Source organism: Coffea eugenioides, chromosome 1 (assembly GCF_003713205.1).
Source record: "Coffea eugenioides isolate CCC68of chromosome 1, Ceug_1.0, whole genome shotgun sequence".
Taxonomy (NCBI): domain Eukaryota; kingdom Viridiplantae; phylum Streptophyta; class Magnoliopsida; order Gentianales; family Rubiaceae; genus Coffea; species Coffea eugenioides.
The window spans coordinates 11,963,992-12,036,080 of NC_040035.1; the positions used below are offsets into that span (position 1 = coordinate 11,963,992).

Here is a 72,089-nt window from a genome sequence, read left to right on the forward strand (position 1 = left end):
GATAAATTGGTTTGATATGGAACTTATAAGGCACCATCCCATGCCTAAAACCCTCGCCCGGCTCGACCTCCTATCCAGTCCAAAGGTGGTTTAGACAATAAAAAAGAAAAAAGTTGATCTTAAAAAATGACTTATTGCATGCTACATATATAGAGCTAAGTTAACTTATCGTGAAGCCATAGATAGAATTACTTATAACTCTGTAATAATTAACAAATGATAGCTCCACTCTAGATTGTTTAGTTGATGAAAATAGCAGGAAATGGAAATATGAGTTGCTTCGAGAGCTTTTCTGGCAGGATGAGATTGAGCTGTTTATGAGTATTCCATTGGATGAGAAACAAAATCAAGATAAGCTTATTTGGCACTATTCTAAAAATAGTTTCTTCACAGTGAAAAATGCCTATCATTTTATGAAAAAACAATCTACAAATTGCAAGATGTAGCTTCAAAGAGTAATGGTTCTGTGGATGATATTTGGCCCCACTTGTGGAAACTCAAAATGCCAAGTAAAGATATTCTTGTTGGAAATTTGCAAAGCTATCCTACCTACAACTACCAAATTGAATAGTGGTGAAGTTTATCTTGATCCTATTTTCTCTTTATGCAAGGTCCTATTGAAGATGTTAATTATCTTTTCTTGTGCTGTCTAGTAGCAACTTAAGCTTGGATGCTTAGCTTCCTTATACTAACGATAAGATTAGATTCTACCAATCAAGTTTCGTCTTGTTGCCTGGCCTTCTTCATCATTTGAAAATGCAAGACATGAAATTGGTACGGATAATTCTTTGGAATCTATGGCTTAATCGAAATAGAGCATTATTTGATGGTTGCTATCGTAATCCTCTCAATTTGGTCTCTTTCTCTCTCAATTTCTCACAGAAATACTAGGAAGCAAACACATCTTCAAACATTAATCCAATACATTCTTCCACTGCTTGGATAAAGCCCCTTGCAAGTTTTCTAAAGGTCAATTTCGATGGTGCAATATTCTATGAAGACGGTTACTCTGGAGTTGGAGTTGTCATGAGGGATGTGGGGCAATTTTGTTGTTGGTATTTCTCACAAAATCTTAGGTATCTTTACTCCTGAAGTGTGAGGCCCTGCCTTCCCCTAACGCAAACCAAAGGATCGGCGGACCGCCTGCCCAACTCTCGCCAAAACTACGGATCCGAAACATACGTAAACCCTACAACTTTCATGTTTTGACCTAAACCTAATTCGGCCTCTAACATGGACGAACATACAGGTCAGTAACAGGACATATTGGTCTCAAATTTCTGGAATTTGATGATTCAAATTTGATAGTCAGGGGTAATTTTATCATTTCACATGCTACAGTACTCCGATTGAGCTGAAATTTTACAGGCAGCTATATAACTCCATTCCCTTATAAAAATCTCTCAAAAATTAATATAATAAAGAAATGTATAGAAATTGTATGCAAGAAAATAAAATAATGACTAGAAAATAAAGAAATTTTCGGGTTCTTACACTCCATCCCCCTTAAAAAAATTTTGTCCTCGAAATTTTCTTACCACCAGGATCTATCCAAATCTTAGTTAAACGGTGAACTACGGGAATCGTACCTTCTACGTCCTCAAACGAGTCAGGGACCCGATGTTACTCTAGGGAATACACCTGAGCCAGTACTTTCGATCCAGTCCTTTTCCCTTTCGACTGTCCAAGGTTAGTCTTGGTTGGTTGCTAGATCCCTTTCCTTTCTCGCAATCGAACTAGACAGTTAGCAATCCGATGATTGGCACTCCCACAGCGCAAGCATTTTCCCTCTTTCTCCCAGCAATTATTCTCCGTGTGATTTGGCCCCCCGCAAAATTCTCAGGGACCACGGGATGTAGAAGACGAGCCTCCCCGTGAGGTACCACTCTGTTCTCGCCCAACCTGACCACCTCTAGCCTGGGCTCCCCTTGACTCCCTGGAAAGTCTTACTCCTCCAGTTTCTCTTCTAGACTTGGGAGGGGTACTTTCATCCTCTTGTCCCGAACTACTTCCAGGCCATCCCCGTTTCTTCGCTTGGAAGGTTCTAACTTGAAATTTCGCATTTTCAACTCGTAGGGCTTTCTTTACAGCATCACTAAATGTATTGATCTGGGTTACTGCTAAATCCTTTTGAATCTCAACGTTCAACCCCTGAATAAATCGCCGTATCCTCCTCTGCTCAGTCACAATAAGTTCGGGAGCGAACTTAGACAACCTAGTAAAGTAGCTCTAGTATTCTGCCACGGTTTGAGCTCCTTGACGAAACCTAATGAACTCATCCTCCTTTTGCTCTTGAACTAGAGGAGGAAAATACTTGGCATTGAACTCTCTCATGAAATTGACCCAAGTCCTTGGTGTTTGCTCTCTCTCCCACTTCATTCTGATCACATTCCACCAAGAACGGGCTGCTCCCTCCAACTGGAAGACAGCAAATGTTACCTGTCTCTCTTCAGTATAATGCAGAGCAGCGAAAATATCAATCATCTTCTCCAACCACTTCTCGGCCACATCTGGGTCTAGTCCCCAAATAAATTGTGGTGGAGAAAACTTTTGAAATCGTTCGAGGGTCCTATCCTCACCCTCTACATGGTTTCCAAGGTTTCCAGGTTGAGGAATAGGGTTTTGGCCCTGACGCTCCACTACATGGTCCAACAGATCGGTCATACGCTGAATAGCGGCGGCTACCTGAACATTAAGGTCAACCCCCGGTCCAAGATTCTGTTCAGGTACTGGTTCACGGTTACCCTCTTCATTCACGAGTTGCCTAGATCCGTGCCCACGGTTTCGTCCACTACGAGTACCCTCTATTCGATTTAACCAATCTAAGGTCGAAACGCGAAGGTAATATGGAAGAGAGATAAATGCATGGACAAGTTACAACAATACACACAAGGCAAAAATCAAACAGTTAACACAACTTTAGCATATATATCACACAGTAACAGTCAGATACAAAAGTAATCCCATGAAAGTAGGGGGTCATTCAAAAGTACAATATACAAATTAGGCCAGAAGTACAAAAGCATCTGAGCTTTCCTAACTACCCCTCACATGGAATCAAACATGACTTACAGGAGGTCTAACTTAGTTCCCAATCGAGCTAACGAACTCTCCCTCATGGGTAGAACTAGGTGTGTCTCCCTCTCTAGAAGCTCCGTCCGTAACCAACAAGAATAACGCAGTTTATATCGTAGACAGGGTTAATCATACTCAATGATACCTGAACACATCACACGAAGTTCTGTAGAATCAAATTTCTAGTTCGCCCAAGTCATTTCTAACCTAGGTTCTCATCTATTTAGTATTCGGGCACAAGAATCCAAAATAAGATAATTCACAACTCGAGCTGACCAGGCTCAAGAAAAAATCAACCACTTTTGAGATTCCTACCCAACATACATATCTAATATCTCAAACAATGGACATTTGTTCCACACTTAACAAGTCAATCCTCACAGTCCGAGAACCCTCTCCCGGCACGAGTTCGATAAGAGCTCTGATACCACTTGTGACGGCCCCGCCTTTCCTTAAGGCGAACCCAAAGGTCGGCGGACCACCTGCCCAGCTCTCGCTAGGACTATGGATCGAAAACTTACGTAAACCCTATAACTTTCATGTTTTGACCTAAGCCTAATTTGGCATCTAACATGGACGAACATACAGGTCAGTAACAGGACAGATTGGTCTCAAATTTCTGGAATTTGATGATTCAATGCTTGATATTCACATTTATGTCTTAAATCACTACCCTAAAACCTTTCGCTCAAGTCGCGAGTACATCCAACTCGCTCTTGAGTGAAAATTTGGACAGTATGCTTTGTATTTTAGGTATTTTCCAGCTATTTATGGCTTCATTAGTTTTCTCAATTCAGCTCCAAAGTCACACATAACTAATCTTAACACAATAGCGTTTCACTAGGCTCAATGTCATTCAATTACAAGACAATTCTTGCAATGCGACCGGAAACTAATTTTAAAGACAAATAACGAAACAACAGGTTTGATGTCTCTTGGCGTTTCGGTCACAACCGAAGTTACGCTTATCGGATTGGGGTACACTTTATGCCGTTTCGAAACCAAGACAGAGAACTACAAGTCTTATGAAGACATTGACAGCCAATTCGTTCATTTTCAAGGTCAAAATGTGCAATTTCAGAGAAAACAGAACACTGCCTGCACAATATGGCATTTGGCAGTCAGGGGCAATTTTGTCATTTCACATGCTACAGTGCTCCGATTGAGCTGAAATTTTACAGGCAGCTATATAACTCCATTCCCTTATAAAAATCTCTCAAAAATTAATATAATAAAGAAAGGTATAGAAATTGTAAGCAAGAAAATAAAATAATGACTAGAAAATAAAGAAATTTTCGGGTTCTCACATGAAGTAATTGAAGCCTATGCTGGAAAGTCTGAAATTGCTTTATCACTTCAATTGAAGGTTCCTAAGACTATTTTACAGGCTGACTCTTTGACGATCATCAACATGCTTAAAAATATGGAAATTAATGATTCATCTTATGGAGTGTTGTTAGATGATATCTTTGATAGTTTACAAAATATTGTCATTTGGGAGGCTAATTGGGTTCTTAGAAATCTAAATGTGCCTACTCATTTATTATATAAGAATACTAGTTCTATTTTAGATATTTGTACTTGGAGATTTTCTCCACTATCTTTTCTTGCTTCTGCAATTGCTGTGGATCTATTTTCAACTTAATAAAATTTTCTAGTTTTTCTATAAAAAAAAAAAGATAGAAAAAGAGAGTGAAGGAAGAGATTAACACATACCACGAGATTGAGTAATACACTGTATGTTCACTAAGCGAGCTTAAACTGGCTTTTACTCTTCTTAATTATCAAGGAAAATATCTTTCAAAAACGCAAAGGTTTTCCAGTCAAGATATCTATCTTTGATTCTGAAACTCAAAATTTTCAAAATCTTTTTGAAGTTATAACTGATAATTAGGCTAATTCCCAAGATCCATTTATAGGGAAAACAAGAAACTTATTAGTTCTCAAAATGCACTCAGAATTAGTCAACTCTTCGAGGCTCTTTTTTTTTAATTCCTAAGATCCCTGTTCAGATTGCTATTTTCTTAAATTTTTATAGAGAAATATATTGTAACGATTTGATATATATGGCATAAAAAGATGACTGAATAATGTATTCATGAAAAACATAAAATTATTCAGAAAAATATGGCAATCCAAACAAGGCTTAGCAAGCTCTACGCGTTATTTTCTCAAGCAGTTTGTGTGTTCTCTTCATTCATATGTCTTGCATAAATTTTTTTTTAAAAAAAGGTCAGCAGCATTAAATGCTGCATGACTTTTTCTTTTTTGTGTGTTTTCAGTAAAGAATTGTTCTTTTTTTAAAGTACAATTCTTTTAAGTTGCTCTTCGACTATTCATACCTCAAGAAAATATGTTTTGCTTTGCTCTATTGAGTTCTATTAAGTAAAGAATTGGTCCTGAAGACTGCAAACCATGTAGAAGAATATTATGCTCTTTCTAGTTTTTTCATCCATGGCAACTGTGAAAGACGCCATAATGGAAACCACAAGGAGAAGAGAAAAGCTGACTTTGATAAAGAAGCGCCAACGTACTATTCAGATTTGATTATTGATTTTTTTTTCTTTCTTCAGATTCTAATCCTTGTGAAAGTGCAGTTTCTTTTCTTCGGCCGGGTTTTATTAGTAAAACTTGTAATACATTCATATAATGCACGTTTAATTTAGAAAAACTTCCGTACTTTGTAGATTTTGTAAAATAATCTAAAAAATATTTATATTTTTCATCTAAAAGTATAAAATACATAATAAACTTTTGAAATAGTACTGATAAATATATAGTACTTTGATATTTTCGCGAAAATTTTAAAATATGTGTATGGATAATAATATATCTTCTGATTTATATACAAAATAGCAATGATGTATATTATTATTTTTTTGTAAATTTATACATAAAAAAATAAGATGATAAAATTTTAATCAATTTAATGCTTCATATACACTGGTGAGTGTTTAAATTGTTATTAGCAATAGCATAATTTTTTGAAAATTAACAAATTTATACATATTTTTAGTCTTGAAATTTTCAAATATATTAATATTTTCACTTTATGAATTTGTATGCATAATTTTATTAAACTCATATTTTGTTGCCAAAATTTTAATAATATGTTTAGAAAAAACTCATATAATACACATACACATAATATATCACAATATAACCAGCTCGTATTTTACTGACCACATGGTAAGGGTACCCTAAAGGGGGAGGATTGGATTGGATGATAAGATAGGAGGGTTATAACTTGTAAGTAAAAGGTCAAAAAGAAAAAAGAGGAGTAAGGGCACCCTAAGGCATGAAGTGCCAGCATATTAAAGTTCGAATTATTAACTAGAGAAAAAAGGATCGGCAGAGAATCTCAATGGAATGTAGGAAATGATATAAAACAAGCTTTAGTCCTAGTTTCGTTGTATTTATTTGTCGTGTTAGGTGTAATAAATAAAATGTCATATTCGTTTCTTAATATGTTGGACGGCTAATATTTTTTATGTGCAAACTGCTTTATCCATTTATCTATGCATCTTCATTTCACCAAAAAATATATTTTTTAGGTGAAATATACAATTTTTTAATGTTTCTGTACATCTCTATTGTAGATTCATCATTGAGAATTTGTTTGTTTGGAAAATCTTTTCCAAAACAAAATTTTTTTTCTTAAACTACGGTGTTTGATTTGATATAATTAAGTTGGTGATCAAAAAAATTTTTCCAAGCAAAATTTTTTCCTCCCATAGGTGTAAAACAACTTCCTTTGTGATGTTATTGAAAATATTTTCCCGATGGGTTCCCATTTGGAGGAGAGAGGGTAAAGATATAAAGATAGGCGCCAATGGGGGTTTGAGTCCTATAGAGAATTATTGGGGAAATGTTGGACATTTCGGGATCGACCAGGGAAGGGTAATCTTGTCATTTCATTAAAATTGCTTCAGTATAATAATTTCTCTAACAATAGCGTGAATAATGGCACCACTCCTTTGCATAGTTATCCCTTATTCTTGAGGCTTCTAAAGAAATATAAAGAAGGTTGTACTTAAAGTAAAGGGTAAAACACAAAAAAAGTCTCATGTGGTAAATCTAATATACAAAAAATCCCTCCATAGTTTCAAAACTCACAAAATAACATCTCATATTTTGAACTAAATTGTAAAGGTGATGAAATTCGTTAAAATTAACGAAAATGAGTTATTGGAACCTAAAAAAAAAAATTTTAGACCTAATTTTTAACAAATATATCTGTTCTACTTCTTAGCATCCAATTCTCTCTCTCTAGAGAATGAAACAAATAATTTTGTTTAGTTGTCTTTTGCTTAGTTATATTAGGGCATTTTTGTCATTTTGCCCGTCCTCGTTAAGTGTAATGGATTCTGTAACTTTTACAATTTAGTTCAAAACATGAGATGTCGTTTTGTACATTTTGAAATTACGGGGGCTTTCTGCATATTAGGTTTACCACAAGGGATTTTTTTTTTGTTTTTTACGCTAAAGTAAATCACTTAAATTGAGTTATACTAAGCTAAGATACAAGTAGCACAGATCAATCCTTCCGGATCAGGAAATGACATTCCATAACTTTTTGTCACCTGCACTTGACTGACCTATATCTAAACTGTCACAAATCCAAAGCTACATTATATTCTTGTTGTTACAGTTTGATTTTATTGACTTGAATTAATAAATTCATGAGAAGATCATTACTGTAAACAAATTGGATATAGTATAGATGTTTAATAAGAACGGCACTTGAACTAACTTGGACATTCCATGCTCAGTTTATATTTTGGTCAATGACTTTAGAAATCATACAATAAAAAGCTGGATGAAAATGGGACTCAAAAAGTCTGAGTGCTATGTTTTGCAATGTTTTGGAATCTACAATCTTTTGTATTACACTCATATATGACGTGTATTCAGCTTTCTACCATAAATATTAAAAAAAAAAATCATATGACATTTTTTTTGTCACTGAGTTTGGTCATCTTTAAAATGACATGGAACAAAAGGGCTAATAACCTTTTAATCTACTAAGCCTATAGCCTAATTGCACTTTATCCCCTCTTAAATAAATTGATATGCAGTTAATCACCACTATAACAAAATTTAGAAGAAATTATGTTGATATTTGGTTCTAAATTCTATTATAGAAGCAAAATAATCACATATATATTATGACAGATTTAGTATTTTTTTGACAAATTTGATAAATTAGTTTCTCCATATACATCGTTGTTCCAATGGAGTTATTCTGTTTATTTTTCCAAGTATTATAATAATAATGATCCACCAGTACTTCGGCCACTTAAACCCATTGGTTGAACAATAATCCACTTGTGCTTTCGCTGGGTTCTCGCCTTAATCCGGTTAATGAGCTTATTATCAGGGCTAATTACAACTTAAAAAGTAAATGATTTACTCCCATCCCATTTTTTCAAATTCAAACCTAGATATTATTTAAACAGGTAGGCTCTGTTCGGATTAGACTATGTATTTTTTAGAAACAAGTTTTTCAATTAGAATATTACAGTAACACACAAATAAAAATAACTCCAAAACACCTAATCCATACAATATGTCAAATGCAACTAACCAAATAAATGAATAAATAAAATGAAATAAACGTACCACTTCTATCTTCTTCTACCTACCACTATCACCACCATACACTACTATCCACCACTGCACCTTCCCGTTCCCCTCCCTCCTTCTCCCTCCACCCTCGCCTTTTTTCTCCCCCTTCTTTCTCCTTCCTCCCCTTCCCTCTCCATGCCTTCCCCCTCTTCCTTTCCCTCCCTCCCCTTTGTGACAACCCCACCTCCCTTTAGGGCGTACTGACGGTATTTTATATAAATACAAGTTTAAACCCAATTTATACCCGTTTTGACTGCAAGTATATCGGTCAACTAGTAGTTTAGGACATATATCGGATTGATCCCACGAGAAAGATTGGATAATTACTGGCACTACTAAAGTTTCTCAATTATTTAGACGATCAATGAATTAAAAGAGATAAAACTATGCTAAACTTATGCAAGATAATAACAAATGAAAGCTCCTTAGATTATGGTATTCCTAACTACTCATGCAAATGCTATTTTTGGATCATTGATTACTACTATCTTGGCTAGCTATGGCATAATTTCCTTATGCATGTGAAACCTACTCTCGTAGTAAATCAACTATACTTATAACTAATCCATACCTACTCTCGTGGTTATGAAATTAGTTACAAGTTAATTACCTCTATGAAATTACATGAAATAAATCACTAAAGCCACAAAGGTGCACCTCTACTCTCGTGAGTGTACTTCCTAGTTTTAGCACTTCTTGAACGTGTTAAATCTCAATTTTCATTGAAGAAATAACACCTTTAGATAATCACAATTAATGGTACCAAGTTAATCATGATTTAAAGAACTAAAGTGCTAAATAACTTGCTCAAATAATAGCATCAAATAGCCAAATAATAAACACTAACAATCATAGAAAGTTCAACCAAATCCAAGGCATAAACTTTAGAAATCCATAATAACATATAAATCCATAATTTGTATATTAACTAAACTTAGAATCAAGTACAAAAGATAAAGAGTTAGGAAGGAAATGCAACCCTTATTACATGAGTTCATCTCCTCCATCTTCATCTCCTTCATCATCTTGGCCTAGCTAATAAACAAGAAGGATGAACTACTAGTTAAACTATTCTATACTATACTAACCTAACACTAAGAAAATGTAAGAACTATATTTTTGTGGTATCTCTTGCACTCTCCAAGCTCTCTTGATCCTTGCAAGTTCATGGCTATTTATAGATGAATGTAGTCAAGAAATGAGGCTTCAAACATGCCTTTTACAGCTGCTAAGTGGTTGTCACACGTCCATCAATAGCTGTGAATTATTGGAGAAGGAAACAAGTTGTGCAAGTGGAGAGCAGCCATTTCTGACCAGAATCCGGCCAAGAATCCGACTGGATTGTAGGCCGGATTGCTCCCTTGCCTTTCTTTGCAATTTCTGTTCAGTCTTCAATATTGCTCCAATTCTGCCTCAACTTCAACTGAACTTTTTTTGATGATAGAAGCTGAATTAACTCATGACCAAAACATGAAACTTGTAGCCCTTTGAGTTATCTTTCCAATTCATCAGGAATCACCTCATTTGGATTTGTGTAGGCTGAGAAATGACTGAAATACCCTTCACTGCACAATGCCTTATTTCAGCTTCGACCAATAGAAATTGGCTACTGTAATTTGGCTTTTTGATCTGGAAAACCTTCAAACTAGATTTCGATGTCTTCATATGATTTGTAGATATATCTCTTATCTTCAAAATGGTTCAAGAATCATCACAATCCGATCATTGTAGCTCAAGTTATAACCGAAATACGAAAATGTGTCAAAGCTGTCAACTTCCTTTTCATCCAAATGAAGTATATTTCCCACTCCTATACAAATTATGGATAAAATGCAAGTAAAAAGTGACAAAAACCTCATTTAATCACTTAAGAGCATTTTACACCAATTATAGCCAAAATAATCTATTTTCTTCCTACAATATAGCTAAAGTGACTAAAAATAGTATAAAATATCATTCAAATATAGCGTAAATTAGTCACTTATCAATTCCCCCACAATTGAATCATTGCTTGTCCTCAAGCAATTCACACATAATCAACTACAATGATTCAAGAGGTGAAACAATATATGCACTTTTTCAAATTTAATTCCTCATGACTTGACAAACGCTTATTAGACAATTGTTTAATTTGCACTAAATACTCATAATATTCAGTAAAGAAAAGATAATTATACCCTAATTTTAACAAGTTAAACTTAATCTCTCACCCTAACCTAATTTTACAAGTAAGCAAATCACATAGTAAATTTATAGCTTTCCTCCTCCCAAAATCATCTCTTTTCTCAAAATTTTTAACTAAGAGGGATTTACGGCCAGATATCTTAGTTAAATAGTGGAAACGTCTTTTGACGCGAAGATCGACACTTTTAGCTTAAGAGCTCCGGTTACTCAATATTTCACTTATTTGAATTGCTTTGCATACTCTTAATTCAAGTCCCTTTTTATACGAATGTCGACATTTATAGATGCCAACCCCCGGTTACTCAGTACAAGAATCATTGGAGTAGAACAAAAAACTCTTATTCTTCTTCTTTTTTCTTTCTTTTTCTTCTTCTTTTTTCTTTTTTAAAGTAGAAAACAATAAATAGGTATTCCCTCGAAGCAAATATATAAGAATAATCAAAGAAAGAGTATAGCTTTTATTGACTATATCAATCACTTACTTGCAAACTTAAGTAAAGAGCAGAAATCTCATCAAACATGCAAAATTATAGGCATAATTTTCCTCACTTTATCGGATATACTTTCTAAAATGCAAAAATTCTAATTGTATAATAACTATTTCCAAGTCAAATGAAAAATAAATCTTCCAAAATACATATAAAGTTTCAACAAGTGGAAGAATTAGACCACTTAAAGTTGGACAAATTGGCCTTTTTTTAAAACAAAGACAAAAATTGCAAAAAATTTTGGGCCATAGTGAAATATTGGAAAAGATTTTAGAAAAATTTTGACAGAGTTTCCTCTTGCAAATGGACAATACTCCCTGCCAACAAACCCAATTTCAAGAAAATTACCCACATGGCAAGTATTTCAAACACAATTCCAACATTTCTATTGCAATTAAATCCACAAAATATCATCACATGGCACTAGAATGCAAGTTCAAATATTTCCCTCCCCCACACTTAAACTTCACATTGTCCTCAATGTGAGAAAGGAGAAATAATGAAAGTAAGAGAAAGTAATACTCCCCTAATGAACTTACGCTATCCAAATCCATGGTCAAGTGATGAATTTCCAACTTCGTTTGAGACTACAACCGAAAGAGAGTTGAATTAATACACCACTTAAAAAGGGTAAAATCAAAATAATACACAGAAAGAACAAGTTTATGAGTAATTGCAATCGAGAAGTGAACATGCAAATCAAGGGAAAAAGGGAAAGGGATCAAGCTTGTGGAACCATACAATGTTCAAGGGATAAAAACATGAAATGAGCTAATCTTCGCTAATCAAGTATATGCATTAGTATCCAAAGCAAAAGGAAGCTAATTTCACAAAATAAGCCCACCACCATGAATAAAGTAAGTTCCATTTATACATTTTGTCATCAATAATCAAGTCCCCTCAAGTACAAAAGTAATTTCAAAATGAAGGCAAATACACCAAGCCAAAATATAAATGACCTTCTTGAGAACTCATGAAATACTATAATGATCTATAATGCTATTGTAATTATAATAGTATATAAACATATTGAAATTCCATAGTTCGAATTTAAAAAGCTTAACTTTGAAGAAAAATATTTTGATTTGGTGAAATTTATTTATATTTCTCACCGATGACATGCTTTATGATTATAAAATTTGCATGATTAAAATTTGTAAGATTTCAAAATTATTTATTATGTAATAGTCAAACTGAACTTGGATATATTTTTATTCACCTGTAAAGTACTCCTTGAAATTGATATTTTATAAAAAAAAATATTTTTTTGGCATAATTCTCCATAACTCAAAGGAATGTTTCACCTTTGTAATTATTATTATGATTGCCATTGATGAATATAATATTCATTAATTGTAATTTAATACTGTTAGTTGTTACAAGAATATGATTGATAAAGTTCATTAAATTTAATCTTTATTGCAATTTAAATAAATAAATTCCCAACACAGAACTCTTTGCCTATCTCGGTACTCTATTTCCTATTATATTTTGTATTAAAGTTTTTTTATGCAATACTAATAAATGCATATTAAAAAGGTGCTCTTAAGGCTTAATTTACTTGTATCCAAAAAATAAAAAGACTTATAGTACATTTTAAGATACTCATACTACCAATTTATTATATTTTGTTTTATGTTTGAAGTACTCTGTAAACTTGGATTTTGTAAAAAAAAAAAAAAAAAAAATTGTTCTTCTTTCTTTTGGTAATTAAAAAAGTAAGGAATCTTTCATTTTTGTAACTGCTAGCATGTTTGATATTATTTATTAATGATGAAATGCAACACAATTTGTCCATTTATTGAGAGGAGTGTAATTTTGGCATCACAAAAACTAATGTCATACTTTGTTACACTAATAACAACTAAGATTCACCATATTTCTTTTATAATTCATAAATAAAATTTGTTCTTCTTTTTCAGTTTAATTCACTATAACTCAAGGGAATTTTTTTATTCTTGTAATTGTTGGCATAATTGATATTAATATTGATGAAATGCAATGAATTGGTTGTTTTTTTTATGTTTAATTCACCATAATTCAAGGAATGTTTATTTGTAACTACTAGCATAAATCTTATTAATTATTAAGAAAATGCAATGTAATCTTGTCCATTTATTAGTGTCAAGGGCAATATTGATATCACAAAAATTAAGATCGATTTTTGCTTACACGCACCAAATCTCATCATATAGGATGGACACTCTTGCTTGTGAATGTATTTTTGACACTAATCCATCAGTTGCCCTTTTTTTGACATCGAATCCGACAGTTACATCTTCATCTGATTTAGATCTTCCTGTTGTTTTACAGAAATGCAAGAGATCTACCCTTCGTATCCTATCGCTAACTTAGTGACTTATGTTCCTTTATCTTTTTTTCAATCATATTTCTATTGTCTCACTTGATTCTCTATCAATTCCAAGTCCGTTGTGAAACTATATTCTGTCCTGGTTGGGCAAAAGCTTTGGAAGCAGATGTTGCATTATTGTACTCCTTCCTTAATTAAAATAATATATTCTTTAGATACTAAAAATTTTTAATGGAATTTTCATCATCAACATCATAATATAGTATTTTTATGTTATTTATTTTTTTAAACTAGTTACTTTTAAAAATTTTATTAAATGAAAAGAGGCAGAAAACATTCCAATGTAGTTGACATATCACTTAAGATTGAATTTGAAATCACGAACCAAACACTTTTTGGTTTATAACTTGAATTCTAACATATCAAATATTGATAATACCATGTTTTACCAAAATTATTGTATATTCATGATTCTATTGCATAAAAACCACAATCATCACAATTTTTATATAAACGAAGAATATAATTAAGTTAGAAATATAAACATACATGTAATGCAAATTCTTTGCATTATGTTAATTCTATTTTTATCAATAATGGAGTATAAATGAACCATTACATAAAGCTTTTTTGACTTGTACATTCTAACAATTGAAAATTTATAGATAGAGATAGTTGGAATTTAAGCTAGACTTAAAAAAGGCAAACCTGAAAAACACAATTAACAACTTAATATCATTTCCAAAATAGGTACAATATAAGGATGGAAGTCGTCGATGGACAAGAAGTAGCAACAATAATGTCATTTGAGAACTTGACAACTAATTTTATTGGATGCACAGTTCAAGAATATATAGATAGCACTACATCTTCCAAGGTAAGTTCCTAAAAAGTATTAAAATAATAAACACATCAACTCTTATTAGTTAAGCATTCAATTCAAATCTATCTGATCTACAAATACTGAAAACCCAATAGGACAAGGAGAAATCAGAGTTCTATAGGAAAATGATTGCCACAAAACATAAGGAGTTCAAATTCTTCATCAAGCTTAACGGGATCGAGCACTCCTCTAATGGACATCTATCAATGGTGGCAATAGCATTCGAGCAACTACCAAATACAAACAAAGAAGAAGATGCCACACCATGTATTGCATCTAAACAACATGCTCAGCAAAGCATAATAAAAGACAAAAATTCAAAGGTGATTGAAATTGAAGATGATGTTCCACTACAGTCCTTCAAAACCCAAAAAAGGGGAGCAAGAAATGATGCATCTAAACTCATAACTCAATTAAAAAAGAAGATAAAAGTCGAGAAAGATTAATACACTAATAATTACTGTTTCACGTTTAATATCTTCTCTTTTTCTTCATCTTACATTCAATAAGATTGTTTTGCATTACTTACTTTTCAAAATTTTGTAACATGCAATTCCCACCCTTGCTTCTATTCCCAATTTTACATTACAAAAGTAAATTCATTATACAACAAAACAAAATGATATAACGACATATCATCGAACCACGTGCAATGCACATACGGTATCACTAGTAACCATAAAAGCAAGGTTGAAAAATATGAATTAATTTAGTCGCTTATTAATCATATGCCAGACTGTCAAGAATGAAATTTAATATGGACAAATAAAAGCGATTCTTAGAAGTCCTAGAGCTACGTGCATTTTGCTATCTACTGAAAATATTATAATTATTGTACTCCAACTAACACTTTTCTTTTTTTTCTTTTGGTGGATCTTTTATTGGCATCGAATCTTACTTTAGAATCAGTGGAAGTCTTGAATCTTGTATCGACATTGCTTTCTGCCTACTTTTCTTCTATCATTGTTAAATTTGATAGGAATTGTAGCAATCTAAACCTTATGTAAAAAGTGGTTGAGCATCCCTCTGCTTTTACGTGACATCATTTCTTCTATCATTGTTAAATTTGATAGGAATTGTAGCAATCTAAACCTTATCTAAAAAGTGGTCGCAAGAGCATCCCTCTGCTTTTACGTGACATCATTGGCTGTCAAATTGGATTGTGTCAACATTGACTCGTTAGATTTTTTGGTATAAAGTAACTGTGGGGCAAATTTTTAAATAATTATTTAGCATCCCTTATACTCTTCTTTTTCCTTAAATTTTAAAATTATAGCTCTATGGAATACAAAACAATTGGACTTGGAGTTGGTGGGGTGCGCCAGGCCCGTGCAGCAGTGCAATGCTTGGGCGATGCTCGAAGGCCCCGATAGCAAGCTACCGTAGCGGGCCTCCTCCCTAGAAAAGTTGAGTTAATATCATGCGGACCGATGGCCCACGTACCAGATATTAAACTGATAAGAACAGATACTACACTTGATCTTAGCCAAAAGGCCGAGAAAGGTATGCTTTCGCAAGGCTGGTCCACCTGGCTTTTATAGTCGCTGCAGTTTCCTGCGCTCTCCTGCTTGGTCGATGTGGGACTATTTCTTATAGTTTGTGCTAGAATAATCAAGTTCAAAAAGAATGATTTAAAAAGAAAAGATAGAGTCAATGTAAATGTAGTGGATAGTGATAATTTTTCTTGCTTATAAGGCCACTGCAGTAGAATACAATGGCAAATTGAAACGGTTTTCAAAGGAATAAATTGTGTCTATAAATTAGCAATTGATTCTCCTTCAACATCAGCCCCACAGAATAATAATACATGAGGAGAGCAATTACACGCCTTCAATAGATGAGTTCTTTTGATTCAGAATTGCAGGTAGAATCAACTCTGTTGCATCACCACCTGACCAGCAACAAGCTTTGGGATTTTTGACAGTATTTCTTGCCACAGACATTGCATCCTATAGGATTAGGTCCGCTTGAATGGATGTCTAACTCAAAGACTATATCCAGCAGTGGAAACAGAGGAGAAAACGAGAGTAAAACTCCATTTGAGAAAAATGATTTCCGTGCATTACCTGGTCTATCAGCTAGACATCATTAACAAAACGTCTATCAGCTAGACGCATAGCAATTCTAAGGGTGACCACTCCAGATGCTTATCATGTGGCTTTCTACAATGGTCTATGTTGCCGAGTTGCAGTTCTGTTTCAATTTACTTCGTAGGAAGCTTATGCTTAGGAGACTCCCCATTTGCTGCTCTTAGGATTGATCTAGCCATTTGTAGATTTAACTGTCGGGTTTCAAACAGTGCAGCCATCAACCAAATCTTTGCAAAAGAAAAATTTCCTCTGAGGAATTAACTTCAGGCACGACTTATCAACTTCTCCTGCACGGTTAACAACACACTGAGCATCAAGTTCCTCATACAAAGCATGTCTAATCGACAGGTATATATATTTTGGCAATACCTCTTCTCCTCAGCTAGACAAACAGTGGCAATTCCGTGGTCATAAACCTCTCTAATTCTCTAGCCCCCAAGCTCTCTTCCAACCTCGTATAATCAAACCCAGCATTATAATTCAAATAATTCTTCTTAACTTCATCCTCATATTCAAACCTCCCCTTCCCCGCAACACCATCCTCGATCCACTCCTTATCTCCCTACTGCTTCTCAAAAGCAACAAACTTCCTTTGGGAACATGATCAGGCGCAAACTTATATATACACCCTTCCCTCACCGCCTCTTTATTTTTCTCTTCAAACTCCGCAAATCCCAGAAACAATTACTCAGCCTGCTCGTCATCACCAACCAATTTATCAACAGTCCTCTCAAAACAATTTCTTGCCCTAGAAACTCACCATTCTTAACCTCAAACTTGGCAAACTTAACCCAAGAAGTCGACTTGGGATGGCGTTTTACAAATCTCTCGAAGATCGGCCGCGCCCTGTCCACCTCAAGGTAGCTCAACTCGAACCACATATAGGGCAACCAGCCTTGTTGTTCCACCTCTCGAAAATCTGCCTAGCGCTACAATGTCTCCAACCATCTCCTCCATATGAATAAATTTGTACACAACTGATCAACCGGGTAAAATCACCGCAGCCCTGTCCCAAACATTCCAGGCATCATTGATGAACCCATTTCTCATCTCAGATTCTGCATATTTCAGCAACATGCTTTGATCTCGGTAGTGTGCCTCCAGAACACGTTCCGTTTGGGAACGGGCGCAGTTGAAATCTTGCTGGGATTCTTCCCACCTAGCGTAATTAATCCAAAGGTTCGTATTCCATTGGCCACGACTGATTGCTTGAGTTTTTGAGTCGGTATTCCTCGAGCTTGATTGAATCTGTGATATTTTGCTTGGGCACAGGCGGATATGGGCGAATTTCTTAGAATATCGTAAAAATTAAAAATTATCCAAAAATTGGTGGTGTTTGAGGGTTGTTGCCGAATAAGGAGTTGCTGCATTGCGACATGAGGCTTCTAATAAAAATAATTTTCAATTTCATTTATTTTAGAGTCGCTCTAAATTTTTTTTTTGTAAAGGCTTCGCCGCTCATTAAATGAGCGGGCGGGGAAGGAATTGTGATAGCCGCATATTTTGACTTTTATGGATAGCAATTGTGATAGCCGCACATGAAACGAGCAGCGAAGCAATGTCATATAGGCCTGTCAACGGGCGGGGTCCGGGCCGGAATTAATAATTCCGGACCCGGACCCGTTATACTGCATACGTTCCGGATTCGGCCCGAATACCCGACGGGTCTCCTATCTTTCTATCGGACCCGCGCCCGACAGGTCTCGGATCCGAGTCGGGCCTACCCGCCAAACAATACCGTCCAACTGCATGTTCTTTTATGCCCCATTTTTCTCCCAGCAACAATACAATTTTTTTTTTTTTTTTTTTTACAGATAACAAAAGCAAGAAGAAGGCAATAGCTGGGTGTTAACACATGCAATTTTCATTTACCCCAAGGAAAAAAATGCAACTCCCAATTTTTGGTAGAAAATTCCACTCCAACTACCAATAGCTGGACAAAAATGGCGAATCCAAGAGACCAAAGCGTTTGGGGTCACAATCACTAGCAATCATAAATATTCGCGACGATTTTCAGGAAATTTGTGAACATTGACCGCATATAAAATTACTTCTAAGAGAAGGCAAACTGGAGTCCTAAACCCGTGTTTACCACAGTCATGTACACGCGCACATTTCCTTATTGGAGGATAGGCTAGCAGCCTCGAACATTACAATAAAGAAAGACTAAGGATTTTCTAAACAATAATGGAGCATCCTTGGGAACATCTTCTCCTGTATCAATCTCAGAAGAAACACTTTGGGAAACCCCCCAAAAAATTAAAAAAAAAACACATTGAAGAAAATAAATAACAGGTTGTAGATAGCCATGAAAAATGATAACTCAAACAAGATCGTTCTTGGGCTCAAAAAAAAAAAAAGAAACGCTATAGTTCCTCCTTATACAGCAGAGACAAACATCTATACACATCTAGCATTATGTCTGGGTTTCCCAATATGCAAGGACATACAGCAGATGAATATTTCCCCTTTTCAATTTCCCTCTTAGCAATTTGTCACTGACCCGTCCACGGATTTTAAGTACGTAGATATCTCCTGCCCTCAAAATTTCTATTAAAGTTGAGGAACTCCAGCAGCAACGATGATAGTTTCAAATTGATTTCAATTACCTTGAACTAACAGCAACAGACCCTGAGTTACATTTCATGTTAAGTATCATATTAATCTAATTAATTTATTGAGACAATCACAGGTATTGAAAAATTTTAAAAAAACATACCTGTGATTGTGAGAAAGAAAGCTGGGCTGCTAGAAGCCTGGAAGAGCTGGAAGAGTTGGGCTTCTTTGGAGCTGCAACCGTCAGGCATCAGAGATGGAGAGAGCTCGCCAGCGTCAGATATGGAGAGAGCAAAAGAGAAGAGAGTGAGATTGGAAGAGCTGGGCTTCTTTGGAGCTGGCCAGACTCAACGGTTTCTTTGGAGTTGGAGATGGAGAGAGTCAGAGAGCTGAGAGCGTCGCCGGTTTCAGTGTTTCACAGCGGACTGGTCACTGGCGGAGGTGAGAGGCGGGAGGCAGAGCAAAAGAGAAAAGAGGGTGAGGGGAAAAATAGATGTGCGGCGGTGGGGTTGGAAAAATTTGGGAATGAAAGTAGTAAAGATAGATAGGTATATATTTTTTAATTATTAAATAATTAAAACGGGTTCGGGTCTTATACGGGTCGGAATGGTATATTCCGTATCCGACCCGTAAATTTATTAGATAAAACGATTCCGGGTCCGGGTTTGGGTCGCGGATCTATATACCTACCCGTACCCGAAAAATGTTGGTGGGTCCGGATCCTAACCCGGACCGTTGACAGCCCTAATGTCATAGCTACCATTTTGACTTTTATGCATAGCAATATCATAGCCGCCTATTAAAAAGGTTATTGCAATGATTTTTTTTTTCCGTAAAATGAATTATGTGTTATTTGGCTCAATTAGGATTTAGGGTTTAACGTTTTACACATGAAATCCTAATTTTCAAATCATCATAGTGTAACCCTTTAATCCTAATTTTAAAATCATAATTCTTAAATCATATTACTAAAACTCTATTACTAAAATCCTATATAATCAGGATAATAAAAAATTTAATATATGATATTAGAATAATGTTAATTTTATAAATTTAGATGATAATCAAGTATGCTATTAAATTACTAATAAAATTTGCCTAAGTCATATATTTAAAATTTTTTAATATTAATGTTAATGATAAATAATGCAGCATTGAACAATATATAGAATGTAATAATTAGTATATAAAGTTAAATAATAATAAATTAGGCTTAATTAGGGTTTAGGATTTAAGATTTTACCTAATATGAAACCCTAATTTCCAAACTCTCACAGTGTAACCCTTAATATAAACATAAACCCTTCAATCCTAATTTTAAAATCAAAATCCCTAATTCATATTACTAAAATCCTATTATAAATCAAAATTGTCAAAATTTAATATACGATATTAGAATTATGTTAAATTTATAAATTTAGATGATAATTAGGTATGCTATTAAAAATACTCTAAAATTTGCCTAATATTATAAAATTATTATTAATAAAATTTGATTTATTGTGGCGGCGTCAGCTTTTTTTGTAGTAATTTTATAATATTAGGCAAATTTTAGAGTGTTTTTAATAACATACTTAATTATCATCTAAATTTATAAAATTAACATAATTCTAATATCGTATATTAATTTTTGACAATTTTGATTTATAATAGGATTTTAGTAATACGAATTAGGGATTTTGATTTTAAAATTAGGATTAAAGGGTTTATGTTTATATTAAGGGTTATACCGTGAGAGTTTGGAAATTAGGGTTTCATATTAGGTAAAATCTTAAATCCTAAACCCTAATTAAGCCTAATTTATTATTATTTAAGTTTATATACTAATTATTACATTCTATAAATATTGTTCAATGCTGCATTATTTATCATTATTTAAATTAACATTAATATTAAAAAATTTTAAATATATGCCTTAGGCAAATTTTATTAGTAATTTAATAGCATACTTGATTATCATCTAAATTTATAAAATTAACATTATTCTAATATCATATATTAAATTTTTGATAATCCTGGTCTATAATAGGATTTTAGTAGTAATATGATTTAAGAATTATGATTTTAAAATTAGGATTAAAGGGTTACACTGTGATGATTTGAAAATTAGGGTTTCATGTGTAAAACGTTAAACCCTAAATCCTAATTGAGCCAAATAACACATAATTCATTTTACAGAAAAAAAATCACCGCGATGCTATGACATTGCTATGCATAAAAGTCAAAATGGGCAGCTATGCCATTGCTTTGCCGCTCGTTTCATGTGCGGTTATCACAATTTGTGAGGACCCAGATTTTATTTTCTTACTTTTACATTATTTTAATGGCTTAATTAATTATTTATTCACCCGCTTACTTCGACTAATTTATTTCATTCATTTTAAAACCCATTGTATGCAAATATGTCTCTTTTATATTTTTAAAACGTTCCGTTTGCGAATTTAATTTTTCTATGGCTCGTTTAGCGAGAAATAGCGAATACACATTTTCCAAGATAATATTCGATTCGAGAGTGCAATCACCTTGGAGATTTGAGGACTCTTGTGTTAGTCTTAAAATAGTTATTTTTTATGATTAATTACCCTAGTATTAGTTACGTATATTATCGTTACAAGAATTTCTTTTAGGTTTCATTTTATCGCGCACGAATTGGAAGTTCGCGTATATCGAGTTGGAGCGGTAAATTGGAGATTTAAGAAATTTATTCTAGACTACTAAGAGTGAATAATTATAATGTTAAAGGAAGTACATTAGAGGTTTAGTACACACGTGAAACAAACCCGAGAGAAAATAGACACAAAACGCGCGTGTGTGCGTACTATTAAGAGTTGACTTTTGAAGGAATTCTAACCACAAATTCTTAAGCTTCCCCAAGAAGCCTTATTCATCAGCTTTTCTCTCTCTCTTCATCCTCAAGGGCTGGCCGAACCTCCAAGCAAAGGAAGAAGAGCAAAATTCATCCCATTTCACTTCCATTTTTGCAACCCTTTCACTTCAAAATCCTTCACACAACACTTAAACAACTTGGAGAGCAACTCAATCTTGGTGGAGGACATCTTTCACATGGTTTTTCTTGGGTCTTGGAGGTGTAAAATTTCTGATTTCATTCAAAGGAGTAGGAGGTAATCATCCAACCATCTAACCTTGGCTTTAGTGGGTTGATCTTTGTTAGGAAGCTTGTAGCTTCATTGTTGTTGTTGTTGTTTGGATTTAAATGGTTACAGTGGGCTCTATGAAATCCCACCTTGATGGTATAGGACTGATATGATGATGATGAGTGTTGTTTGTGATAGTTATGTGATAAACAAGATGAGATTTGTCGGAAAAGTGAAAGGAAACCCGAAGGAAATTGCATAGGAAGCTTGGCCGAAATCTGCCATGTTTTTCTCAAAGCTTTGGTTCAAATTTTTGATGCTCAAATGATCTTGAAACTGATATAAATATGTTATATAGTGTGTGTAGAAAGTTTCTACCAAAAATTATTTGAATTGGTTGGATAAAAATTGAATTTTGGCAAGAGCAAATCTGGAAATTCGTGTAATAGTGGTTCTCTGGCAGTGTTAATTAAACGAACATATCTCTCTGTCCAAATGTTGGAATTGAGTGCTGTTAGCGGCATTAAAAACTAGATATCTTTGGTTTTATAACAGTATATAATGCATCTTCTAATTCGAATTGAGTCATCTGTAGTGATTGATCAAAGTCGGCTGCCCTGTTCTGTTAGTCCAACCAAGAGGAAGTTAGAAGCTGCAACTTGTAGCTCTAATTTCTCTCATTTGTGAACTGAATTTCAGAATGATTTCTTCTGATGAATTGTAGCTTTATGATTCTAGTTTCTAACGCCACTAATCACGCTCAATTTTAAGTTGTATTGAGTGAGATATAGCCCAATTCCTGAACTGTACCAAAGCTGGGAAACCTTTTTGCTAGCCAAATGGCCTAGTTTGACTTGGGACATGTTGTTCTGAAAATTTTGGTGTCAATCACCTACCATATGTATATTAAATGTTTCTTGGGTCTTGGTTCACAAATGAGTCAGATTGGAGTTGATTTCATTGGGTAATGTGTGTGAAAAAGGAAAAGGAAATAAGAAGACAGATTTGTCTTCGAAATTTCTTGAACTTTGGTAGTTTTGTTAACTACCTTTTCGTACGAGTTTTTATGTGAAATTTGATAGAGGAGTAGCCCTCATATGGAAATTGAATTGTACCAATTTTGGTGTCATTCTAAGATTGTTTTGATATACAAATGATAGGCCAACATTGTTCTTCAAAATCTAGAAAATTTACCAACAGTCTTCATTTTTGGGCCAACTTTGGGCTGCTATATTTTGGCACTCAAAACTCCGAATTTAGTTCTGTTTGTTGTGCTTGAAACTTTGATTAGAACTCTTATTTTAGTACAAATTTCAGAGGCTAGTTCACTTTCTGTGAATTTTACCGAATTTCCAAAGTTTGCCAAAAAATAAGACTAAAACTGTCGTGTGTGCTTATAACAGCCACTTTGAGCTGAAATTCGACTGTCTTCCATTTAGAATCCTGGAAAGGTATCTTCTAGGAACTTTTAGTACTTTGAACCAAGATTCCAACGGTATAAAGTTTTCCAATTTTGGACCTATTGAGTGCAAGATATGATTTTTCAAAGTTGACACTTAAAACTGAACTTTTCCAACTTGTTGGGAAAATGAGATTTAGAAACTCTTCACTACCCTTCGATATTGATTGACCATTTCAAACTTGATTTCATGAAGGAAATCAGTTTTTCTTTGTGTTGTTAAACACCACTTTTGAGCCTCAATTTACGAGTAATTAAGGCTCTCTTTCATGATATTTTCTTAGATTGTACAAGTGTACAATCTTCCTTGTTAACAAGGGATTTATAAGTGATAGTGTGTGATAGCCAATTATTATTTGTTCAGGCACTCAAGGGGATCTTCAAGAGGACCTCACAGCGGACGCTTAAACACTTGATTGAGCACTACTCCCTTATTTTTGATTGGTGAGTGTCAAGTGCATGTTAAATGGTTGTGTGATTGAAATGTGAATTGTACAAATGTTATACCTGATACGTAAACTCGTTGAGTCGAGTGTGTACGTTATCGCACTCGTTCTCTTTTAACTGATTGTACAACTGAACTGTATTTGGTTGACTGGATGTCATTGGAATGAATCTCCTCGACTTATAACTTAACTGTGGGGATGCCCTTGTCCTCTCTCTCTTAATTATGCGATGCTTATTACGTGAATACATATGATCGGTAATTGTACATGAACATATTTAACTCGTGAGCTCTGAGTGGAAGCATGTACCACACCAATTCAGGTGGGAGGTACCTCTCATACCGTCTCAGTGCTATAATCGCTTCCCTGAGTGATAGTATGTACCACACCGATTCGGGTGGGAGGTGCCTCTCATGTCGACTCAGAACCATAAACAATGATTGGTAATTATACATGAATATGTTTAACTCGTGAGCTCTGAGTGGATAGCATGTACCACACCAATTTGGGTGGGAGGTACCTCTCATACCGTCTCAGTGCTATAATTGGTTCTCAGAGTGATAGCATGTACCACACCGATTCGGGTAAGAGGTGCCTCTCATGTCGACTCAGAATCATAAACAAAGTATAAGTCAATTGGAGCGATGTCTCATCGACCACTGAGCGATAGTATGTATCATACCGTTTCGGGTGGGAGGTACTTCTCATGTCGATTCAGAACTATAAACGTATAATCGATTCCCTGAGTGATAACATGTACCACACCGATTCGGGTGGGAGGTACCTCATGTCGACTGAGAATCATAATTGGAAAAGTGAAGTTCTACGGACTTAATTACCTACCCGGGTGACGGAATGTCATCACAAGGAAGTATTGGATTGAACTTTGACAAAGCAAGTAGGAATTAGCTCTTGAGAGCTCCTGTATTCTCAGTGAATGTGTTTAATTGAAAATTACGAATTGCTTGAATTTTACAGCTTTATTTCTTGCTTAAATGATATTGTTATTTGAACTACGTGTTTTGCATGTTTTCTTGGCCTCACGAGTATTCGCTCACCCCGTTAGATTTGTTTTCCTTAACAGGAGTTGAGATAGAAGGAATTATAGGAAAAGCCTACTCGATGGCTCTTTTGACTAGAATTTTGGAATGTATTTGTCTAGACATCTTTTTTGGGAGGTTGTATATTTTGGAAAGTGGATGTATTTTGAACTTGTGATGTAAGATTGAATATTTATGTATGGAAATGACTTCGTGCCCTTTTTTCGATTTTATTGTTAGTATTTTACCTTAAGTTTGGATTGGAATGGTATCGAGTCCTGGCGAGAGTTGGGCAGGCGTCCCGTCGATACACTTGGGTTCGCCCTTGGGAGAAGTGGGGGCGTCACACAATTGCTATGCATAAAAGTCAAAATAGGCGGCTATGTGGGGCTATCACAATTCCTTCGCCGTTCATTTGATGAGCGGCAAAGCCTTTACTAAAAAAACTAAAGCGACCCCAAAATAAATGAAAACTAAAATTATTTTTATTAGAAGTCTCATGTCGTAAATGCGGCGACCCCTTACTCGGCAACACCTCAAACACCACCAATTTTTGGACGATTTTTAATTTTGACAATATTCTAAGAAATTCGCCGCGGATATGGGGTTAATGGAGTTCACAAGATTCCCGACAAAGTTGCTCGGAGGTAATTTGTACAGTCGCCGGATTTTTGTTTCTAACCTTTATTTCATTCGGTACTGTAAGTTTTGATATCACGAAACCTAGAGGGTTTATGATTCGGAGTTAGGACTAGAGTTCTATCATTGGAGGAATGACGAGAAGAAGAGAATACGTGCAAACAAGAAAAGAATACATGCATAATATAATGAAGACAAATATTATCCAATGAAATCAAACTTGGACATTTAGGGCCTTTTGTCGTCGGTACAAATAATAATACAAAAGGTTTAAATAATAACAATACAAAAGTTTTAAATTTTATCGTTTGATAAAACTGAAAAGAATAAAGTTTGAATCTATTATGTTACAGAATTTTTTAGTAATCTATATTAAATGATAAATTTACTAGTTTATCATGTATTTTTTAAAGCAAATTTTGGCTAAAAAATTAAGTGGCACTTGATTTATTCAGATGTTCTATATTTGATTATCAAACGCATTTGAACATGTTAACATCTGAATTTATTAAATTTAAATGTTGAATTGGATTATTATAATATTAATATTAAAAAGATTTATCATCCAAGATTAAAATCTATAAATCTATAAATAGTTTTTTTTTTAAAAAAAATTTTGTGTATGATGTTAAGATTCCAATCCATCGTTCCAAGTATTGCATACTATGCAAATAGGCTATCACATTATCAATTACACATAGGCAGCGGTACAAAAGAATGTTACTGGAAATTTAGAAAAAAAAAACAGAAAAGAAAAAAAGGAAGCATAGACAAGAAAGGTACTCATGTAATTATTTTTGTTGACCACAAAATTCTTGCAGAGGCCTGCATTCTGAGTTTTACTATATGCCAAAGCCAATGCCATGTATACAAATAAATCTAACTCATTGTTAAGTGTTTTGGTCGTTTTTCATGGCTCACAATATTACATCTTTATTTATATCTTCATAATGTTAATGTTTTACTATGATAGCGAAGCCATATTCCTTGTCTTCTCCAAGGAAACAGAAGGGATTGAAGGAGATCAACTTGAATCTTCTTGTATATACGCTGTATGGCTTTGGTTTAGGCATGTTCTTGACAATACCGCACAAGAGATCATCGTCTGGAAGGTTGTATTTGTATCTGAGAGAGTAATTTGGAGACAGAACGCTGAAGTAGAGCTGTTGTCCCAAGTATTGCCTCTCCAGCAGAGTTGACCTCAAGTTTCACATTCCAGCATTATCCATAGTCAACATGATGGCTGCCCATGATTTTGGATACACCTGAATTGTGTTCCTGCACACTGCATCAAGCAGATTGTAGTTCTTTCTCTTCTCTAGTGTCCATGTCCCGGGCTCGATCCTGTTTCCAATAAAATCAACCATCAAGTCGATAATGTTAAAAGAGGAGAATCAGATATAACTCAGTAGATAAGGAAGTCCACTTGTTGTTTTGGTGAGATAAAGAAAAATTTAAAGATGTGTAGATAATGCTTATGCAACAGCAAAGAAAGAGTATCCAGCCAAGTGCCAGCTCTGAACGCTCTTCTCATGGTTCTCAAAGATGATCTTGATAAGTTACGGAAGGTGGCATTGATGATGTTGGGAACAACAGTGATGGGGTGATTCTTGGCTGTGACAGCTGGAGATGGCTCATCCTGAATGATGTTATACTTGAAAACTTTGTCTGCAATAGTATTCAACAAGTTTCAGTGGAGTTTCGGGGTCAACATAAGAGACTCCATTGATGGCGTAGCGGAGCTTGCCGTCGGCTTCACCAGCAAAGTTCACAATTTTGATGGTGCTAGTGATGTTGATCTGTCCATAGTGGTAGGAACCCTATGGATTTGGCCTGTCTACGCGGGCGGTGAAGTTCCATCTGAATGAGCGAACTGGTTGAGAGACCAGGCCCATCCGACTGGGGCAGGGGGGCAGCTCGAGCGAGGTAGGGCCATTTCCAGTGGTGTACCTGATTGTAGCAGTTGCGGTGAGGATCTGTTTGGTGAATCCGGTTGAAGCAACGAAGTAGTAGTCCTTTGGTTCCTTATCGGCTGTCGCCAAAACAGACATGCTGTTGTAAAATATAAGTGTATTTCAAAAGTTTTGTCCCACATCGAAAAATGAAAAGGATTGCTTTCTTTGTCCCACATCGGGATGTGAGAAGAATTGCAGTCTTTGTCGTACATCGGAAGTGAGAAGGGTTGCACCTCATTCTAAAATCTATAAATAGCATCCATTCCCTCCTCAGAAAGACACCCCGGCAGCTTCAGTTGACACCTTCCTGATGGCTGCTCTGACTTTTTCTCTCTCTCTCTCTCTTTTATTTCTGTCAGTTGATACCTTCGTGACAATTCTGTTCTCATCTTCTCTCTCTATATCTGCTGGTTTAATTTGCTAGTTCTGGTCCTTCTAGTTTGCAACAAGAAGAAAGCTTGTCTTTCTTGTTCGCAATAAGAAGAAGGCTTGTTTAATCCCGGGGAGACATTTCAATTTCATGAAATAGTTTCTTAGGACAGTGCTACGCACAACTCGAGCAATAGTGTTAACATTGTTGTGGCCATTTCGGCAACAATCTAAGAAACTATGGCCTCCAACAGTGTTAACACCACACAACCTTCATCCGCAGTAGCAACAGTCGGAATACCATTTGCTAAGCCTTTTTCCGACGTCTCCAAAATTGAAGTTTTTCCCAATGAAAACTTTAGAAGGTGGCAAGAACGTGTACACTTCCTACTCGACATTCATGGAGTGGCTTATGCACTGACAAAATCCCAACCTGCTGCGACCGTGTATATTAAGATACAAGAATCATGGCAATATGCCAATAAGGTATGTCGCCATACTATTTTACAAACACTTTCAAATGAATTATTTGACGTGTATTGTAGCTGCAAGCAAACCAAGATAATTTGGTAAGCTTTGGTAACAAAGTTTATCATCGAAAATGCAACCAAACAAAAATTCATCGTAGGAAAGTACAATCAGTGGCAGATGACTGACGACAAAGAAATGAAAACCCAAATCACAGAATACCAAATGCGACTCGAGGACTTGAAAAATGAAGACATCAAGCTGCCTGAGAAATTTGCTACAGGCATGCTAATTGAAAAACTGCCTGAGTCATGGGGCGATTACAAAAATAACTTGAAGCACAAGGAGAAAAATTACACCATTGATGAGCTTGTGAAACACATCCTAATAAAAGATTCAAACAGGAAGGAGTTAAGAGCTGCCAAAGCAAAGGAAATGAGCTTTAGAGCTAATCTGGTCCAAAACAACAATCAAAGGGTACGCCAATAAGTCCCAGTATAATAGACCAAAAAATCCCAACTACAAGCCCAATATTTCCAATTTTCAAAAAAAGAAAGGCAATTGCTATTATTGTGAAAAACTAGGACATTATGCTGCCCAGTGTAGATACAATAAAGGTGACAAAGCAAATGCTAATTCTCCTAAAATTAATTTAACCGAAGGAGATGAAATAATTGCTGCAGTCATCTCTCAAGTGAACATTGCAGCCAATGTGAAAGAATAGGTGGTAGACTCTAGGGCTACTCGGCACATATGTGCAAATCGAGAAGCGTTTTCCTCCTATACTTCAATAGGTTGGAAACTCATGAACTGCTAAAGTTCTGGGTAAGGGCAAAGTGCTCTTCAAACTCACTTGCAGTCATCTCTCAAGTGAACATTGCAGTCAATGTGAAAGAATGGGTGGTAGACTCTGGGGTTACTTGGCACATATGTGCAAATGGAGAAGCGTTTTCCTCCTATACTTCAATAGGGGATGATGAAGAAATAGTCTACCTTGGAGACTCACGAACTGCTAAAGTTCTGGGTAAGGGCAAAGTACTCTTGAAACTCACTTCAGGAAAAATTTTGGCTCTTATTGATATGCTGTATGTGCCAAACATTCGAGCAAATTTGGTTTCTGTAGCATTGCTAGGAAAAGTTGGGGTGAAAGTGTCATTCGAATCTGATAAGATTGTAATGACAAAAATAATGTATTTGTGGGGAAATGCTATTGTAATCAGGGACTCTTTGTACTTAACATTTCAAATGTGCTTAATGAGAATGCTTCTTCTTCTGCTTATATTGTTGATTCAATTTCTTTATGATATGCTATATTAGGACATGTTAATGCAAGTTATATAAAGAAAATGCAATCTAGTGGTCTAATTTCTGGTATTAATGATAAAATGGACAAATGTGAAATATGTGCAGAAACCAAAATAACAAAGAAAAGTTGTGTAAGTGTCGAAAGAGAAACTGAATTATTAAGTTTAATTCACACAGACTTAGGTTATCTGAAACAAACTATGACTAGATGAGGTAAAAGATATTATGTTACTTTTATAGATGATTACACTAGATACACTAAACTTTATTTACTTAGAAATAAAGATGATACTCATAATGCCTTTGTATCCTATAAGTCTGAAGTAGAAAATCAACTTAATAAAAGGATAAAAAGAATTAGATCAGATAGAGGAGGTGAATATTTAGCTTTGGATAGCTTATGTGAACATGAAGATATAATACATGAAGTAACACCACCCTATTCACCACAATCGAATAGTGTAGTTGAAAGAAAAAATAGAACACTAAAAGAAATGATGAACTTCATGTTAGTTAGTTCTTATGCTCCTGATAATTTGTGGGGGGAAGCTATTTTATCTGCTTGTCATTTAGAAAATAGAATTCCACATAAAAGAACTGGAAAAACACCTTACGAGTTATGGAAAAATTATAAACCTAATTTGAAATATCTAAAAGTGTGGGGGTGTTTAGCTAAATTATTATTGCCTGAATCTAAAAAAAGAAAATTAGGTTCTAAAACTTCTGATTGTATGTTTATTGGATATGCTGAACATAGTGCTGCATATAGATTTCTTGTTTTAAGAAGTGATGTACTTGATTGTTGTAGACACCAAAATTTTAATTTTTATTTAATTCAGTTTTAGCTTTATTTTATATTATTATTTATTCTTGTTCTTATTTTATTTTATTTTATTTTATCAAAATGATAGTTAGTGTTTATTTTTTGCTTATTTTAGTAAATTAGGTTCATCATTTTTCTTTTTAAGATATTTTTGCATTAAATTTCGAAAAAAGAAAATTCTTATAAAAATTCCAATCTTTTTATCTTTTCAATTTTTTCAAAATAAAATAAAACGAATTTTTGCAAGGTAAAATTAAAAAAAAGGAATGTAACATTTGTTATTTATCCTAAAATTTGTTTTGGAAACCAAAAAATTAAAAAGAGAAAATATGTGGAACACATGCATAATAGATAGGGTGGAGGCTATGCAAACTAGCTAAGTGTGATAGGTAAGGATTAGACAAGTGTCCTTATTTTTTGTTGACAACACAACACTTGCTAGATTAGGTGGTAGGACACTTGTTGATTTGAGGGATTTTGGAGAAAAAATCTGGAAATGAGAAATAAGAAAAAGAAGGCACGAGAATCAAGAAGAGAGAAAAAAGGAAGCAAAGGAAAAAGAAAAGAGAGAGGTGGCGGACCAAAAAAAAGGGGGTTGGAGAATAAAGCAAAAAAAACTAGAGAGAGAGAATAGTGAGATCGAGTGAGATTCAAGGGGAGTGAAAGCAAGGAAACGCAAGAAAATTGCAGGGGAAATACACTGCAGTTCATCAATCCAGACAGTTTTTTTGGAGTTTTGGGTCATAAATTTGATTGTCGAAACATTGTCTATTCAGGGATTCTTTGAAATCTGGGGTATATAGAGATAGTGTATTATCACTTTCCTAAACAGGATTCGCTCAAGAAGACATCTGCAAGGTCTCCAAATTCGGCTACAAAATTAGAAGTTTGAAAGTTCCGGTACTTTCTGGGTCTGCTCAAAAAAATTTTTCTTCTAATTCGTTCGACTGTTGGAGGATCCTGCACATCCAGATCAAATTGTGAAGCAACAGTAAGCTCTTTTCTCTCTTAATTAGGATACCAGCGTGCATGAATCCCTAGTTTTTCTTTCATCATGCCACTATTGGATTCTGAATGATATTTTCTTGCTGTTCGTTATTTCATCACTTGACTCCCTTGCGTTGTGGTCAAGTTTGACTATCGACAAGCGTTTGGAAGCTAGTTGATAGGCTTGATAAGTTCAGGTCATGGTGAAATAAGTTGCGTTTGGTTTAAACCTTGAAAACCTAGCCTGTCCTCTGTGATGCACCAGAAAATTTTGCGTTTCCTCTTCATGGTTATGCTTGTCCATGTCTTTTCCCTGATTAACTGTCATGGTTAGGGTTGTTTAGTTTAGAAAGTGTCCAGTCAAAGTTTTTTCTATAAGAATGGAGTTTTGCTTAAATCTTTTTTTCGAATCTGTGGGTTTCTCGTGAAAATAGACAGCAAACCATTCGCTAGTTCTTATGCGCTGCTTTCTCTTGTTTGTTTCTGTCGTTTCATGAGTTCCCTTCGTTTCATGCCTTTCTTTGACTAACCTGTTGGATGTTGAGATTCTCTTTGCTGAATGTGAGTCATGCCCAGAATGCACGCCGCAAAAGTTTGTTGGTTTGTATTTGCAGTTGCTGATGTGTTTCTCCATTTCTTCATTGATTACTTGCATGTCCACGTTTCTGTCTTTCTTGTTCTCCTTGCTTGCATTTGTTTGCATTGAAGTTTATCATTTGGTTTATGATTGTTTCATCGTGTTAGTTTCTAGTTCTCCAAATGTATGAAGCAAAAATTCGCTGTTTTTCATTTTGCTCACTTGCTGTTTTTTATGCTCGTTCAATAGTGTTGTTTCTTGCCCTCACTTTCCTCTTGCTGTGAGCAAATTACCTTGAGTTTGTAAATAAGTTCATGCACAACTTTGCTACCACAAACCCAAAACTTGGTCGAAAGTTGGGGGGGGAGCTTCCTGGCTTGTTGCAACAGTAGACATTGTCCTGCAATGTTGAAACGTTAGCTGCTCCAATTGAAGTTTGTACTCATATGCAATAGTTTTGGTTATAGTGTTCATTCTGAATGTGTATAGCCTCTCTCCTTTTCTCTCACTTTAGGTTCAGTGTTTGAATGTAAGTGAGCTTGTAATATTGGAGTAATTTTCCTTGCAAAGAGGTTTTCTTTAAACCAGAATTTCGGAAGGAACTTGAGTTTTTGCAGTTTCCCTGTTCTTTCTCCTACGTTTGTCATGCTCTCACTCTAAGTCTTGTGGCTCAATATCAAAAGCTGTGTTTTGAATTTTCTTGTTGGGAACTTAGGGACAAAAGCATTAGCTTTCTTTCATGCGCGAAACTAGAGGGATGAGAATCATGAGTTTTGTGTTTTATTGTCGGGTGCATTTTTTTGATTTGGGTCTTAGGTTGCTTCTTTTTTTTGAAAATTTGGGTCGAAGTTTCAGCAAATGTTCAGGTCACTTTGCTGCATTTTATGTCTAGAAGCCTTGTTGGATCTTTTCTCTCTCCCTTGTCCCAAGTTCTTGAATAAGTTTGGATTTGCTTGAGTTACTTTGCATGAATATATCTAGGCTGAATAAAAGTATCTGCGAAAGAAATGTTGCAGAAGATGATAGCTGTGATGGCTTGCATGAAATGTTTTCAAGAATTGCATTTTGCCCCCTATTTTTTCAAATAATTCTGCTAGGGCCCAGCAATATGGAAAAAGCAATCAATTTCACTCTTTTGAATTTCAATCGCTCTTTTTATGTTTTAACCATGTTTTAAGTAGGTTTATTTTCTGGTTTTGAGAGATAATTAGTAGAACTCCACTAGTTTTTAAACCTTTATTTTTTACTTCCAATCTTAGGAATAATAATTTGACCCTTACAACTTTTATAATTGTTTCGATTAGGTCCTTGTTTGTTTTAAATTCTTGAATATAGGTTGTTTACTTTTATTTAAATGATTTAATTGTTCAATTTCTTAACCATTTCTATTTCTTTACATGTTGCTGCTCTTTTTTTTTATATAATATCAATTTATTTATATCGAAACAAAATACAACGAATTAAAGGGGGGCCAGACCTGACCTCTGTTCAAGTACAACCGCAAGGGGAGAGCTATACCCCTGTAGATTGCCATCGCAGGGAAGTGAATTCCCGGCTGTCTAAGCACAATAAAGCCCGCACTACAGTCGGGAGTTCCTGGGTGGAAGTGTAAAGGGCCTCTGATGCCAAATGCAACCCTGCTAGTTTATCTGCTGTAGAGTTCACCTCTCTAAAAACGTGGGAAACGCGCGCCGCAAGAGAAGAAAGCAGAGCCCTTATGTATCGCAGCGTATTGCATAGGGACTATTGAGACGTCTCTCCCTCATTAAGAAGATGGACCAGACTAGGGATGGGCAGGGGTCGGGTACCCGTCCTGAACGGCAAATGGCTGATCCGACCCTAATATGTCGGGTCACTATTTTTTGACCCTAATCCGCTCCGCTTGTCCTCGGGTACCCGATCCTCGGATACCCGAAAAATAGGGACGGGTCATAGGGTACCCGCCCCTATTTAAAGAATGCAAAGTCATAAGATCTGCCGTACGTCCAGCCAAAGACAAAGACGAGCTGTATTCAAACTAGTTTGAAGAGGTTTACACATATCTGTTGCTAAATACAGTCCTAATTTGACTAATGAACTAGTATTTGGCTGAATTGTGGGCTCATCAACTCATCGTCTTCACCAATTTATGGCTAAATGCTACGAGGCAGTCGTCGGTAATAAATAAATTGTAATCGTCGGTAAATTGTAATCTTAGAAAAAAAATTCAACATCATTTAGGGCGACAGAACAACCACCACCAGTGAAAGCTTTAATAGAGTGAATGTTATTAGAATGCACAAAAATTCATCCTTTTTATAACATTGAAATGTGCCAGAGCCAGAATCCATTAGAATCAAGTTATTTTGGGTTTTATAATATTCAAGAGAAACTATTCCACCATTCCCTTTTTCACCAGTTCTTCTAACCCTTCTCTTAGTCTTTCTGAAGCAACTCGACAACCATCTGCAGCCAATCCGCCATATGAGATCCTTACATAACTAGGACAGCCACTGGAACTCCCTGGAAATATAACTATTCTATGTTTCCTTGCTAACCAGCGAATGACTTCAAAGTCGTCCGGATATTCCTCTGGAAGTGTTGCCCACAAATATATTGCACCTTCTCCACCTCTAACAGCAAGAGTGCATGTGGACTCATCAACTCATCGACACAAAAAAACTAATTTGGGACTGAGAAATTACCTTTATGTGAAGGTCGGCGTTGCACTTGTACAACTTCTGTTTGACTGTTTGGAACTTGAGAAATTGATGGTCTCTATTGAATCTTTTGCTTGAGGCCTGAGGGTGGAGTTTTGAGAAACAATTTGCAGCTTTCTTTTGAGTTCAAAAGGGAGGGAAAAATTTAAGAGAAGAAGAAATGGTGAAAGGAGGCAAGGAGCTGCCCGTTGCCCGTTGCCGCGTTGCATCCAGAAGCCTAGAACTAGCAGGACTGAAGTCTGAAGGAGTGTCGGCGGCGCTAAAGTGAAGACTGAAGACTGGAGTTCTACACTTCCAATTGAATGATTGATATGTTAGGGTTAATAACTTTACAATATTATAAATTTGCTCCTATATTTTTTAATATTTATATAATATACCTCCGGATCGGGTACCCACGGGTTTTTAATTTTATGATCCGTATCCGTATCCGAATATTATGGGTACCCGACCCTATCTGCTCCGTTGATAAAAATTGGGTCGGATATCCTAATTTTCAGAGCGGGTTGATCGAGTTTTCGGATTTTTGGATTTTCTTGCCCACTCCTAGACCAGACTCTTAGAATCTACCTTCACCAGCAAAGGCCGTCTGACTTAGTCCTTGCACAACTGTAGACTGTACAGCAATGCAGCGCTTTCTGCCCTCAGGACATCCATCTCCCCAAACTCCTTGTAATAAGCAAAGATCAGCCGACCCTCGGAGTCACGGAGCAAGCCACCCCCATGAGCCCGACCGAGGAATACACTAGCATCTGTATTCAACTTGACATGATGCAGTGGCGGCCGCTTCCACGACACTGCATGCGCGTACCTTCTCCTCTCCATCCTGATGCACAGCCGCACCCAAGAAACTTCCGCGTCTCCCCTAAAATGCCCCGCAGAGAATTTGCCCGCCGCCCCCAGTTGTTGCAGAAGTCCGTCCACCAAGCTTATAACCCTACGAGCCCCAAAATTAGTCCCATCAAAACACGCCTTGTTCCTGAATTTCCAGAGGAACCACAAAATTACTAGAGGGATAACAGTCCTGATATGATCCCGTGTTACCAGTGAAGTCGAGGTGAATCACGATACTACCATTGCTGACACAGAAGAGGAGGGAGAATCAAGGATCCCAAACCTCCGTCGAAAAGAGCTCCATACCTCCCGCGTTACTGGGCCCGTCACGAATAGGTGATCAAGTGATTCTTCCCGTGAAAGACAACATGAGCATTGTGATGCCAGAGAGATTCCACGCCGTTTCAAGGCCACATCCAACGGAACCAGATTTCACAATGCTTTCCATGCAAAGAAGGACAACTTCAAAGGCACTAAGTTAGTCCAAATGAAATCGTCTACTAGAGAGGTGCTTCGTTTGTGTCGGATAAGCTCCCAAGCCGACTTGACTGAGAATTCCTCAGAGGATGAGCCCACCCAGACCATACGATCCAATTGATCGGGGAATAGATGAATTTCCTGGATCTAATTAACCAGCTGAGTTGGCACCCAGCGCCTCAACTTCTCCGCCATGCAACCCCCGTCATCAAAGAACTCTGCTAGCAGCATGTGTGGAGGGTCAGTAACGGAGAGTAGGTCGGCCAGCGGGCGCTTGAAAAGCCAACGATCATACCACAAATCCACAAAACCTTTGCCCACATACCACTATATGTTGCTCTCGCCTCCCCTCGAATTCCCTCCAACCGCCTCCAAAACGAAGAGGGTCTGGCTACCCGAGCTTGGAGCGGGTAGATACCCCTAATGTACTTGGCATGCATAAAATCTGCCCAAACTGACTCGTGTTTCCACAGCCGCCACCACAGCTTGCAAGCAAAGGAAGAGCACATGTCCTCAAAGGAGCGAAACCCCAACCCCCCCTCAGCTACTGGGAAACAGAGTTTTTCCCAGGACATCCAGTGGATGCCATTTGATCCAGCATTCTTGTCCCATAAAAACGTGTTACATATCCGGCCTAACTTAAGCAATACCGCTCGGGGAGGGTCCAACACTTGCAGCAAGTACATGGGCATTGAGGTAAGGACGTGCCGTAGTAATACTAGCTTGCCTCCTGATGAAAGTAGCCGCAAGCTCCAATGGAACAGACAGCCTCACATTCGAGCCACGAGGGAGTCAAAAAGCATACACGTAGCTCTACCCCTAAAAATAGGGGACCCTAAATACGTGAACAGGAAATGCTACTGCTGAAAATGCAACGTCAGGGCCACCAGTGCTCCGTGCTCCCTAGAAGCTCGAGCCGGCAGAAAGAAGGAGCTTTTGTGAGGGTTAATTTTCTGGCCCGAAAAAGCCTGATAAGAGTCAAAGAATAACTTCAAGGAGGCCAGCCCATCCTCGGCACAACGGGTGAAAATCAGGGTATCGTCCGCAAATGCTAAATAAGGAATACGTTGCCTAGAGAAGACAAAGAATCTATTCCCATCGTGACCAAACAAGTGGACTAGCCCCCGACCCAAGAACTCTGCCACCATTAGGAACAATGCTGGGGAGAGCGGGTCGCCTTGGCGCACCTCCCTGAAGACATGAAGAACCCCGCAGGAGCCCCATTGATAAGCACAGAAAACCAATTGTTGGATAAAGTTCGAAAGATTAGATCCACCACCCAAACCGGCGGAGCATGAAAATAAGAAAATCCCATTCCACCCTGTCGTACGCCTTTCTCCATGTCCAATTTCAACATCAAGTTTGGGCATCGCAACTTCCTATTCAGATCCAATGCCAGTTCCTGAGTTAGGAGAATGTTATCAGCGATACTCCTTTCCGGAACAAAGGCTGCCTGCCAGGGCGAAATCAGCTTAGGGAGCAACTGATTGAGTCGGTTCACCAGGATTTTGGAAATGAATTTGGAGCTTTGGTTACACAAGCTGATAGGTCTAAACTCTTGCCATTTTGTCGTTTCCAGCACCTTCGGGACTAACACTATCAGCGCACTGGATAAGCCCCTGGGTTGAGGAACCCCCTTGAAGAACTCTTGAACCGCTTCTAATAACTCGTTTTGAATTATTGACCAACAAGCTTGATAGAAGCCCGCCCCAAAGCCATCCGAGCCTGGCACACTATCCTTTGACATGGAGAAGACCACCTCTTTCAGCTCTTGTAGGGACGGCAGCTGTTGGAGCTTCATGTTGTCCTCATTAGACAGTGAGGGATGCGAGAAGTCCAAGCTTGGGGCAGCCCGGCCCTCACGTTCCGACGTAAACAACTGTGCAAAGAATTGCTCGGCCGAAGCTTTGATCTCCTCCTCATTTTCTAACCAGTGACCCGCAGCATCCTTAATTCGGGATATAAAATTAGCGCTCTGCCGCTGCTTCACGACCGAGTGAAAGAATTTTGTGTTGGCATCCCCCTGCCTAATCCATTTGATTGCCGACTTCTGTTTCCAGTAGTCGCACTCTACGCTCAGGGCCTGTGCATGCTTTGCTCGAGCCTCCCCGAGCCTTATCCGAGATAAGTCGTCGCGGGCCGTGTCAAACTCCTCCTGCCGTTGCCGAAGAATATCTTCTGTATCCCTCACTACCTAGAAGATATCCCCAAACGACTATCTATTCCAATCCCGAAATTTACTTTTAACATGCATCAGTCGCTGAAAGAAGCCGAGCATGCCCCCAGCATGGACTGGTAAGTGCCAAGCATCTTGCCCACTCCCATGAAATTCGAATGAGAAGTCCAGGCATTGAGGAAGCGGAAAGATGAACTGCGAACCTTAGCCGAGCCACACTTGATCAGCAGCGGAGCATGATCCGATCTACCCCGCAAAAAATGGGACACCTTTGTTACGACAAACATGTCCATCCACGCTCTATTTGCCAACGCCCTATCCAAGCGTTGCCAAACCGTACCATTCGTCCAGGTGAAGGGCGGGCCATCAAAGCCCACATCCGAAAGCTCGCAAGTATACATGGCCTCATTGAATTCGTCCATATTGCGCCCGTTTGGTGGGGCCCCACCCGAACGTTCGCAGGAATTGGAAATCACATTAAAGTCCCCCGCAACCAGCCATGGACCTGTAAATCTTCCTTGGACTTCCTCCATTGCTTGCCACAAACACCGCCGCCCCACTCTTGTGCATTTGGCATAAACGGCCGACACCTGAAGGGAGAAACCTACCCAAGAGACCACCATATGCATCAACTGGTCACCGAGCTCGTGAAAACTAGTGGTACATCACCATTCCAGAAGACCCAAATTTTGTTATCCAAGAATGACTGGGCATTAGAGTAATTCAACTTCCTTCCAAGCAGCGACAATGTATCAGGACTCGCCATGGGCTCCAACAAAGCCAATAGGCGAATACAATTTTGAGTGCAAAGTTTGTGGAGATAACGCTAAGAATTAGCCCGGGCCGCGCCCCAGATGTTCCAAAAAAGAAAATTAATGGGACTAATCATGAGGGAGCAAAGATAACTTAGCTTGAGATAAGTATTGCCGTAACCTCTTATTATAGTTAATTGGCCACCCAGACTTTTTGGAGAGATTATTGAGGAGTTCAATGTCTTTCGCGTCGATCACCGCACCTCGCGGCAACAGCGGATCCAGCAGTGTCGCCTTGCTCAGTTGGTAGTCGGAGCCCTTCCCAAGCTGCTGCAACCCAGAGGTGAAAGCCGACCTCCAATCCAGCAACTTGCTCCGACGCAAAGGCTTGGGGTTTGTAGGCGTTGAGGGGGATGAAGCGGCAGTTGGGCGCCAGTCTCCATGCAACCGCGGCAACGACTTGCTTCGACGTAATGGCTTGGTGTTTATAGGCATTGAGGGGGATGAAGCGGCAACTGAACGCCAGCCTCCATGCAATCGTGGCAGGTCAAAGCTGTCCACCGATCCCAGTATTTCAAAGGAGTTGAAAACAGAGATTGGATCCAAGGCCCGAGCGTCTTGCTGGTCGCACTGCCCACGCGAATTGTGGTGCTCTATTCTGGCTGGGGACTCCTTTCTTGACACTGGAGTCCCCCGCAGGCGCAAAACTCCCGCCGGGAGATACCCCTCCTCCTGAACTGGCGCATGTCGGTGAACCTACTGAGACCCAACCTGCGTCTTGGCTTCCTCGCTACTCCCATCTCCGCTAGCTGGCGCCTCATGCTAGCCCCCCGGAGTGCTACCCAGACCTGGATGCGGCACCGAATCTGAATGTGTCTCAATGCACTGGATCTTGTTCAGTGGCCTGCCTCCTATGTCGATTTGCAAATGCTGGGTAGACGCCTCGACTTTGTTCCGCAGACCAGCATCCATAAGTTCCTGACCCTTCTCAGGTTGGGGCTTGGGGCGGTACTCCTGAACAAGTTTGACAGCCTTTTCCTTTGGGCGAACTTGCTTGAGCGATGGGTTTTTCACAAAGCAGTCGGCCTCGTAATGTCCAATCCTTTCACAAAACCCGCAAAAAACAGGCCATTCTTCAAACTCAAGTTTCTGCCATTGCCCCACCTCCTCATCCCCTATCCAAATTCTATTGACAGGGGGCTTCGCCATGTCCACCTCAATCAGTAGATGCGCCACCGACGAACGTTTAAGGGTGAGGGTCGCCGAGTCTACCTGGAACGGTCTTCCCAGCAGAGACCCAATCTTGAGAAGATACTTCTTCTCAAACAACGGCAATGGTAGCCCAGGTAAGGAGGCCCACACTGGTGCAATAGAGGACTCTTGGTTAATCTTGAAGTCTATGGTCCATTTTGAGATTGTCATGGGCGAACTTTGGACGAACCATGTTCTCCTGCAAAAGATCCTGGCGTAATCCTCCTCTATAGAAGGCCTGATGAGGACATGTTTTGCGTCAAGCAAGCCAAGCTCACAAGAGCCTTTCAATCCGACAGACGTGAAGAACTTTCTGATGATCTCCATTGGCGGCCTCGAGAAAGCGAATCTCCCAATCAATACATTGCTGTAAGGTGCGGCCAGAGATGCCAGGTTTTGCTTTGAGAGCACAAGTGCTGGCTCGCCATGATGCATGCCTAGAGCCCCCAGGGCTGGTACCGCAGTGACTATTCCAGAAACTATATCGGCAAAGGACTTACATGAAGGACGGGGAGGATTGGAAGAAGAGGGTTCTGGCGGCAGGGGTGCCGCCATGGCCGGCGGCAGCAAGCCAGCACCTGGAACCCTAGAAGAAGAGACCTAGGAACTTTCTATAATTAGAAAACCCTAGAGGAAGAGGGAGGGGCTTAAGTCCCTCCTTGGGCTGTAGGTACATGTTGCTGCTCTTATTTGTTAATTAAATGGTACCTTGACCATGTTTGTTGTTTTGGAGGGTAAATAAGAGAAATTTCATTTCATTAGGTCACCAATTCAAGGGAGGTACACTCTACTTCTTATTTTGATTTTACTTGATCCTATGTGAATCTATGTGTGTAATTGCATGTTTTTTTGAATACTTTTTTTATTTTATTTTTATTATGTTTAACCATTATTTTGTTTTGTTTATTCACTTTATTTGTTTCTTTTAATTTCATATATTCATTTTAATTTAATGTTTGATTATTTAAGAGGCATTTAAATGCCAAATTGTAGTAGTTAGGGGGTTCAAGATATGTATTTAGATAGAATATGTAATAGTTAGGTATTTATTTTATTTATTTATTTTTATTCCTTCCCCCCTTAGATTGTAGTTAGGGCCCCCAAATGTAATAGTTAGGTCTTTATTTGCTTTATTTACTTTGTGTGTTTTGCATGCTTATGTGTTAACGTGTTACTCGCTTTCTTAGGGCCTTACATCTAGATATCAAGCTTATGTGCTATGTGTTTTATGTGTTTATTTGCTTTATTATGTTTTATATGATTTATTTGATTATAATAAATGTTTAACGTCACCACACTAGTCCAACGCTAGTTGTGGCACTTTTTTCCAATTTCATACTAGTCCAATGCTAGTTGTGGCCCTTTTTTCGATTTCTCACTAGTCCAACGCTAGTGAGAACTTATAGACATGGGCTAGTCCAACGCTAGACCCTTAGAAGTCATTTACGCACTAGATCATGTTTGTGTGACAAAATCACTATATTTCATGCATATTTTTATTTTTTTTAGGATCCTTATCACTTTTACATAATATTTCCGTATATATCCCCTATTCCTATGTATAAAATATAACATTTAGAGTTGCATCTCATTTAGAAAAATTAGAAATAGGTTAGGTCATTTGCATAACCACAAATTAGGAGAATTAACCCCTCGAATATGGGATATGGACGAGTATGGTTCTCTAACCTTAGCACGCTCGTATTCCCTCTATTAAAGGGAAAATTAAAACCACGAATTTTAGCCCCCCGCACCCGTTATGATGCATTTCTTTAGGTCATGTATATTTGTATAATTATTATTTTCGTTTGTTTCCTTCGAGTCTCATATTTTTGCATATTCGTGACCTCTTCAAAGAGTCAACTTCGGCATCACAATTAATGTGATTTGCACCAATTAAGTTTTGAAAAGATATTCCGACCCCCCGATATCCTCCTAGGTCTAGGTTTTGCATCCATATAGTAACATCCAAATGTGATAAATTTTTAGGTTAAAATAAGAAAAGTTTTTACTAAATCACGCAACTAGTTCTAGGCTAGGTTGAAAGGGTGCCTTGAATTTTATCCTTACCTTCCCTTTCTTTAACCGTGATTCCGGAATACTTTTCTCTGATTTTCGAAAACTTGGAGTCGTTTAAAAAGGATTTTTTTTACTTTTTCTTTAAAAATTCATTTTAGGTAATTTGGTATACCTTAATTCAATACCAAGTGGCGACTCCTATTTTTTCTTAAAAAAGCCTTTTTAAACTTTTAATTTGGGCCAAAATCGTTGTACTTTCTAGTCCCATTTTCTTTATTTATTTTCTAAAAATCAAAAATCATTTTTCAATCAAAATAAATCCAAAATTCATTTTTAAAATTAATAAAAAAATTCATTTTTATAAACTTATTATTTTTCATTAAAAATGAGGCGCGACAGCTTGGCGACTCCACTAGGGACCTTAGAGAGTCCGAGCATTTGATTTAGTCAATTCTTTTTCTTCTTTTAACCTTCTTATATATCACATTTGGAGGTTTTAGGTTGCATTTTTTTTTCTTTTTAGGGTTTCTTGCATCTAACACGCACAATCGTATCAATGTCCGTTTATGCGAATAATGTATGTAATTTTCTTTCATTTACTTATGTTTATTGTGCTTGCATCCTGGGGGGAGATAGCCACCTTAGAACTTTCAACCGCATTTGATGGTATTTAAATCCCTCCCTTCAAAAGGAGCACTTCATACATGCATACGTTTTACTTTGTAACCCCTCATTTCTTTTTTACTTTTAGTGGTTGTCACACCACTCCACCCCGCTAGGATTAGGATCGATCTACTTGGACATGTGGCCGTGGCACGACGTGCGCGTAGCAATGTCCGAAAGATCACTCGAACTATCGACTCTTAGACCTTGGGATTGATGACCTTTCGCCTTTGGTCTGAAGGTTTGGGGGCCTGAAACCGTAATCGAGTCTAGATGCATTAGTGAACCCAACGTCATGCATCAATATTAGAAATCGCCTAGGATAGAGTCGACCGTACCCAACTAGGAACACTAGGCACGAACGGACAGATTCCACCTCTTTTTCCTTATTTTTCTTTCTTCTCGCCTTTTATATCATCTAATTGCCTAACGTGTTATGTGTTATTTGTTGAACTAACATTTCTTTGTTTTCTCGTTTTGCATTCACAAACGCTAGAAAATAAGAGTTCTGGCATGATACTCTTTTAGAACCTACCTTCTTAGATAGGTTATTGCATGTTTAAATTTCGATATATTGCATTCATGGGTTAATAATTGCACATCATTTTAGACCCACCCTAGCATATAAAGGGTCCTTTAGGCCATGTTTCATTTCAAAGTTGTATATTTAATTTCTTTGATAAATTGGCATCATGCATAAACTTTAAAGGGAATGTCATTTAGGGAATCCCATGTTAAGAATAAGCCAGCCCTATATTCCCATGGGTATTTAACCCTGTTTTGGGATTTTCACGTTTAAATTCATGTTTAACCGAAAAAGTCGGACCTGTAGGTAAGGTACTTGACACCAACTTCTTGTTTTTAGATGGAACGCTCTCGATGAGTCCAACAAATGTTAGTAGCACCGATCGAGATACAGAGGTGACCCGCATTGCTTTCCCCTAGTGAAATTAACCAAGTAGCCTCTCATTTAGGACCAATTGGAGATTTTAAAGATATCAAATGAGACGGCTATTTGGTAGAATCTTTGATACATTTGTGAGACCCTACTTGCTCCGCGTTTAGACTAGGCAAGAAAGAAATGACCGTGACAATTGAGGGAGTTTTTGGCCTTCTTAATTTACTGATTCATAGTACCGCCATAATATTCCCGTTTATGTCTAACAAAGTCGAGTTCTGCCATTTCACTGGGGAATCTGTAATACAAGGGTGTGACTAAAGCATAAACGTGAAGTTCTTATTCGACCAATTTGCATTAAGGGATGGTTTCGAGAGAGACTTAGGAGATTTCTCATTTACGTCCAAGGTAATATGGGAACGTAAAAAAGTGTGGGTCTATGGATTGGTTATGGCTGGAACTTACCTTTTTCCAAGGAAAGACAAAAAGATAGCTTTTAAACTCATCAAAGTCATGTTTGATCTGTTTTTAGGGATAAAAGATAGGCAATGCTCTATTGTTTCGACTATCTTAGCCGATGTTTTTATAGCTTGCACTACTTGTCAGAGAGGTGGAAAATTCTTTCATGGGTCAAATTTGGTTTTGCACATATGAGCTATGAAGCACTTCATGAGACGAGCACCTATTTCTGATAGTTTACCAATGTCTAGGTATAATTGGATAATCACACATCACAAAAGGGTTACTGGAAATGGTTCGCCAAGTAATACATCTGAGTATGTGGACTTCTTGAAGAACTTGCCTAATCAGAATGTTAGATGGGTTTTAGATTGGACAAATTGTGTTAAACCCGTACTTCGTACTAAAGCATCCGAGTTCATTCCATTGTTGGGCACCCAAGGTATCATGGCATATAATCCGAAGAGATTTCTTCGACAGTTGTGCCGTATTCAAGAATTACCGCATCCATTTGATTTGACTGAGTTCATCATTGTTTTTGATAATGGAATGTGTCCAAGTGAAATTTCGAAGAAGATTCCTATCATTGAGGCTTGAGGGACATTGTCCAATGACGAACACGTCAAGTATATTTCGAAACTCAAGCAAAAGGGTTTAGTCACTCCGCAATACGAGGAATGGCTTAAGGGTTTGGATACGCAAGAATCGCGGATGAACCATCCGAGAAGGTCAAGAGATTGAGAGCCATTATCGAAGCAAAAGACAGAGAAAATTTATAACTGAAGGAGTCCGTCAAATCTCACCAAGAGATGGCCGAGAAACATAAGGAGGCATGTGAAAAGATGCAAGAAAAACATCGAGAATTGAAAAGAAAATACGGGGAACTGTACGATGAAGTGGAACATATGAGAAATCCTTATGCCAGAGAATCCAAAGATGCTGTAATAGATAGGTTAAAGAGGTTTAATGACTTTGTACGAGACCGTTTCCGAGAAATGATGTAAATAATATTTATAAATGAAAATTTGAAATTTGAAATGACTTTTTCTTTGTGTAAAATGGTGGTCAAAAGCAGGTTTGATAAATGGGTCCCACTTTGAAGGTGTTGCATCATGTTAGGCCTACCCTTGACACAAAAAGCGATTCCCAATAGGACATGCATCCGAATTATTTTAATTTGTACTAACTCGTGTCTTTTTCTTTTTCTTTCTTTTTGACAGTAGTTAATCAAGAAGGGCATCTAAATAGGGTTTTTCCTAAATTTTCAGGTAATTGCAAACATAGCTACACGAAGAAGCTCCATCATTCTAACTTGTGTAGAATGTTATAAAAATTCTTCTTAAGTAGAGAGGTGTTATATAAGAAAATATTAGATTTGGGCCTTCTGAGATGCATTGATAAAAAAGAAAGCTGATTACATGATAAAGATGTGTACAATGGTATACGCGGACTACATATGAATGGGCATTTGTTGACTAAAAAGATCATGAGAACAGGATACTTTTAATTCACTATAGAACATGACTATATAGATTTTGCCAGAAAATGTCTTAAGTGTCAAATGCATGCCGATGTTACACGTTCCTTTCTTACAAAACTACATAGTATGACTGCTCCTTAACTATACTCAATATGGAGAATGGATGTGATTGGAGCTATTGATCCTCCTGTCTCGAATGGGCATCGATTTATCCTGATGGCAATTGAGTATTTTACCAAATGGATTTCAGCAGTATCTTACAAGCATATAACCAAAAAAATAGTAGTCAATTTTCTGAAAAACCATATTATCTGTCTTTTTGGGGTGTCAGAAACGCTAATCACTGACAAAACAAAGAATCTCAATAATAATATGGTAGATGAATTATATGAATAATTCAATATCAAACATCGAAATTCTACTATCTACAGGCCTCAGATGAATAAAGTTACGGAGGTTGCAAACAAAAATTTGAAAAAGATTATCCGCAAGATGACTGAAAGACACTGAAATTAGCATGAAAAACTACCTTATGCATTAATGGCATATCGGACTGTAATCAGAACTTCTATTGGAACAACGTCTTACTCTCTCATGTATGGAATGTAAGCAGTATTACCCACAGAAGTTGAGATCCTATCCTTGCGCATTCTGATGGAAACCCAGTTGGAGGACGTTGAATGAGTTAAACAGCGTCACAAGCAATTATCTCTGATTGACGAAAAATGGTTAAATGTTGTTTGTTATAGACAATGTTATCAATGGTGAATGGCTTATGCTTACAACAACAAAGTCAATCCTCGCCTATTCAAAAAATGAGACAAAGTCCTAAAACAAATTCTTCCAATTCAAGATGAAACCAAAGAAAATTTTGCCTCAAATTGGCAGAAACCTTTCATTGTTAAGAAGGTATTACCGGAAGGAGTACTCATTCTCATGGAGATGGACGGATAGATTTTTTCTTAACCAATCAATTCAAATATGTGCAAAAAAATTTTCATCTGATTATGTAAATTTTCTTTTTGAAACAACTTCATATGGTGGATTTAAAGGCGGGTCTTCTTCCTTTTCAATTAAATACTTTATCTCTAATTTTCTCTTTTAAATCTTCAGAATGACCTACTCTTTCATTTGGCAATCCCCTGAGGATCGCAAACCTCATATTCGGGCAGGTTTTATTTTTCACTTGATTTTTCTAAAGAAAAAGCAAAAATATATACAAAATAAAAGAAAAGAGAAGAAAACCCAGTCAAAGATTAAATTGGGACAATTTTTTTAGATTTAATAGCACTACACTAGGGCAAATTTTTGTAGGATACGATCTCAAGATTATTTTAAGTCCCTTAAAAGATCTGCTTTCAAGTTTTAATTTTTTTTTACACCCTACTGACCTCATTACAAAAGTCAAAAAACTCCAGACTTTCGATTTTTGCAGTATTTCTAATAGAAAATTTCTTAACCAAATGGCAAAAGATATAAATACACATTCACCAATTTTACAAGGGACTGGCTGTCTCACTGATGCCATCAAACTTGAAATATATTTCTGAGTTGATAAAGTTTGTCATTAAAGTTGTTCATTAGGTAAAAATCCAAAAGAGCACCTTTTAAAAAAAAAAAAACAACAACAACAACATAGAAAAAATAATAAAATAATAAAAATGGGTTGGGGCAACTTTAGTGAAAACCTGAAAGGGCACTAAGGTAGAGTCTTAAAACACAAAGAAAGCCGTGAATGGAAATCAGCAGATCGATTGGATAGCTAGTGACTATGTTCATTTGGATTTCTTTTCATACTGTGGTTCTTTTGGCATCACTGAATCCCTAGAAAGTGATATCATAAGGGATTAAAATATGGCATTTTTCTCATCATAGACTGGCCATTCAAATTTGTATTTAATTCATTTAGAGTCTCTAAGTCATTTTTGATAAACTTAATAAAGGACGTTTTCTGGTTGAACATCATTTTTACACTGTTTTGTGTCATTGCATGAAATAATCTTGTTTAAAATTTTTATATGCTTTTCATTGAATTTTACCAAAAGACAATTCCTGTAATTTATCGAATGGACATGTATGTCTTATGGTATACAGTATAGTTGGCTAAGTTCAGACACTAGAAGATCCGGAATAGACCACAGAATAGTCCTAAACAAGACAGTTCCTCGATGTCAAAAAGCGCATGTTTACATGGTTCTCAAAATTCGAGAGATCACACAATGGTTCTGTCATATTTTGTCATAGTTGTTTCAAGCTGGATTGCGCGACATTATTCACACCTTCTCGAAGAGAGAAAGGAACAGCACTTGTTTTAATTGAACCCGATCTATATTGGGGTAAATTTTTGTAAAGGTGATGTCTGATTCTATAAGTATGCTCAATGTTTGTTTACAAAAAAATAGCAAAACAGCTCCATGCCTTTTCATTGGAACGCATTTTTATTTCTCTTGTCATTTAATTAGGATCGAATTTTATCCCACTAATCTGTCTTTAATTAGATTTGGATTTTATCCCACCAATTTGTCATTTAATTGGACTCGAGTTTTATCCTACCAATCTGTTATTTAATTGAGTTTGGATTTTATCCCACAAATCTGTTTTTAATTGAACTTGAGTTTTATCCCACCAATCTGTTATTTAATTGAATTTTGAATTTTATCCCACCAATCTTGCATTTAATTGAGATCGAGTTTTATCATACAAATCTGTCATTTAATTGGGTTCGAATTTTATCCCACCAATCTGTTATTTAATTGGGTTTAGATTTTATTCTACTAATCCATTTTTAATTGGATTTAGGTTTTATATTACCAATCTGTTATTTAATTGGGATCAAATTTTATTCCACCAATCTGTCATTTAATTGGATTCAAATTTTATCACATCAATCTATTATTTAATTGGATTTGAATTTTATTCCACCAATCTATCATTTAATTAGACTTGAATTTTATCCCACCAATATGTTATTTAAGTGAGTTTGGATTTTATCCCACCAATCTGTTATTTAATTGGTTTGGGTTTCATCTTGCCAATCTATTAGGTTTTACTAGTTGTTAGGATTTGAGTTGTATTCCACCAATCAATCTAATTTCAAAATGATTTTACAAATTTTTACTAGTTGTTTGGGATTAAGTTGGATCCCGCCTATCAATTTAAATGCTTGCTCGTTTCATTAGTTTCAATCTTGTTTAAATACTCACTTTGTTTATTTTCATTTAGTTGCAGATGAAGCAGACAGATAAGTAATTTGGTATTTACGTTTGTGTCTTGAATTTCTTCGAAATTCAAACAAAAGGGGGCAAGTTGGAGACACCAAAATATTAATAATTCATTTTATTCTATTTTTATTTATTTATTATTAGTTAGTTTTATTTTTCATTCTTATTTTTAAGCTATTTGAGTAAAACCATTTTCGCTTGGTGGTTTTGTAGAAAAATAAAAGAAAGAAAACGAAAATGAAGAATGTCATTTAAAAAAAAAAAAAAAACCTCCTTGCACGTGCGCGACATCCTTCATTTTTTCGCACCAGAACGATGGTACGAGGAGTTGGTACCAATTTTTGAGGAATCAAAAATCGATTTTTCTTGCTTTTTCTTTTTTCCCAAGTATACCTGTGACCACCCCACCTCCCCCTAGGGCGTACCCCAGGGTTTGACAGACTGCCTGCCCAACTCTCGCCAGGACTCGATCACTCTTAACAAATAAAATAAGATATAACCTCGAGAATAAGTGAAATAACAGTTCCCAAACTTGGAATGTGTAGTTACATTCATATCTTTTCCAAACATTCATACAATTTCAAATATAACAAAAGTTGTGAATTCCAGATACATTTAACCCTAACCGAGCACTAGCGCGAGTACAATCACAAAATTTCAAAAATTAGACTATGCTAGTCTGTACCAGTCTCACGCATCGCTCGTACCCCCTGGAAGAAAAACAAATGGTATGGAATGAGCTAAAAATCCAATGAGGTTCCCAAACAAGTTATCAGGTATAGAAATCTGGGAAACGTTACATTTAACAATTTGCACATTTTGCACAGTAATATCCAATCATTCAAGAAATAAACACTCAATCATTGGAAGGATACATGCTCACTTGAAGCCATTCATTCAAGTCATTCATTCGCCAATCATTTTCCTTATCCCTCCGACATTAGAAAACATTTGCAAGTGAAAACTCCTCCAATGTTCTTGACATTCATTCATTCATTTCATTTCCTGCCACTAGCTAATTCACTGGCCAGTTTCCACCAATCTTCATGGTCATACTCGAGTATACCAAAACACTGTCCCAGGGTCACCAACCGCCCAACCGAGTCCGCTTCTGACTCGAGTCGACTGGCAACGAAGGGCAAGGGCCTAGTTCAGCCAAAAGGCTTACATTTATGCACAAATAGCATTCAATCATTGAAAATTTACTTTGGCTTGGGTCGAATGCAATAAAGTACACACTCGCCCATCGAAAATCCATTTAACAATCCTTGGAAAGCATTTAACATTCAAGCAAGCATTCACAAATAGTCACATAGTCACTTATTGTACAGACACACAAGGAATACTCACCAAAGATTTAGTGCTTGTCAAAATCATGTTCAGGTGTAATTCCTTGGTTGGAGTCCAAATCTGCGATACAATATCATTTAAAAGCTTGAAATCAACTAGGGTTCGAAACTTAAAAGTTTCACTTTAAACAAATCAAGTAAATGAAACTCGTTTACATAGAATTCATGTTACGTATCAAACTCTAGAAAATTCTTGCTCGCTCTTTTGGTGTTGCTAAAGAAGCAACTAAAACTTTGGAATTCGCATTTAAGTCCAAAAGACGAGGAAAACATATTCCGAGTGGTTACTACTTTCATTTTTCCAAGGGTACGAGTTTCGACCAAATTCAGCTTATATACCTTTACGAAAGAAGACTCGAATAACTTAGACAATTCAAGTTTAATTCAACCTCAACTCTTCGCTCGAACCACAAGTACACACGTCTAGTTCTCGAGTGAAAATTTGGGCGGCAAGTCCTTTGTATTTAGCTATTTTTCCAGCCATTTATGGCTTCATTATTTTTCTCAATTCAGCCCCAAAGTCACACATAAATAATCTTACCACAATAGCCGTTCAATAGGCTCAATGTCATCCCAATACAAGGCAATTCTAGCAATGCAACTATCAAAATCAAAGCTGGAACTACAATTAAAGAAGAATAACTAAGTAATAGGTTTGACATCTTCCGGCGTTTTGGTCACAACTGAAGCTACACTTATCGGATTGGGTTACATTTTATGGCGTTCCGAAGCTAAGACAAAGAGCTACATTTCTTATGAGGACATCAACACCCAGTTCGTGCATTTTCAAGGTCAAAATGTGAAATCTCAGAGAAAATAGAAAACTGTCCGCGAAACAATACTTTTGGCAGTCAAGGGTATTTTTATCATTTCACAAGATACAGTGCTCTGATTGAGCTGAAATTTTTCAAACAGCTAGTTAACACCATTTCCTACAACTTTCATGTTTTTACCTAAACCTGATTCGGCTTCTAACATGTACGAATTAAACAGGTCATAAGCAGGACAGATTTCTCTCTAAAGCTGGAAATTTAATGATTCAATGCTTACTAGTCACATTCATATCTTGAATCACTATCCAAGTCCCTATCCAAGTTCCTCCACATCATATACTATGTAAATAACAATAAACACATTGAAAATTCAAAACTCTAGCTCAACGATCCAACATATCATGCCAAACTAACAAATTAACCATCTCAAGCCAAGAATATAAGATTCTATCCAACTTAAACAAGATTAAGGAATAGGAAAAGGATAGGCAGCCATAATACCTTCCCAAAAGCGCTTGTAAGTGAGAACTAAACACCTTTCTTCCAAAACTTTTACCACACAAAGCTTTCCAAACACCAAAAGGCAAGGTTAATCGGTTTGGTTTGTTTGATTTCACTCAAACAAGCTTGATTCAAGGTTGGAAATGAAGTTGGTTTTCTCTCTTTTTTCCTCTCCAAGCCATGGCCAAGACAAGCAAGAAATGAGGAAAAATCAGCCAAGAAGAAAGATAAGAAGGAAGGAAAATTATTTGGTCAAAGTTCCATGGATTGCCAACAAGTGTCAACTCAAGATGGCTTCTTATTTTTTTTCTTTTCTCCCTTTTCTTTAGTCCAAAATTTCGGCTGCTTTAGGAGATATTTTAGGGATGATTTTTCTCAATTAATAACAAGGAGATTAAGGTAATAAAGTAGTGTTCAAGTGGTGCACTCAATTAGTAGCGAACGGTACCCGTCGGTTCAAACCGATTTTCCTTAAATCGCGCATACTATGGTTTTTACTTATGGTTCACTCACTTATTATTATCACTTCTAATCACACACTTTTTCTTATCTAAAACTGACTCTTAACCATGAAATTTAGTACACACACCTCACCAAGTGATCACATGGCCAAAATGCACCAAAAACACACCAAAACCCTAGTATGCACAAAAATCCTAACTTATGCCCTTCCTTTAGATAAATCATAACTTGAGTTATAAATATCAAAAATTTATATAACTTGGCTTGTTAAAAACTAGATTTCAAAGACTAAGAATCTTTAAAGGACACCTCAAAGAGATTTCGTTCATAAATTGGTCCAAATTGAGCCATAAGCTACTACAACATTCCTATGTTTACTTGTGCAGGGCAGAATTTTCAGTCAACTTTGCCAATTTCCTAGAATTTATAGACATTGAATCAAACTCTAAATTTTACACCGTAGGAAGCCCTCTAAGTCTAGTTTCAAACGCAACAAACAGAACTCAATTCCGACTTTCCTATACAAAGTTATAGCCAATTTCCCAAAGCTGAGCAGAGCCTCCTATGAAAATTTCTGGATTTTCTAACAACTTGAGATTATGAAACTTTTCTTAACAAAATTCACTCCCTTGACTCAAATTCAACCATTAAAGCAACCAAAAATCAAAGGTAAGTGAGTTCACATAAGGGTTATAAAGAAAAGAAAAATTTCGGCGTCTCACAATACCAGTACAAGAGACCACCTTATCCTCCCCAGAATCATATCAAGAAAAAGCCATCAAGGGCCCAAAAGAAGCCAGCAAAAACCAGTTCCATATCCACTATTGAGATGAGGGTTTTGTAGTTTTAGTTTCACTTAAAAGAGAAGAATGCATTTTTGGAAGGGGAAGGAAGAAGGAGAAAATAGCAGAAAGGAAAACGGGAGAGAGGAAAAGAAAGGAAAATTGAGAAAACAAAAATTTTGCAAAAAAATTTTTAGAAATAGGATAGTTTTTCAGTCCCCTTTAGATGCGATTTTCTCCCTCAATTAGGCTTCATTTGAGGAGATTTTGATTTCTACACAAACTAGGATATTAATAGAGAAAGTTTCATTAAGAAAAGTTTCAGAAAAAACCATGAAAAACCCATCAAATTAAGCCCTCAAATTCACTGCTTCACTTCACTCGTGTTTTATGCAAATCCGTTTGAAACTTCAACAAACCCATTCTTATTGCGTTTTTCTAATTTCAATTCGATCCTAAATCATCCTCAAGGTATATCCACGACTTTTCCCTTTTTGATTCGATGATTATGCAAGAGATTTGAGGGTGTTTTATGGAAGTTCATGGTCCAGAAATTTAGATCTATATTTTTCTATCATTATTTGATTTTTGGACCTAGTTGGATGTTTGTTTGAGTCCATAACTTCATGAGATTTGTGTATATGAAAAGATTCGGCCTCAAAAGTTAGAAAAAGAGACTTCCGGCGAGGTTCCATTTAGTTTGGTCAGAATTTTCCCAGTTTCCGTCGGATCGACTCGTCGAAAACTTCATACTTGCCGGAAGTTTCTTGATATTTTCTCTTCCATTTTTGCCCATATTTATTTTGTTTTGTTTTATTATGTTTGATCCATTAGAGTGTAAATTGGGTGTGTTTTTGGGTTTAGTAATCGGGCCAAAACTTTATTTTGTTTTGGTTTGCACATGGGCTCTGATGCTTAAACCCAACATCTTTTTTTTAGATTTGGTTGAGCAAAACAAACGGGCTGGTCTACTCTTAATTCATTAGGTCAAGATAGATTTGGCCCAGAAAATAAATAAAAATGGCCCAAAGCTTATTTCTTGAGAAACCAGAAAATGAATTTTACAACTAAGTCCATAATCTTTCGAGTAATTTCACTGTGGCCCTAAAATTTTGGATTTCTTTCACTTAGGTCCTCAATTTAATTACATTTTGGTCTCTAAACTTTATCTTTTATTCAATTTCAACCCTTAATTTTTTAATAATTATAATTTGACCCCAAAAACTTCTCAATTTTTTTGTAATTAGGTCCTTAATCTTTATTATTTCTTAACTACAATTGTTCATCTCATTTAATTGTTAATCATGCTTCATTTAAATGCATTTAATTAGTAAATTTTAAAAATTTTATGTTTATTCATATTTTTTTAAAATAATAAAGTGAATTTGCTATATGTTTACATTTTCTTTTAAATTAAATTGGTGCTTTGACTATTTTGTTGATTTTGGAGTATAAATAGAGAACTCATTTAGCTACTATTTCAAGGGAGGTACTTTCTATTATTATTTTAAGTTTTTTTATGTGCTCCTATGTATTTTTTATTTTTTTTATGTGTGATTGCATGTTTTAAGTGTTTTTTCTTTTATTACTCATTTTATTCATTTTGAGTTTTAAATTATTTTATTTAATTTTAATGATTATTTGGGAGGCATTTAAATGTCAAATTGTAATAGATAAGTGCCTAAAAAATGTATTTAGTTAGGCCATGTAATAGATAGATTTTATTTTTGTTAAAATTATAATTAGTTAGATAAATGTAATAGATAGGTTTGTTATTTTTAAAATTTCCCTTTTAGCTTGTAGTTAGGACCCCCATTACAATAATTAGTTTTTATTTGCTTGCATGCTTGTGTACTTATGTGTTTTATTCGCTTTCTCTAAGATTTTGCATCTAGATATTATGCATGTGTGCTATGTGCTCTACATGCTCTATATATTTTATGTGTTTATTTGCTTTAATTATACTTTATATGTTTTGTTTATTATAATAAGTGCATAACGTCGCCACGCTAGTCTAATGCTAGTTGTAGCCATTCTCCCCGATTTCTCACTAATCCAACACTAGTGAGGATTTGTAGAAATGAACTAATCTAATGCTAGATCATTTAAACCATTTTCATGTTAGGTTCATATCTTGTGTGACATTTATTGCATTTCACGCATTTTTCTATTTTTTAGCTTATTTTCATTTGCATGATATTTTCTGTACTATTATTCCCTTACCCTCTATATGTTTAAACCATATCATTTAGAATTGCATCGCAATTTAGGAAATTAGAAGTAGGTTAGTCCATTTGCTTAACTAGATTAAGAGAATTTATCATTCCAATATGGGAAATGGGCGAGTATGGCTTTTTAGCCTTAGCACGCTATCACCCCTCTATAAGAAGGAAAATTGAGTCACGAATTTTAGTTTTCCGTATCCATTATGTTATATTCCCCTCTTCTAGATTATGTGTATTTATCTATATATTATAATTTCCTTTTTCGAGTGTCATCTGTTGTATTTTTCGTAACCTCTTCAAAGAATCATTGTTAGGCAGCATAATTAATGTGATTGGTACTAATTAAACTTTGAAGAGATATTTCGACCCTCCCAATATCCTTTAGATCTTGATTTGCATCCATATAGAAACATTCAAAATATGATAAATTTTATAGGTTAGACTAGAAAATTTTCGAGTAAATCTCATAACTAACCTTGGTTAGGTTGAAAGGGCAGTTTAGATCAAATCTTTGTCTTTCCCTTCTTCAAATGTGACTCCCGAACTCTTTTCTCTTATTTATAAAAATCTGGAGTCGTCTAAAAAGGGTTTTATTTATTTATTTTTATTTAAAATATATTTTTGATGACTTGGTACATCTAAATTCAATACCAAGTGGTGACTCTTTTTTTTTTCTATGAAAACCCTTTTTAGACTATTATTTTAGACCCAAATCATCGCATTTTCTAAGTTCCATTTGAGGCCCTTTTTTTGTTTGTTTTCTAAAATAAAAAACTCATTTTTAACTCTTTCTCTTTTATTTTCAAAAAATGGGGCGAGACAATTCAAATTCAATAAAATTATTCAAAATTTTTCCAAAAAATATTTTCCCTTTATTTTCAGTTAACTAATACTTAGATCTTTTCCTTTCCTTTCTTTTCCTTCTCCAACCCAAACAAAACTCCATTACTTCCTTTCTTTTTATTCCATATTCAATTCAAATAGGATGGATAGAAACCACTTTCCTCTACTCTTCTTTTCTTTCTTTCTGTTGTTGTGCTTTATTTTCTTTTCCCTTTCCCATATTCAATTCAAATAAGATGGATAGAAACCACTTTCCTCTACTTCTCTTTTCTTTCTTTTTTTCTATTGGTGTGCTTTCCTTTCCTTTTCCCTTTCTTTCCTTCAATCCAACTGGTGCCTCAGTTAATCTAAGAGAAGGGTGAACTAACTCATTCCAATAATTGTTGGCAATAGAATCCACACAAAAATTTTTCTATACATTGTGAAGCCAATTATGCTCGTTTTGGCCCAACTTTTGTGAGCATGGGATATGTACATTGAAATATAGGGATGATTGCACTTAACTCCCCTTAAATGTTATCTCTAGTTGTACTTTATCCCCTAAGCTATTTTTGTAGGAACTTTACCCCTTGGTTGATAGTTTAAGACAAAAGTATCCCTTCAATTTTAATTTTTAGTACTTTTTGATGTTCTTTTCTGTTTTTTCCTTGGTAATCTGATTGTCTAATTTTGTATTTTTTTTCTCCTCTTTGCTACTATTATTATTATCATATTCTTTTTAATCTACTTGAACTCTTATTCTTTTTCTTTATTTTTTTGCTTTTAATTTCTGTAGTAATAATAATCACAGACCCTACGTTATAACGAAATATATTTTAGCTAAGTACAAATCATATTTTATACATTATTTAAAATATATGAGTACATTTAAACAAATGAGAGCATAGATTTAATTGATTATAAATAATAAAAGTGACAGATGATAAGATTACTATAAGAACTAGAAAAATATTAATAGCACACTATTATTAGCTAATAAAAATAAAAATGAACAAAAATATTAGTTGTTTTGTTTATTTGGTATTTACTTTTAAATATTAAGTAATTATGAGTTTTAGTTTGTTTATTTTTGTTATATAGTTAAGTTGCTAAATTATTTATACTTTTCATTGTGGTAGGAATATAGCATTTTCTTATGCATATTTTTTTCGTTCTTCAGAGGGTGTGTGGCTCTTTACAGAATTACACAAAATTAAATATGCCAAATATCTAAATTAGTTGTAATGAAAATATACAAATAAACAAACTATAACATGAATAAACTTATATGTAGAATAAAATTAAATATGATTACAAGCACGTAGCTAGTCGTACTAATAGATAAGGGAAAGAAAAAGTGGCATACGGGGAAGGCAAAAAAAAGAAAGGAAAATAGTTATGGGAGTAAATGCATGGACACTTTCGACCAAAAAGATCAGAAAGGAGAGTTAAGTACTTATAAAAGTTTAGAGGGTAGATGATATTGGAGATAAAATATAGGAGAATTTAATGTATTTAACCCTTAAAAATACTAAGCCAATTCCTCACTCACCCAAGAAGGTGTACATGAGGCCAAACTCAAAGGTCAGCCAAGAAGGCCCCAAAAACATAATTCGTTTGCTTACTTTTTAGTTAATTGTCAAATATCAACTTAAAAAGAAAATATTATAACAAAGAATTAAGAATTTTACTTCTACTAGTCATTATTACAAGTGCATGTGTAGTAATTAACCAAAAGTAAAAATATTTCATTGTAATAAAAAATAAAATCTAACCTTACAGAAGTACACATATATGTCACCTTTTTGTATATAGGGGAATGTTGATGGTGTCTTTCTCTTCGTTATTCACATTCTCACTATTTTTTTTTCATATCAAGATATTACTCTTGCCCGATAATTTTTCTCATCCCCTTACATTAATGTCACAAAAATAAAACTTGAGAGATTAAAATGGCATTTTATATCCCAAGCAAACACATCCTCTTCATCTGCAATAGAAAACTTAGGGCTTTCCAGGTTAACAATAGAAGACAACTCTCCAACATGATGAAATAAGTAAGATATTGGACCTAATTGAGTCCAAAATATTGTAAAGTCTCAACTCTTTTATCGACACTTGAATTCTCTACCCAGAATTTTGTCCTAAATATAGGTTGAATATTTGGTTGCTATTTTTTAGTACTTCAAAGATATACTATTTTTTCTTTTTTATATGGTCCAGCACAAAAAAAATTCACCAAAAAAGTTAAATCCTGAGACCTAAAAAGGTAATCAATTTATACAGGACATTGGGGAAGGAAATAATTTGAAAAGAATGCTACAAAATCATTCTCCAAATCAATCCAAACTTTCAATTCTTATGTATGCATAAAAACAGGTTACAAATCCGCTCGTGGAATGGGAAGAATGTTTCTCATGTATGTTGATGTGATCATTCGTACATTTGAAAGTCAAAACTATAATCTAAGATTAGTAGATATTTCAAATAGGGTTAAAAGCATAAAACCCTTCCTAAACTTTAGCCTTGTTGCACTTTACCCCCTCAACTCAATAAATTGCCATTTTGGCCCTTACTTTATGTTTCAAGATAAAAGTTCCCCTTCCATATTAATTATTATTCTATTTATTTTTCTCCCATATTCTACTTGTCCCTTTTCTTTATTATTTTTTATTTTTCTCCCTTTTCTCATATAATCAACTACTTTATTCTTTTTGCTATTATTATCTACAGATTAATGTTAATTTTCTTAAACTTATCTTTATAAATTTCTATCTTTCTTGCCTTTTGTTATTGGAAGTAATAATGATCATATAGTCTATGCTATAATAAAGCATATGCTATCTACGCGTCTAATCTATTTCATACATTACGTAAATCAATACGTCTAGAGTTTAGAATAGAATAATTTTAATAGCAATAGTAACAAATTCGAATCACAATAACATAGTAGTTAATCAACTATACTAAAAAAAATAAATCAAAATATTAGTTAGTTTATTTATTGGGATATACTTTTACAATTAATTAATTTAAAGTTTTATTTTGTTAATATCTTTTTAAATAGTCAAATTGCTGGTAATACACACTTTTTGATTATGACATTTATATGTTAGTTTTTTATGCTATGCAAATTGTCTTGAATTTTTTAATATTGTAAACAAATAAAACAAGAATAAATTTATAAATAAAAGATTATTACAGTATTATAATAAGCATATATATTAGTAATACTAATGGAAAAGTAAAACAAAATTGTGACATGAGAGAAGCAAAAAAAATAATAAAAGAAAGTAATTGAAAAGAAAAAAATAAGAGAATGAATAAACAAAAAAGAAATAAAATAAAATAGTAAGGACATTTTTGTCTTAAAATATCAAAGAGGAGGGGGCAAAGCGCTTATTTAATGAGTTCAAGGGGATAAAGTGCAACTAAGAATAAAGTTCAGGGGGTTTAATGTATTTAACCCTTTCAAACATGAAAGAATAGTATGGTTTAAGTTCTGATCTTTTCAGTATTGATTGGAGACTCCACTCATAGATCTCTCTCTATGAGAGTTTTTTCTCTCTCTATGTAGAGAGCGAAATCCCCCTAGTGGGAGCTTTACACATTCTAACAACTTTCTAAAAATTCAAATCTACCGTTTCTTCACCATTTCCCAATAACTTTACCTTTTTCATAAAAATAGAGATCTACCTCGCATTCAACAAATAATGATGATTCGTAGCTGCAGCTATGATGTTTCCGGATTTGTTTTCCTCTAGATCGTCATCAGCCACTTTGTTCCGGTCCAGGTAGCTAAGTTTTCGCATATAACTTTTTCTAGCTCATTCGATTCAGGTATATTTGCCTCGGTAACTGTATGCTACTCTTTTAGTTTTTGTTTAGTCGTTCCAGTATAGATCCAGTAGCTTGTGGTGTAGTTACTCTTTCAACTTGCTTATCCCTGTTTTGGTAGCTTCGCTGGTCTAGTCTTTTTTGAACAGGTTTCTTCTGATTTAGCTTCAGATCCAAGCTTTGAGCTGCTTTTCTGCCTAAGTTTGCGGTGGATTCCTGAAAGAGTGGTCAAATGACTGAGGAATTAGAAAAAGTGTTGAGGAAGTTTGATTTAACTGATAAGGAAGCTGATGGTGTTCAACTGGATGGGGGGAGGTGTTTCAAGGAATAGAGGAATGTAAGATGAGCATTATTGGTAAGTTGGTGGGAGAGAAAAATGCTAATATAGCTGGAATTAAAAGCTTCACCAGTAACATGTGGCCGTTTGCCAGAAACCTGAAGGTCATTGAGATCGGGGTCAACTTGTTCCAATTCATTTTTAGTTCCAAGCACGATATGACTAGGATTCTTAATGGGAGACCCTGGATCTTCGATAATCTACCTCTGGTTCTCCTCCCTTGGAAGGAAGGGATTGAGCTGGATACTGAGGCTTTCTCGAAGACATGGATCTGGGTTCAGATGTGGAATTTACCGATTCATTGGGTAACTAAGAAGATTGGGAAGAAAATAGGTGGAGTTTTCAACAATGTGAGTGAGGTTATAGTTCCGTCTGGAGGGAGGAAAGAAGGAAAGCATCTTAAAGTTCTGGTGGAAATGGATCTCAATCATCCTATCCTCAGAGGTACTACAGTAAAAATGGGGGGGAGGGCTGTGTGGGTTGAGTTCAGGTATGAAAAATGTCCGGATTTCTGTTACTGTTGTGGGATTATGGGCCATAATGAGAAAAGCTGTAAGGACAAAGGAGTGAATATTAATAAGGAATCACAATATGGTGCGTGGCTGCGAGCTAGCTCCTCTAGAAGTCCTGGGAAGAGATTTAATAGCTCTAGGTTCTCTGAATCAAATAATAGAGAGGAACAGGGTAAAGGGAAGGAAATGAGGGAAGGTAATAAGCAGTTACTGCTGACTTGGCAAACTGATGGAAGGAATAATGGTCTAAAGAATGATATATCTAGCGGGAGGGATGAGACTGTCAAGGGGCCTGAGGTGCTGGATAGGAACTTGGGGGGAGAAATTGTAAAACAAACAGTGCCTGAGGGTGAGGGAGTGGGGGGAAAGTGTGATGAACTACAAGACAAGGCTTCTTGGGGTAAAAATGGGTTACTGAGGGGAGGTTTGAATGTGAAGAGACTAGAGGGAGTGGTGCAGGATATTGCTGTTGAGGGGGAAGGGGGCTTAGAGGATTGGGATTTGATGTGGATTGATGGCAGTATGGGAGGAAATAGTAAGGGAAGTGAACTGACAGAGGTTAAGGTTGAAACTGAAGGTCTCAAGAACAGTAAGAGTGAGAGACAACAGCTCACAGGTAAATACAAGGGGAGTAGAGGTTGGAAAAGGTTGGTTTAAGAGATAGGCAAAAGGAAGCCTCTCAGTGAGCAAAATACTGGAGGAGAGCTCCAAAAAAGGATTACTAAGAGGAAGCAAGGAGGTATTGCGGGGAAGGAAAATGAGGAGGTGTTGGAGGGTGGTCAGAAAAGGGGTAAAATAATGGCTATGGAATCTGAGGATATTACAATGCTGAAGGTGGTGGAGCCCAACCTTAATGGGGCTCCAAAGTCTTTTATGAAGGCTCTGGTGTGGAACTGTCGAGGTGCTGGGAGCCCCTTGATAGTTCCCCAACTCAAGGAGATTATAAATCTCCACTCCCCAGAAGTGGTGTTTCTGTCAGAAACTAAAAATAGGAAATGTTTTATGAACAAAGTAATGATGAAACTGAGGTATGATAAGCTTTTTGTTGTGGATCCAATTGGTAAATCAGGAGGTTTGACAGTTATGTGGAAGAAAGAGCTTGCAGTAGGGAAAGTTTTATTTACTGATTTTACTATAGAATTGCAGATCAATGGGACAAGTGGGAAGGCTCAGTGGTGGCTCATATGTGTTTATGCCAGTAGTAATGAGGCAGTACGAGAAAAACAATGGAAAATCATCTCAGAAAGAAAGGTTTTATGGGGTAGGAACTGGGTGTTGGCTGGGGATATGAATGATTTGGTAAATAATGATGAGAAGTGGGGGGTGTTAGGAGACTTGAGAGTAGCTTCAGGAAATTTAGGGACTTTATTAGAATCAATGAGCTGATAGACTTAGGCTTTGAAGGGGCTCCTTGGACCTGGTGTAATAACTGGGAGAAGGAAGGGGAGATTAAAGAGAGACTAGATAGAATCCTGGGAAGTAGAGGATGGAGGAAAGAATACAAAAAGGCAAAATGTTTGCACATACAGAATGAAGCATCTGACCATTGCATGTTGTTGCTTGATACTGAACCGAGATGTGTGAGACCCCGGATAGTCCTTAATTTCGAAATTATGTGATATTAATAGCATTTTGTTCTATTTTGTACTAAATTATTAGAAAACCCTAAATTGGATTATTTATAAAATCCTAGTTTTTATAATAATCACAAAATTGAGTTGTAATTCATGTTTGGTATTCTAGAGTGTGTTTTGGTACAAGTAAGTATAGGATTCGATTTATTTTATATAGGTTAAGTAAGTTTAAAAGTTAGAAAATCTCAGACTAGTAAACCCTCTAGTGTTCCAATAGATTAGAAAGCTTAAGTTGGGTTTAAAACCCAAATTTTGCCAATGTTATAAAGGTTGTTGTTTAATTGTTTTTATTATGGAGAAAGTATGATTAAGTGTAGATGATTAAGTTAGTGAGGTGATTAGTAGAGAAATTAAGTAAGAGTAATTAGTTTGGACTAGATTAAGTTTAGGTCCTATGGAGTTAATTGAAAACTTTCTATATATGTTTGGGCAATAGTGTAAGAAAGAGAAATTAACGATGTAGGGGCTAAAGAGCAAAATTGAAACTTTTATGTGATTGGTTGTTAGGGAAAAAAATATCTTCCAATGCTTTGACTAGTTTTGTGTTATATAAGATAACCATAAGATACAAAACAAAACATCAAAGGAGAGAAAAGAGAGAGAGGGCCGAGATTAGGAGCAAAGAAAAAAGAGAAATTCCTTCCAAGTTCTTTCAAGTTTAGCCACTCATCTTGGTCTTGGAGCTTGGAATAGCAATTTGAGCACTTGATTGTTGTGGGTTGATCACCAACAAGGCTTGATTGAAGGTAAATCATCTTAATTGAAAGTTACCTCTTGGTGATTAAGGTTTCAAACCATGAAAAGTGATGCTTTTGTTATGGTTGTGCTCTTTTATGGTTTATATGGTGAATATATGGTGATTTTAGAGTACTTCCATGGTTTACTTTGATGATCATGTAGCTGAAATTTCAGTTAAGGCTATGAGGAATTAGGGCTTTTACTTTATGCTTTCTCTAGTTGATTTGGTTACTTATTTGGCTTGCAAATGGAATCTTTGGTATGATTATTTCCTTTATATGGTTGCTTCCTAGCCAAATCTGGTTTGGATCATGAAACCCTAGACTCCATTAGGTTAGTTTAGGCTAGAATTTAGTTGGTTAGGGTTTGGTTAGTAGATTGTTAGAATAAGTTCATTGGTGCAAATGAAGAGAGGTTAGGGATTTTGGTTAGTGTTTGGTAATTTTATGGTGACTTAGAGGGAAAGTTTCGGCCTATTTGTAGGCCATTTAGAAGTTAGTATATGTGTGTATATTTGGTATGAAATTGGTTAGAAAACTTGCATGAGAACCATGAAAACGAACCATGCGTTTGCGATGTGCGGAACCGTTCAAACCCCCAAACAGGGCAGCCCAGAACCTGAACTTGAGCTCCGTTTTTCTTGATGTTACGTACTGATTCTAGGTTTACCCAAAACATGAAAGTTGTAGATTCTTAAGTCCTTGTTGTGCCTACAAAATTTCAGGTCAAACGGATCTGTGTAGCCTGAGTTATTGCCAAAACACTCGCTTCTATTCTAAACCCAGAATTTTGCTGCGTTTCTTGATTTCGCTTCTAACCATGCTCAATTCACCTCGATAACGTATGAACTGGGTGTTGAGGTCTTCATAATATTTGTATATCTTTGTTTTAGCTTCGAAATGATATAAAATACGTCCAAATCCGAGTTTCGTAGCTCCAGTTATACCTAAAACAAAATCAGGCATCAGAACTGCCTTTGAAGTTGGCCAGTTCTGACAGGAAATTTGGACCCGTTTTTCCCTATGCTCTGTACTGATTCAGTTTTTGGTCAAAACACAAAAGTTATAGCCTTATCAATAATCTTTCCAATGCCTTTATAATTTCTTGATTCCGATCTCTGAGTCATGAGTTATGGTCGTTCAAGCAAGGCCTGTTTGGTAATCTGAAATGAAACGGCTGGAACTATTTTGTGCAATTTTGTCCTAGTTCCATTGAGATCTGGTTTGAGGTGTTTTCATAAAAGTTGTAGCCCTTCTTCTTAGCTTCGCAACGGCACCTCATGCACTTTGATCTGATATCTGTAGCCTGAAATCTGATCAAAACAGATTGGGACCGCAACTATGCCCGTTTCCGTTCCCGTTTCCGCAAGCCGTTTCCGTGCATGCATGTGCCAATTTTGCCGTTTTGTTTGATTTATGCATTCTAGTAGCCGTTTGTGGAATAATGTGGTACACTCTTCTATTTCAGACGGTGGTGAGTTAGACGGAGCCAGTGGGGCCTACTAGCTATCATTCGCGACGCGATTTTCGTGCTTTTGTTATCCTTGTTCTGTGTGTAAGTATTCAGGCCGTTTTTGTGTATAACTTGTTTATGTGCTTTGGTGTGGATGAGAGGGTACTTAGGTGAGGGTGTACTTGATCACACTCGACCTAAACCCTAATTTGTACTTGTGCTTCTTTATGAGTTGTGTATATATGAATTATTTTGGTGCTAAACCCCTTGAACTTGTAGTTCGGGGTGACTTTTGTGAAATTTGTGAAATATGATGAAGTTGTGGGCCCGATCTCAAGACCTAGATAGACTATTCGAGCCGGTCGGGGCTTGGTCGAAATCAGTCCAACCTAGTTTGAGATCACCAAGTTTGTGAATCCGGTTCACCAAGTATGTGAACCAAATTTGTGAACCGAGCTTGTGAACCAAGCTCAATTTCGTTTGCTCGAGCCATTTTGTGAGATGACTGGCCAATGTGGGTGATAAGGTGTACGGTGGGAGTAAGTGGAGTTCTACGGACCCTTATTTGTGGTCGACGGAGTGTCGACAGGAGGTCACACATGGCACATGACGTGGCTTTGGAGCTAACCTGTATCCTTAACTTGTGTTGTTACTTTTATATTTTCGATTTGACATCTTTGTGATGTAATTGTTCGTATTATTGTGAAATTTACGTTTTTACCCCTGTTTACTTACTAAGCATCTAGTTTACCCCTTTCCCTTTGTTTTTCTTAACAGGGGCCGACGCGGGAAACTTTTGGCACTATCACTAGAATAGTTAAGCTTGGTTTGTAATAGTCGGACAACTAAGATATTTCTTCTTGTTTTGGTGATCTATATAAGAAACCCTCTTTGGGTCTACTTTATATTTTGGTTATTAGCATAAGATAATGTAGTAGTCTGGATAACTCCTTTTGAGGATGTAAATAGACTCTTTTGGGATTGAATATATTGTGAATAGTACTCTTTTAGTTTATATGGTTTTATTTGCTTTGTGTTTTGAGTCTTGGCGCGAGTTAGGCAGGCGTCCCGCCGATACCCTCGGGTTCGCCCTTGGGAGACGTGGGGGCGTCACAAGTGGTATCAGAGCGCCTAAATTAGAGGATTTGGGCAAGTGGGATATACGTGATAGGCATTACATATTTCTATTTAAGATGAATGGTATATTTTAAACTGAAATGCCGGTGAACTGACGATTTAATGTTTTGTAGGTATGGATCCGGGTAATTCTAGTGATGCGGGACCCAGCGGCGTAGGATCGGGACTGGGACCTAGACCTCCGAGTGCGGGGGGTCCGGTGAACTGGGTGTTGCGTAGGCGGGAGATACGATATCAGAGGAGGCCTGGGGAGCCCTACAATTTGTATTCCCCCTTTGGTCGGATGCCGCACCGACCCTGTGAGTGTCGCCATACGTATGGCTACCCCGACGAGGTCATCCTGGCGGTGGATGACGAGCGACGTCGCCTAGGCAGGCACCTTGAGGAGGTTAGAGAGATTGGCCACGGGCAGGCTAGGCGCATTAGGGATTTGGAGCAGGGCCTCCGAGTCGAGGTGGAGAGGACGGACGCTCTTCGTCGTCAGCTCCATGACACACACCAGCACATCTTCGCTATGAAGAGGCAGCTGAAGGAGAGGGTTCGGGGAATTATGTTGGACTGTGAGGTCCTATTGGATGTGGCCGCAGAGGCACCGCCATGAGCTATCGGTCCAGAGCCGATGGATGAGGTTGACACCTTGGACTCTGTTGGGGATTGGGCCCCTAGGGGAGGCGTTTAGGGTCGCCTTTGTACTTTCTTTTGACTATCTGGCGGATTACTTTTGTTAGAACTGGCATGACTAGTTTCTTTTGTTATTTGGTTGACTGACTAGATTTTTGGAGTCGGAGTGCTCATGTGTATACTGGGTTTTGTACCGACTGGAAGTCGGGTGATTTGTATCTCTTTTGGTATGACTTTGTAAATATATATGTGAATTTTGTGTACACTTTCTGTATATAACCTTTTGTGTACATATATGTATATAGTTGAAAACAATCTTTCTGGATTCATCTTTTGTGTGACTCTTGTATATGTGCATTTTCATTTGGTATTCTCTACCTTGTTCACATCTTGAATAATAAGTGTACATTTTATTGGGATTTATAGACTTTGAATCTAAATGGACTCCGGTGATCGGGGTAGAGGTCGAGGGCGAGGACGAAGTCCTGAAAGGAAAAATGAACATGAGCCAGATCAAGTAGCTACAGCCATCCAGTAGATGGCTGACCTGTTAGAACGTATGGTTGACCAACAGGGTCAGGGCCATGGGAATACTACAGGAAACCCTGGAAATAATCCAGGCAATCATGAAGGGGTGGACCGTGCCTTAGAATGGTTCCAAAAATTTGCACCTCCAAAATTTATAGGTGGACCTAATCCTGACCTAGAAGAGAGTTGGATGGACCGTATGATGGATATATTGGCCGCACTTAGGTATTCGGAGGAACGACAGATATCTTTTGCTATTTTTCAGTTTGAGGAGGCTGCTCGAACTTGGTGGAATGTGATTAAAGCGAAGTGGGAGCGAGAACAGACTCCCTGGACATGGGTTAATTTTACACGGGAATTTAATGAAAAATATCTGCCGCCCATTGTGCAAGAGAAACGGGAAGATGATTTTATCCGCCTACGTCAAGGGGCATCTAGTGTGGCGGAGTATGAAACCCAATTTACAAAACTCTCCCGCTTTGCTCTGGAGTTGGTGCTAACGGAACAAAAGCGAATCCGCCATTTCGTTCAAGACTTAAATGTGGAGATTCAAGAGGCACTAGCAGCTGCTCAGTTAAACACATTTAGCCAAGCACTAGAAAAGACTCAGAGAATTGAGGTTGCTAAGGGACAAGTAAAAGCCTTCCATGACCAAAAAAGAAAGCAACCTAACTCAAGCAACGTTGCGACCGGACAAAACTCGAGAAACGAGCCACCCTCTAAGATAGGTCGAGGAACGGGTGGTCCACGAGATAATGTGGAAAAAGGTCAGGTAGGGCAAAGGTTCCAGAGGAGTGCCCAGCATAGAGGGTCAACAATAGGAACTAAGCCGACCTGTGGTTTCTGTGGGGGCAATCACACTGATGAGAATTGCTGAAAAAATAGTTCGGTACGAAAATGTTTTAAATGTGGTAGTACGGAACATCTGATTGCTCAATGCCCTAAGATGCAGAAAGAAAGACATAAGTCATCGACAGAAGGAACCACAGCTAAACCGACCAATGTAGCGGGGAATCGACCCAAAGCACCGGCCAGAGTATATTCAATGGGTCATCAAGAAGTGACTGACCCTGCGGCAGTTCTCGACGGTACGCTTTCTAGAAAAACTTATCGTATGATCTAGAAATACCAACCCCTATTACCAATAAGAGTGTAATTGCTAGTGTGGTGTACGAGGGAGGTGAGGTATGATAGGAGAACGAAAATTGTAGGTGGACTTTATTGAGTTAGCTCTCAAGGGTGCATGGGGGCATTTAGTGATGTAATGAATGCTCCAGCGGATTATTTGAAGGTAGAAAACGTACCAGTGGTATGTGAAATTTGGATGGAGACGTATTCCTCTCTGTTCGCAAACAAAGGTATTAATTTTGAGGATGAAATTGTTCTAAGAGGGGGAGGTTGTGAGACCCCGGATAGTCCTTAATTTCGAAATTATGTGATATTAATAGCATTTTGTTCTATTTAGTACTAAATTATTAGAAAACCCTAAATTGGATTATTTATAAAATCCTAGGGTCCGTTTGAATTAGCTATTTTTGGGGTTATTTTTCAAAAACAATACTGTAACATTTCATTTTTGAAATACAAGTCCGTTTGGATTAGTTGTTTTTGGGGTTGTTTTTCAAAAACTATATGAAAAACTTTTACTATAGATTTTTTTGGATTATTTTTAGAGGTATTTTTAAAACATATTTTTGAGTATTTTTATAATTTATAATTTTTATGTTTATATACATTTATGCATTTATAACACATTTATAAATATTTATAAATATATATTTATATATTTATATAAATATATTATAAATGTATTATATTATATATAATACATAATATAAATATATTTATAAATGTTTAAATGTATATTATTATAAATGTATAAATTATAAATGAATATTATATAAATGTATAATTATAATTTATAATTTATATATAAATATACATTTATGCATTTATAATACATTTATAAATATTTATAAATAAATATATTTATATATTGTTATAAAAATATATAATTGTATTATAAATGTATTATATTATATATAATACATAATACAAATATATTTATAAATGTATAAGTGTATATTATTATAAATGTATAAATTATAAATTAATATTATATATATGTATAAATTAATATATTATAAATATATATTAATATTATTTGTAAATGTATTAATATAAATGTATTAATATTATGTATAAATGTAAAATTAATATTATGTATATTAATATAGCTGTATAAATGTATCATATTATATATAATACCTAATATAAATGTATATTATAAATATACATAAATATATATTATGTATAAATGTACATTTATATAAATGTATAATATATAAAATATATTATATAATATATAATTTATATAATATATTATATTTATATAAATATATTTTAAATATATAAAAATATATTTTAAATAAAAAATATTTATAATATGAATAAATTAATAAATTAATAATTAATATATATAATATAATTAATATTAATTATAAATATTATAATATTATAAATATGGTGTTTATATAATATTTCAATTTGTAATATTTATTGTATATTTCATTATATAAATATTTATGTAATATATAATATATAAATATATAATATAAAATTTCCAATTTGTATAATATACATAATATTGTATATATATAATATAATATAAATAATATAATATATTATACATAATATACATTTATACATTATTACATATTATGTATATTATATATTATACATAAGATTATTATACATTATTATACCCAATAATGTACATAATAATGAAAGTACATTAATAATGTATATATTATAATGTAATGTACATAATATATTATGTATACAATATTACATATTATGTATATTATATTAAGTACATTATATTATATTATGTATAATATACAATATTATGTATATTATATTATATATATATTTATAACATAATATATTATACATAATATACATTTATACATTATAAATATTATGTAAATTATATATTATACATAAGATTATTATACATTATTATACACAATAATGTACATAATAATGAAAGTACATTAATAATGTATATATTATAATGTAATGTACATGATATATGACGTATACAATATTTATACATTTATGTATACAATATTACATATTATGTATATTATATTATATATAATATACAATATTATGTATAATATTAATGTATATAAATATTTATATAATATATAATATATAAATATATAATTTTCAATTTGTATATTTCAATTTATATTAATATAATATGTATAATATGCATAATTGAAATATACATATTAAATATGTATATTTGGAGTTGTTTTTGATATAATGTTTGGATATTGTTTTTGGAATTGTTTTTGAAATACACATTTACTGTAGCATTTGGAATGTGAAAAACAGTTTTTCTAAAACAGAGGTAAAAACAAGAAATCCAAATGGACCCCTAGTTTATGTAGTAATCACAAATTTGAGTTGTAATTCATTTTCGGGTCTATTTTATATTTTGGTTATTAGCATAAGATAATGTAGTAGTCTGAATAATTCCTTTTGAGGATGTAAATAGACTCTTTTGGAATTGAATATATTGTGAATAGTACTCTTTTAGTTTATATGATTTTATTTGCTTTGTGTTTTGAGTCCTGACGCGAGTTAGGCAGGCGTCCCGCCGATACCCTCGGGTTCGCCCTTGGGAGAAGTGGGGGCGTCACAAGATGTAAAAAATGGAAGAAGAGATTTTACTTTGACAGAAACTAGCTCAAAAGTCCAGATGTGGGGGTTATTATCAGCAAGGCTTGGAGTAGAGAGCAGAATGGTTCAAGATTTTATAAACTTCAGCATAAGATCAAAGAGTGAAGAATAGCTTTATTGGAATGGAATAGACAGAAAAATAAAAATGCTAAGAGGCAAATCCAAATGGTAAAACAGGAGCTTGTGGATCTGCAAAGGAGTAATTTGGCAAATAAGAGTGAAAGAAGAGCTGCATTGAGAAAGGATTTGGCTGATGCATACAGAAGAGAGGAAGTGTACTGGGCTCAAAAAGCTAGAAGCAGTTGGTTAAAAGAAGGCGATAAAAATACAAAGTATTTTCATGCCATTGTTGAGGGAAGGAGGAGAAGGAATACTATCTCAGACTTGCAAAAGAGTGATGGAAGCTGGTGCAAATCTATGGAGGAGGTGGAGGGTGAAATTGAGGGGTATTTTAAGGAATTTTTCACTTCTTCTAATCCTCAGAACTTTGACTTCGTTTTGGATGGAATCCCTCAAGTGATTACAGGGCAGATGAATGCAAAGCTCGTGAGGCCTGTGTCTGAAGTGGAAATCAGAAAAGCTGTGTTCTCCTTACAACCTCATAAAGCACCTGGACCAGATGGTATGACTCCTATATTTTTTCAACAGTTTTGGCAAATCATCAAAGATGATCTTCTAAATGCCATTTCTAGTTTCTTTCACTCAGGGAATCTATTAAGTGCTATTAATGATACCATGATAACTCTCATCTCTAAAATTGACCACCCTGTCTATGTATCCCAATTCAGACCAATCAGCCTATGTAATGTGGTTTATAGGATCATCTCGAAAATTCTAGTTAATAGGCTAAAACCTCTGTTAAAGTCTTGCATTAGTATGAACCAATCTGCCTTTATTCTTGGAAGACAGATCATTGATAACATCATAGTTGCACATGAGTCAATTCATTGTTTGAATAATATGAGGAGAGGTCCTAATGCTTTTATGGCTCTAAAGCTAGATATGTCCAAGGTTTACGATAGAGTGGAATGACAATTTGTGGTGAAAATGATGAATAAGATGGGGTTCTGCCAAACTTGGATAAAGTGGATCTTAACATGCATGTCTTTTGTGGCTTATTCGTTTAATATTAATGGTGAGAGAAGAGGCTTTGTTAAACCTTCCAGGAGACTTAGGCAAGGAGATCCCTTATCTCCTTACCTTTTTCTTCTGGTTACTGAAGGATTCTCTAACTTGTGGAGAAAAGCAATGCAGGAGCACAGGTTGACTGGGCTCAAAGTAGCACATTCGTGTCCTGCTTTATCTCACCTATTTTTTGC

The 72,089-nt window shown here is 35.9% G+C and overlaps 1 non-coding gene and 2 pseudogenes across 1 annotated transcript; all 3 read right to left on the reverse strand.

Annotated features, from left to right (window-relative positions):
* Positions 1 to 15,880: 15,880 nt before the first annotated feature.
* LOC113753024 lies at positions 15,881 to 16,076 on the reverse strand. Its single transcript, XR_003464955.1, has one exon. It is a non-coding gene; the product is annotated as a U2 spliceosomal RNA (small nuclear RNA).
* Positions 16,077 to 16,307: 231 nt separating this feature from the next.
* LOC113767887 lies at positions 16,308 to 19,466 on the reverse strand (annotated as a pseudogene).
* Positions 19,467 to 26,847: 7,381 nt separating this feature from the next.
* LOC113767896 lies at positions 26,848 to 27,945 on the reverse strand (annotated as a pseudogene).
* Positions 27,946 to 72,089: the final 44,144 nt, after the last annotated feature.